The sequence below is a fragment of the Neovison vison genome, chromosome 11 (assembly GCF_020171115.1).
Source record: "Neovison vison isolate M4711 chromosome 11, ASM_NN_V1, whole genome shotgun sequence".
NCBI lineage: Eukaryota > Metazoa > Chordata > Mammalia > Carnivora > Mustelidae > Neogale > Neogale vison.
Genome location: NC_058101.1, coordinates 193,625,102 through 193,697,190, shown reverse-complemented (window position 1 = coordinate 193,697,190; position 72,089 = coordinate 193,625,102). Strand labels below are relative to the sequence as shown.

At 42.9% G+C, this 72,089-nt stretch overlaps 1 pseudogene; it reads left to right on the top strand.

Annotated features, from left to right (window-relative positions):
- The first annotated feature begins 42,660 nt into the window (after positions 1-42,660).
- Positions 42,661-67,221, top strand: LOC122890399 (annotated as a pseudogene).
- Positions 67,222-72,089: the final 4,868 nt, after the last annotated feature.

Genomic DNA, 72,089 nt, shown 5'->3' with positions numbered 1-72,089 from the left:
TTTGAGAGAGAAAGAGCATGATCACATGGAGGGAGAGGCAGAGGGAGAGGGAATCTTAAGCAACTCTCTGCTGAATATCACTGAGCACAGAGCCTGACTCAGCGCTCGATCTTACAACCCTGAGATCAGGACCTGACCCGAAAACTAGAGTCGGATGCTCAACTCACTGTGCCACCTGGACACCCCTGGTGAGTCTTGTTTCTACTCTTCATTTGTCTCATAATGTATTATTTTGAAGCCAACCCCAGACATATCATTTGTAAATACTTCAACATGCATTTCTAAAAGATAAGGACTATTTTTCACCAAAAGCTAAATCACAATTCCATCATTAGATTTAATTTCTCAATGCCATTATATATCTAGTCTGTGTTCAAATTTTCCAGAATGTCTTATGAATGTTTTATTGTAATTGGTCTATTCAAATCGGGATCCAACTTTTTATCTGTTTAACAATTAAGTTAGCAAGTGTTTAAGACTGTCATTAACTTAAAAAAAAATTCATTTGGAGATTATTCCCTAATCCCTGGACCCATGACATCAGTGAACCGAGGTCTGAGGAAGAAACACAAATGTGGAGGTTAAGTGTGGGCTTAGGAAATGAACTAGTCTGGGTTTGAACCCTGACGCCACCATCCCGTTAGGTAACTTCTAGCAACTCAGAAGTGATGAGCCTCTTTTGCAAAATGAGATAAAGACAGTTCTTCACTCTCACGTAGAGTCACCAGATGAAACACAGGATGCCCAGCTAAATTACAATTTCAGAACACTAAATTTTTGGTATGAGTATATCCCACGCAAAAATCCAAATTCAATGGCATCGCGTGTTTTTATTTGCTATGTCTTGTAATGCCATTTTCACAGATCTTGCGAGGATTCCGTGCGACAGCAAGTGTAAAAGGCTTGCTGCAGGGCCCGACACACTGTGACTGATAACAGATACCAGCAGGTCCTCGAGTCAGTCCTGAGAGAGAAAGGAGGGGGGACCATCCAGGCCTCCTGGGGGACTCCCATCTGCTCTCTGCTTTATTCGAGCACCCTTCCCCAGGTGGGAGATAACGATCTTCAACAAGCTAGAAGTTTGAGCTACAGCCAGTCGTTCCTTCCCACAGGTTTCCAGGCCTAGCTACAGAACTGTATAGTGTTTGGGCACCGAGATGTTGCTGATAACAAAGACATTTCTGGCTTCTTAAAAACGAGCGCTCTGGCAGCTCCAGGCCCGAGCTCCCACCTGGCACCAATCAGGGGAGCTGAGTAGCAGCTGCTCCCTTTCTTTGGGCATGCGCCTGCCAGTGTGCCATCTGGCCCATTCACAAACCAGTGTCACCTGCCTGGACCCTGGGGGTGGGGGGCGGACTTGAGTTTGCAACCCCAGTGCCTCCCGTCCAGCCCTCTCCCTGTGCTGACGCTTTGGCCTCAGAAAATGCTGAGCCTGAAGTGGGGCAGGAGGCTGGAGAGGAGGCTTAGCGGCGACGAAAGCAGAGTGGATGAGCCAAAGACAACATCTTTACTGGCTCCAATTCAAGAATCTGTGAATTGAGTTAAGACCACAATGCAGGAAAAAGGGAGGGGGTTGGGAAGGGTAAGTACCAAAAAAAAAAAAAAATGAACACAAACAAAAACCAGGAAGGGCAGTGTGGGTGTGAGACCTGCAGAAGCAGCTCAGGCAGAGAGTGGGAAGCAGGTAAGAAACAGGAGGAGGGGGGCGCCTGGGTGGCTCAGTGGGTTAAGCCGCTGCCTTCAGCTCAGGTCATGATCTCAGAGTCCTGGGATCGAGTCCCGCATCGGGCTCTCTGCTCAGCAGGGAGCCTGCTTCCCTCTCTCTCTCTCTGCCTGCCTCTCTGCCTACTTGTGATTTCTCTCTGTCAAATAAATAAATAAAATCTTTAAAAAAAAAAAAAAAAGAAACAGGAGGAGGAACTGAAAACTTGGAGGAACAAGGGTTGGTTAGTGGAGAAGCAAAGAGAAAGGGCAGACACATAGTGACTATGATAGCTTCAACTGGTGAGTATTACAAGCTTTCTCCCCAGCGCATTACAGTCTCCATAAAATATAACCCCCAGCGCATTACAATCTCCATAAAATATAACCCCCAGCCCATTTAGGAGCTTCCGAGGAATTCTTATCCAAATGCAGACAGACTGTGGCTCCTCGTCTTCTGGCTCCAGGGGGCACCCCTCTCACTGATGGGCAGGCCAGTGCCAGAATGGGGTTTGGGACATGAAGGCTAGCAAATGGGACCAAGGCCGAGAGGACAGTGGAGTTTGTTGCCTCTGCAACTAGGTGTGTCCTTCCACTCCGTGTACTTGACAACTGTTTTGGGGATGCTGGTGACGGAGAGGCCCAGAAGTGGCCTTGACCACCTTGAATGAGTTCCGCAGAGTGAGTTCCTCAGCCCTCAGACCCCCCTCTGTTCGTCACTGATCTGCAGAACTAGCTGAAGGATGAAGGGCTCACGAGGGAGTAGAGAATCATTTTATCCCTGAAAGCAGCTTCTGAAACATCTCTTTTCCCCCAAATTGGCATGCAACTGTCGAAAAGCAGAGAATCCGAGAATGGAGAATGGTCATAAAAGACCTGCTTTTGAGAAAAGGAAAAGAGAAGGGACCCCGGGAGCAGGGCCGGTGAGGGGGGATGGCTTTGCTTTCCAGGGCAGAACAAAGCAAATTGAAGTGGAGAAGATGTACTTCAGGAGAATTTGCCAGAAGAACCTGTCCCAGCAGTCTTATTCAGAGCCCCCAGCAAGCAGGCCCCCTAGTCCTCAAATTATGTAGACTGAGACCATCCCTCTGGGTGCAGAGGTGTCTTCCTCATCTAAAACTGGCAGCCAGTTTTAGAAGCAGCACAGAAGTTAAAGGGGGAGCTGATGGGCCTTCCTCTTCTTGTACAGGAACTTGGATGATCTCTGTTTACTCAGTTCTCAGTACATGTCTTCCTGGAAATTTTACAGATTTTTCCACTTGGGTCTTGCATATTTCTTATTATTTCTTATTCTTAGGACATCTCTAAGCATTTTAGTTTTTTGTTTCTATTGAAAATATGAGTCCTTCAGTGGAACTTCCAATTGGTTATTACCAGTGAATACAATGTTAGCTCCATATTTGTGTGTATCTTGAATCTGTGTATCTCGTTGAGCTTTCTTATTAGTTGCAAGAGTCAATTTGTAGATATTTTATTTAGAATTTTTTGGCACCTCTGTTCATATGTGACATTTGCATGTCATCTTCTCATGCTGTCTTTGCCTGTTTTTGCCATCAGAGTCATGCCAAAAATCATGAAATGAATTAAGAGGGCTCTTATACTTTTCTAAGCTCTGGAATAATTAATACATTATTGGTGGTTTATGTTTGTGTTTGGTACAATGTACTTGTCAAAATTCCAAATGCAGTGGCATTTATAAGGTATATGTCTTTGACTGCTCCCTTTAGGGTGAATGTACATGTATCTGTGTGTTTTCATGTCAGGTCCTAGATGACCAACATTTGACTGATTTTTTTTATCTTCCCAGAAAATCATCTCTTTCACCTGTATTTTTTTAAATTTAAAATAAAGTCTCCCAAAAGCATTCTTTTATAATCCATTTCTTGAGTTCTGTTCTTTCGTGACCCTAATTTGCTTGTGTATGTGTTTTTACCCTGTTCTTGGTCACACTTGCCAAGGATTTGTAAGTTTTTGTTTTGCTCATCAATCCTGCTACTTTTTCATATTTCATAATATTTTGCTTAATCAGTTGACTTTTTCCCTTTTAATTCTTAGGGTTTGCTTTGTTATCTTTTTTGCCCTTGAATTACAAGCTTAGTTTATTTCAGTCTTTTCTATTGTACTAGGTGTTTTTCCTACCCACCCCTACTCAGGATGCCTGTTTTGAGTGGGACAGACCCACTCCTCATTCAAAGTGGTCACACTGGAGAGTTAGTCCCAGGAGTGCTGAGCTCAGAATGGACACACCATGCACTGCAGGTGACCATGGTTTTGTAGCCACACTGGGGGGGGGGGGGTGTTACCTGAGAATGATGGCAATTCGGATGAAACAGAGATTGATGATATTTGTCGAGCACCTAGACCTTCCCCAGTTCGATGTATACCCTGGATTCTTTAATTACATAAGCAAATAGGTTTTTCCATTTGCTTAAGCCAGTTTGAGCCTGGTTTCAGACGCTCATAATTTAAGGAATCTTGCCTTGTCTTCCACCAAGGCCTGGGGTCTTTATGCTTTCCTCTGAGCATCGCCTGTATGTTGCAGGTTCGGGTGTGTTTTTCTTACTGCAGTTCATTTCTAAATAGCCAGTAATTTCTATTTTGGTTTTTTCTTTAACTTAAAAGGTTTTAGAGCTTTTAAAATTCCAGTTGGATTGTTCTGGGACTTTTTTTTTGTTTCTGTTTCTTTGATGTTGATTTTATTGCATTACAGTCAATGAGTGTGGTCTATTTTTTGCTTGATTAGAAATTTCAAAATTTGTTAAGATTTTCTTTTTGTTAATACATAGATGGTTTGGGGAATGTTCCATGTTCTTTATGTTTACGAAGTCTATATATGTTTTATATGCACACACATAATGTTTGTGTGAGTGTAAATATTTTGTAATAAGTAATATATGCATACTAGATTAAGTTTATTAATTGTACCATTTGAATCCTATGCATCTGTGACTGTTCACCCAATTTAGTGGGAAAAATTTGTAAATCTCCCTTTAGGGTTGTGAATTTTATTTTTTTGTACTTGTACCAGTTCTTGCTTTATGCAGCTCAGGCAATTTGCTGGTTACATTAGGATTCATGTTATAATTTCCCAGATAATTGCACCTTTTCAGACTCTGAAATATATCCTCTTTGTTTCTTTCAATGCTTTTTTCTTTTTGCTTTGAATTCTATTTTGTCTGATATAATGTTGTCACACTTGAGGTTTTTTGTTACCATCTGTTTTGTAAATCTTTTTCGAAGATTTTTTTTCCCCAAAGATTTCTTTCTGTGTCATGTTTGTATCTCTTATAAGCAGCATGTCGTCGAATTATCTTGTTTTGTTTCTTGCCTAGTCTGACAGGATTTAGCAGGTGAATGTTATCCACTTACTTTATGATAATTGTGGATATAGCTAATTTCTGAGAGTAGAAAAAAAAATCTAACCAACTGGTATTATAGTTCCACTCCAGGAAATAGTCCCATGACATTCTTCAGGTTATTTCCTTCCCCTTCTTTGTTCTATTCTCTTCCTTGGGATAGATGTTACAGTTTTGTTTTGTTTTGAAGATTCTATTTATTTATTTATTTGACAGAGGGCAAGAGAGAGAGATTGATCACAAGTAGGCAGAGAGGCAAGTAGAGGGAGAGGAGGAAACAGGTTCCCCGCTGAGCAGAGAGCCTGATGCGGGGCTCAATCCCAGGACCTTGAGTTCATGACCTGAGCGCAAGATAGAGGCTTAACCCACTGAGCCATGCAGGTGCCCCAGTGTTACAGTATTTTAAATGTTCACTAGTACTTTTAATTTTATTTTTCCATTTTCTCTCTTTTTGTTTTTTGGAACTGTCTTCTCAATTTCTTAGCTTCATTTTCCAGCAGGTTGCTTTAACGCTTTGTCTCTGTTATCATTAGTCCATCTACTAAAATTATTATTTCAATCATCATGGTTCTCATTTTCAGTTTCTCTGAGGATTATTCACATAATCTGATTTTGTTTTAGGGCTGTATGATCTCCTTGGCCACTATGAAGATATCATAATAACATTGTTTTTTTAAGTGCTTTCATCTCTTTCCTCTATCAACTGTTTTATTTTAGTTCTTTTGTTCATAAGTTTTGATGTCTCCTTCAGAGTGTTTAATGTACCTAATGTTTTAGGTAATTCCCATGTGGGTTCACATTTCTAGTGAGACTCTCTCTTGCCTATTTGTGAATAGGATGCCTTTTTGACAAGACTTCTCTAGCAATGCAGGGGAGAGGCAGAGTGTGCTCTCAAGGTGCTTTACAGATCAAGAGTTGGTATTCTGGGCCTGACCATTCCACATTCCCCCTGCCGGTGAACTGCTTCTTCTGAGCCAAAGCACCCACATTCACTGCTCCTTTATTGTACTGATGGAAAGCAGCCCCACCAACCATTCTGTGGTACCCCAACTTATTCTCTTGTTTCCTGCGCCCCTGGCAGCCGGCAACACCCCAGAGCCACATAAGCCATGAACAATCTAGACCTCTTCTCCCTGAACGTGGGCTGCGTTTATTATAAATATCAAAATTTTAATTTGCTGTGTCAGAAGCATTCACAACCTTCTATTTATTCCTAGAATTATCTAACAGAATCGAGTGCTCTCATAACCAAAGCCTCAGAAAATCTCAAATTTTTATTGCATACATTAAAATATTTGTACCCTGTTTTTGCCCAAGACAGTCCCTTTAAAAGGCAAGGAAACATTTCCAATTTAAAATGAGATGTTTCTCAGAATTATACTGCACATTTCAATGTGTTCCACAGGGTTTATAATTAATAGAGCAGCACCTGCTCGAAATCTTAATTGCTTTCTTCCCCATGAAAACTGATGCTGGAGGTGTGGGTGAATTGATTTGTACTACATAATATGGCGGCAGACTCCGTTTTGGCAGTCACACAATAAAGAAAAGTGAACACCTTATCGAAATTTTTTCCGAAGAAAAAGCTTAATTATCATGGTTTCAGATATTCCAGGCAAGTACCTGCGATGAAAATGATGGTGATAGTCCTGTTACTTATCATTTGATGGCACACATGTCTGAAGATCCAAAGAAACCAAAGACAATCTATGGAAACGTTCTAGAATCCAGTAACTCCGTTTAGCATTAACTGTCTTTTACATTCAACCTCATTGTCCCTTTCCTTTAAGTGTGTACTCTTGGTGGAGGAGTCTGAGGTTCCAGGTCGACCTATTTTCATCGTGGCTGGACCTGGGGATCCACTGCTCACCTGCCCTTGACTTTGGCTTTCGCCTTTCACATACAGCCCGCTGAGCTAGGCATGGCCAACGCCCAGCTGCTCCACAAGGGAAGCTGGTTCCTGCGCTAAGGCTCTAGGAATAAAAGTTCTTTCATTAAACGAATGTGAAAATGCTGCTTCAGCAAATCAAATTGTTTTTCTGAAGCTAATTCTATTGTTTTCCCTATTCAACAAGTAATCTGTGTTTACTTCCAGGAAAAAGATATGAAAAACAAGAGAAGCAAAGGAAGAAACTTTCCTGCACAGCTTGATCAGCTGCATTTCAAATGTCTTGAGAGGGTCAGAAAACCTTAAAAATCGTACAATGAATCTTTTTGCAACACGGAGGTTTGAGTTGGTAGCTTGACTTTTCCTGCAGTGAATGTACTTTACGAGAGGATTTATGGGTGTTGCCAGATGTAGCCTCACCGTTCAAGCAGTGGGCAGTTCTGGAGTGCTCCGCTCTCAGGCCACACCACCAGGCTGCACTCTGTGCTGCACTCTATGTCAGAGCTATGCCTTCCTGGGGCCTGCCTGCAGACAGTTTTGCTTCAGTTTCACGTGGTGGGGTAGCAGGTTCGCGTCCCATGACTCACTCACCACCCACCTGGACTAGGGAAGCTCTAACGGCTCAGGGCGGGCCTCAAGATGCCACTGAAATGCCAAACGGAGCTTTCCTGCTCTCGCAGTAATACGTCCAACACTCTCCCCAAGAGACATTTTTAAAAACACAGAGGACTTTTGGGAGGGACTCCATCACTCTTCCCACTGGTCCCGTGGGTGGTGGTGGGAGGGAAGAGGGTCAAGGGGCAGGACCAGTACTTCTCCTGGAGAAGCTGCAAGGCTCCCTCCGACTATGGATTTCATGAAATGCTTCGGCTGAATAACCACATTCAAACATGTACTGAAGAGCTTGCTGTAAAACTTACAAGTCCATAGGCCATTTTACATCTTCGGTCTTACTCTAACTGTTGTTCTGACATTCCCCATCTGAAGTAGAACAAGGAGGCCCATTATTAGCATGCCCTAAAGGAGCGCTCATCATAAAAGGAAGCCAGGCTTATTAATTCAGTCACAGTCTTGCGGATTCCCAGCTCAGCTTCTTGTGTTAATGAAACATGCACAGCAGTTGACAGTAGCTGTTGAAATTAGCTGTCATATTTACGGTTTGCCAGAGCCTTTGCTTTGGAGATTTCCAACAAAGTGACAGGGATTTCCCAGTAGTCTAGGACTTTATTTCTCTGGGTTTATTTGAGATGTCACTAAGCGGAAGATGGGAGTAAAAAACGTGTATTTTTACAAAGAACATTTATTTGATACTCCAAAAATGTCTCTTCTTGCGTAGAAAAGTAGTTATTCATTGCATTGTCTTCTTGTTATTCGGAAGTATAGCATTTCAACACATATTGATTAGAGCAAATGAATGGTTCTCAAAGACAGGTTATCCTCACAAGGTATGCAGCATGATCACAGGACACATGCAGGCACATGTGTCCCAAATACATATGGATTTTAGGTGATCATTTTAGGTTTGCACAGAGATACGGTTTAGAAGCCATTTTCCTTGTTTTGTGTGTATTTACAGAATATATATGGAGGAGAATAAGTTATCTGCTTTTATAATTCCCAACATATTTTTGGAAAATATCAGCTGTGGAGTAGTGCTATTGGAAGTAATTTTATAAAGCATTAGAAATCCTGTGGCCATTTGAATTCACCTATGGTGAGTTTGTAAGGGCTTAATCAGTGATCTATTAGGAGCCTACTAGGCATTGTGTTAATAGCATAAGACACAATCTCTGGGTCTTGAGATCAGGCTTCAGTGGAGGGGCTGGGAGGGCAATCAACAGCCGTGTGGATAACAGATAGTTGAGCCAAACAGAACGGGGCCACAAAGGTGAGAGTGGCTTGATCAATGTGAAGGTGAAAGAGGGGGTTCATGGGTCCTTGGTGGTCTCCCATTTAGTCTCACAGAGCCACATTCTGGCCCACAATTGTAGGGGTGACGCACGGATAGAACCTATTTCATGGCATCCCCAACAGTGAAGTGAGTGAAATGGGTTCTGACTACTACCTTCTCTTCAAGGAATTATGTGTCTCCCTAAAAATTACCAGCTGTGATGGACTCGTGTTCACTTATTCCACACCAAAAGGTGCAGATACAGTTTACAGTATTTCTTACAGAGCTAAGCTCTGTGCCTTGTTATCATTCTGGGATTTGAATGGAAGGAATGATCTATTTCTGGTTAGAAATTAAAGGTTATTTTCCTTCCTTGGGTGGGTAAGAAAAAAAAAAAAAAGATAGCAATGATTTCTATCTGCCTGTTAGGATTTCTCGGCAATTTATATTTTGCTTAGCAATTTGTGGTCCAATGTATTCTAGAGTAGTGGTTCTCAATCAGGGTTATTCTGTCTCTTAGAGGATACTTAGCAATGTCTGGAGACATTTTTGGTTGTCATTGGATGTGGATGGGGGGTTGGAGAGGGTGCTTCTGGAGTTACAGAGGTCAGGGAGGCTGATAAAAACCCCACAGTGCACAGCACATCCCCCTCCCTAAAGAGTTATCCAGCCCCAAATGTCAATAGTGTCAAGCTTGAGGAACTCTGGGTTGAAGGATAACATGACCTTTTTCAAGCAGTAGCTAGAGGGAAAAGTTGAAACGGTGGTCTGAGTATAAGGGGTTAATATTTTTCTACAAGCTGGTGTCTTGGTTGAGAAAGCTTAAGGGCACATCCACTTCTAGACACCTACAGCAAAGTTTTCAGCTTGCCGAACTGTCCACAATGGGAATCACTGAGTTGCTGCTCTGTGGGCAGTCGCTCTCCCCTTCCACCTGCCCACCATCTACACCCTCTCCTCTCCCAGTGCAGCATGCCTTCTCCTCGTCACTGTCTGCATTTTTGCCATCCCGAGTTATTTATCAGTTCTTACATGCTGTTTTATTTCACCAAGAAATACCACCCACAAGATATTCAACCCTACAGTTTGCAACCTAATTTCAGACAGCTGAATATTTCTTTAAATTAAAGAATTTTGATGGCAGGAGCTGATAACAACTGTGCACATTTTTTTCCCCTGGCATTTACAAAGGGACGTGCATTTCAAAAGGCTGCCTCTTCTTTCCAGGATACCATTAGGGAAAAATAAAACAATTTAGGCTTTGAAGTCTTTTTATTTAACAAAAAAGGGGGGGGGTGAGAGAGAAAAAAGTTTTTAAAGGGAACTTCCCTCAAAGGAAATATTCTAGACAGATGACTTGATTTAGGGCTCTTACATGCACTTAGCTTTTTAACAGTCTGAATAACTCAGCAAATCTGAAACAAAGAAGGTTCTAAAAAAGCAACTCATGCCTAGGACTGTGGGTAATGAAATTTCCTTTGAACAATATGATCACTGTGTGTGAGTATTTCAGATGATGACCAGAACATACACACAAAAATCTTTGTTCTGTTAGTACTGTTCTAATCTTAGAACCAGATTAGACCTCGTGTTCTGACCACTGTGGAATTTTGCTTCTCATGGAGATAGCCCCTCCTTCCATAGGAGTGGGCAGAAAACAGTACTCCAAACAGCTGCAGATATCCTAAGGAAGAAGTGGTGAAGATATGGCACGTGTATCACAGAACTGCTGGTCCCCATTCACCCCTTCCTTCCTCATGACCAACACTATTGAATACCTAATGCCTCTTTCTCGTTGAGCCCAAACAAGGTCCTGGAGTCTTCACATGGCATTCCCTTCTGTCTATGACACCTAACGTGGGTCTCACTGTAGAATAGATCTTCTGCTCAGAGGTTTTATGGTGTCCCTTTCACCTATACCACACAGTCCAACATCCTGCTGTTTGTGAAATGCAACAAGAAAATACACTACTCTCACAAACAAAGCTACCTATAAATCCTCAATTATCACATGATCTTCTTCTCAGTTTTAATAACTGTGTAGATCAATTGCAAAAATAGCTCTGTTAGCTCCCTGTATCCACACTCTCTGCTATGTGACTTTGCAGCTACTCATATCAACAGATGAAGAAGACATTTTGCTCCTTCAGTTTGACTTGGTCTGGTGACTTGGTTTGGCCAACAGAATGCAGTGGAAGGGACAATGTGATAGTTGCTAACTGGAGACTCAAAGGACTTTGAACTGTTCTGCTCTGTCTCTAGTTCCCCTACCTGCACCAAGACCTTGTGAGAACATATCCCATTGGCCTGCTGGAGATTGAGACAATGGGACAGAGCACAGTCAGGGCGGTGGGCCAAGCCAAAGCCCCAGACTGGAGAGAGAGTCCAACCAAGATCATCCAAACCGCCTAGACTGCCACATCTGGCCACAGATGCATAAGTGAGATCTGCTGAGCCTCCTCACATCAGATCCAGAGCAGTGAGCAAAACAAAGTGTTTATTACATTGCACAACCAAGGTTTTGGAGTGGTTTATGACTAGTAATAGCTGAGTGATATAACAGCAAATCACAGTCCAATTTCCACCTCTCCCATAAAGCCTTCTTAACCACTTCAGCCAGTATCACTTCTCACTTTCCTGTGCACCACTAAGCATTTACTGAGCCACTGGTTCCCAAACTTTGTTCCAGAAAAATTCTATGTGTTACTTGAGAAATAAATCATCACAATCACCTAAATTTAGTAACTTTTAAATGAATATTTTCATAATCATATATTTTGCATGTATTTAAAAAGGCTGTACATATATAATTGAGACATTATTTATTCAGTCAAGGGAAATGATTGGTACAGCAAAAGATTCAAAACCCCCTTATGAATCCTGGACTACAAGGCTGAAAATCTTTGGTCCATGCTTTTTGCATTTAATCATGTCTAAGGATGTGACTTAAATGTTCTCTCAGATATCCATGGCATTGTTAATGTTTTGAGAAGAGGGACTATGTCTGGTCCTCCCCTTGTCCTGCTCCCCTACCACCACTAACAACCATGCTGTGATACAATTACAGCAGTGTGGGCAGGACTGGGGCCAACTATAAAGGCCTTATATTGTCTATAGGAAAGCAGATTCTGGAGTCAGTGTGCTTAAGTTCAAAGCCTGGCTCTCCCACTCACTAGGTCTGTGACCTTGAGCAAGTCAATTAATCCCTCTGGACCTCAATTTCTTTGTCTGTAAAATGGACATATTAATAGTACCTACCCTTGTAAGGTTGTTAGGAGGGCTAAATATATTCATATATGTAAAACATTCAGATTGCTGGGTGGCAATTACTAACTTATGTTAACTTGCTAATGTTGACTTATTAATATAACATAAATATCAATTTACAGTATTATTAAAAATAAAGTCCTTAGAGTACCTGGCACAATGCTTATTAAATGTTAGATATTATTGTTACTAATATTGTTACTGCTGTTGTTGTTATTATTATTACTAGATTTTCCACATCCTTGAACAGTGTTGATTTGTTAAAAGAGAAGTTTGTTCGTAGTGATCTGAAGGGGCACATGCACCTGAATGTTTATAGCAGCAATGTCTACAATAGCCAAACTATGGAAAGAACCTAGATGTCCATCAACAGATGAATAGATAAAGAAGATGTGGTATATATACACAATGGAATACCATGCATCCATCAAAAGAAATGAAATCCTGCCATTTGCGATGACATGGATGGACTAGAGGGTATCATGCTTAGCGAAATAAGTCAATCAGAGAAAGACAACTATCATATGATCTCCCTGATATGAGAAAGTGGAGATGCAGCATGGCGGGAGGTTAAGGGGGTAGGAGAAGAATAAATGAAACAAGATGGGATTGGGAGGGAGACAATCCATAAGTGACTCTTCATCTCACAAAAAAACCTGAGGGTTGCTGGGGGAGGAGGATTGGGAGAGGGGGTGGGGTTATGGACATTGGGGAGGGTATGTGCTATGGTGAATGCTGTGAAGTGTGTAAACCTGGCGATTCACAGACCTGCACCCCTGGGGATAAAAATATATTATATGTTTATTTTTAAAAAATAAATAAATAATGCACACACTGTTATTTATTTAAAAAAAAAGGAGTTTGTTAGTATCATTACTGAATATATGATTCATGATATAACTAAGTTTGGCTCCTTGATTAGGCTAATTTTGAGGGCACTTTGGGCTAATTTTGGTACTGGATTTCATGAAGGCAGATGAGAGTTCTGAGAAAACAGCCTGTTCCCTTTCTGTTTAAAGGAATATACGTGACAGGTTCTTGCCGAATGTCTTCCTGTTAATCATTCTCTTCTGATTCATGGAGATGCTTAAGCATAGCTTCTATACCATGAGCCCCTTCACATCAGAAGAAAGGCCAGGAAAAACTGGGAGACCTAACTCTTTTACTTTTCCTTTCACAGCATTTACTTCTGTAAAATACACTCATTCTTTCTATTTATTTTTAAATGTCCTCTATGTTACCATAATGTAATTACACCAGCTATGGGGAAGCTAATTGTGTCCATACTTTGAATGATTATATCTAAAAATCTTCATGGCATGCCCAAATACTTGTCAATGTAATCAAGGATGTCCGGACAAAGTATCATTTAAGTTGTACCCCTATGAGTCCCTTCATCTTTCTTGGTGTGTCCACGGTTGTTCCTGTACCCATGGCTGTTGATCTGCAAGGACCTGCTGCACCATTTAAAGAAGGAACACAGGTCCTGTAAGAGAAGAGGTTCTGCCTTTCAGAGTGCTTGTTGGGATTATTTGTGACAAGAGTTTTCACATTTGGAACATCTGGGACAGGTGTCTATGTAGGCAGCCACACACAGGTATTACAGTTGGGGGATGCTCAGAAGACTGGTTTATTAGAAATGGGCTTTGCAAAAGGAAAGCTTAAAACAGTTAAAAACTAAATGATTCTGGAAATGTCAACATGCAAATTCTTATTGCCATTTATTCTTCTTTCCATGACCATCTGAGTCTTTTCTTCATCAGGAATTCCACAGCAATGAGAGAAGTGCCCAGACCCCTCATTTATCCATTCTGTAAGTGTTTAATGAGCTACTACTATGGTCACTGAAGAAGACAGAGTATGGCCCTCTTCTCTCATGGAGTTGATATTTTACAGGGCAAAACAGAGTGCGGATAAATAAATAACTAAGAAAAAGAACCCATGGTGCATATGCTGAGAATTTTTGTAAAGGGAACTTGATAAAGAATACCAGAAGGGTTACATCAAATTTGCTGGTCAAGAGGGATTTCCCAGAGGAGACAGCATCTAAGCTGAGATCTAAAAAAAGGCATAAAAGCATAAAAAAAAAAGCCATCCAACTTTAACAAGAAGAACATTCCAGGCAGAAAGACCAGGCAGTACAAAGGCCCTATGGCAGAGCAAGCATGGTGGTGTTTGTACACCAAAATGATGGCCGCTTTGATGGCATATGGTGGGCAAAGGGGACTGAGTCTCAAGGTGAGAGAGAGAAAAAGAGAGAGAGAGAGAAAGGCAGATAAGAATTCAAGGCAGACTTTGAAATCCAGGGTAGGAGGCTTGACTTTTATGTCAAGTGTGTTAGGAAAGCATTAGGAGAGTTTACAGCAGGGAAGTGACATGACCTGGCTCAAGATTTGAAAAGAACACTCTGTTGCTCTGGGACGATGATTATGAGGCAGGAGTTAAGGCAGATAGGCCAGTTTGGGAGCTCCTATGAAGTCCTGTCCAGAGAAGGTGGAGTCCTGTCCAGAGAAGGATTACTAGCCTGGATGAGGGTAGGGGACTGGCAAGGAAAGAACAACTTTTGGGTTTGGAACTTGAACAGCAGGGTGGATGGAGATGCTGCTTTCAGAAATGGGGAAGACTGAAAGAAAACCAGGCTTTTTTGGCATTTGTGTAGGCTGAGAGGGTGGGAGTGGGAATCATCTGTGTGCTCTAAGTGGTTAATGCCAAGTAACTAAACACAGTCCTGTCATAAACGTGGGTGGCAGCTTCTTTCATTGACATTATATTTAGATACGTGAAGAAAACAATCACCTTTGCAACTGCCTTTTTGAACGTGACCAAGACGAAAATTACTTCTTAAGTAAGTTAGTGGAACCAAACATTTGATTGGGTTTTCTTTTCTTTGTACATATTTATGTACGACAAGACCCTAAATGAATGTTTTCCCATGATAGCCATGATGATAATTTACACGTAAGCTGACCTTTATCTTCCAGACCACATCAGAATAACTGTGTAATTACTGGTTTAATGGCTGTCTCCATCCCTAGAATGTCTGAGGGGCCTTGTCTATCTTGTTCAGTACTTGGTACATCACGGGTGGTCAATGTGTATGTTAAAGTAAACAAATGAATAAAAGCTTACAGTTTAGAGAATCTTTGGAAAGTTATTCCAGCTTTGACTATTTAAAAAAATTTGTTTTTTTTAATATGGTAGGTCAGAGAATTATACTTCTTGGAATATAAAATAGATGTCTATGAAATAGATTTATTCCTCCTGTTATAAGCATAAAAGGACTCTGCTGATAGAGAAAGGAAGGCCGAGAAGCCAGAGACTTACGGACCTGAGGAATACCACAGCATCCTCTGGGTTTTCTTTTGGTCTCACATATCCCAGATTAGGAGCTGAAAAAGCCAGACAAGTCTTCTTCACCCATTGGGTGAAGAAATCCCCAGCCTGTTTTCTTTAGCCAAAGGACCAAAGAAGGGATAACCTTGCAAGTCAGAATACTTGTATACAGTAACCTCTGTACTCCAGACACCTCAGAAAAAACAGAGCAGCCTCATCCCCATCCATGCCAATGCAGCCCAGCGGGGAGACTGGACTTCCACCCACACAGGCTATCACAAGGTGGAGGCAGTGTAAGAAAAAGTCAACCAGAGAACCAATAATGAGGTTCCCTTGTTGCAACACGGGGAGGCTGGCCCTTCTTTCTCACCTGCAGGAATGAGGTATCCATCCTCTGTTATCTGGGGTGGTGTCAGCGGAAGCCTAGTGAGGATCAGGACTTCCTAGATCTACCAGCAGTAATGAGGTTTGCCCTTCCTCAGTGTCAGTGAAGACCCACAGTCCCAACCAGTACCAAAGATTCACCCACCACTACCTCCTCAGACGGAACACAGAAGGTGGGAAACCTGGACTTCCACCTACACCTCTCAGTAAAGATGTTCCTGTTCCCCTACTGGAGTGAATGGTGTCAGCAAAAAAACGCTAAAGCAGAGAATTCAAATAAGACTCAGGGTCACGTAAAAAAATGCAAAAATGTTCAGCTTTCAAAAGCAAGTCATTCATCAGTATGATCAATAGAAAATCATATAACCAGGAAAATCTGGAAAAGAAAGAAGGGAAAATCAATAGATGCCAACACTGAGGTGACAGAGATCTTATGATTATTTGACAAAAATTTTATTGCAGCCATCATAAAAATGTTTCAAAAAGAAATTAAGAACACACTTGAAGCAAATGGAAATATAGGAAGCCTTGGTGAAGAAATAGCAACTGTCAGAATGACATAGAAAATATAAAGGAGGACCAAAAGGAAGTTTCAGAACTGAAAATATGGTAACTGAAATTAAAAGCTCACCAGCAGCACAGAGAGGGTAGAGGGATATAGGCAGAGAACTGGAAGAAAGAACAATAGAAATCACTCTATCTGAATGAGAGAGAGATCATAAGCTAAATTTAAGTTAACAGAGTTTCAGGAACCTGTGGGCTCTAACAAAAGACCTGACATTTGTGTCATTATTGTCCGGAAAGGAGAGAAGAAAGAGAACAGGGCTGAAAATGTACTTGAAGAAATGATGACAGAAAAGTCTCCACATTTGGCAGGAGATATAAATCTATAGATTGAAGAACCTGAGTGCAACTCAAATACAATAAACCCAAAATAAATGTATGCAATGACACATCATGATTAAACTTCTGAAAACTAAATAAGTAGAAAAATCCTTGAAAACAGAAAGAGAGAAACGACACTTTATCCACAGGAAAACAATTAGAATGACGGTATAGTTCTCATCCTTTGTCACCGCAGACCCAGAAATGGCCCAAAGTATTTCAATCCCTGAAAGAAAAGAACTGCCAATCTAGAATCCTAAATCCAGCAAATATATCCTTGAGGAATGAAGAGGAAATGAATACATTCTCAGATAAAGGAAAACTAACAGAACTTGTTGTCAGCAGCCTACCCTAAAAAAATGGCTAAAAGAAGTTCCTTAAACAGATAAGACATAACAAGAGAAGAAACTTTAAGAATTTGGCTCAAAGAGGAAATCACCTGGGAAATTGCAAAATAGATTACACTGAATAAAAATTAAAGTACAACATATTAGAACTTGGGGGATACAGTTAAAGCAACACAGGAAGGGAAATGTATAGCACTAAAATACACACATCAGAAAAGAGAAAAAGTCTCAAACCAATGATCTCATCTCAAGAATCTAGAAAGAGAAGAGCAAAATGGACTCAAAGCAAGCAGAAAAATGAAATAATGAAGAGTGTAAATCAATGAAATAAAAACAAAACATAAAAACCCAGATAAAATCAGTAAAACAAAGATGTGGTTCTTTGAAAAGATCAATAAAATTGGCAAACCTCTAGCAAGTCTGACAATGAAGAAATAAGAGAAAACACAAGTTACCAGTATCAAGAATGAAGAAGGGGATATCACTATAGACTTTGCAGATTTCAAAAGTACAGTAAGGGAACAACCGCAGACAACTGTACACACATAAATGTAATAACTTAGAGGAAATGAACCGATTCTTACAAAACGAGAGACTATGGACTCTGAAAAACGATCTGAGGGGTTTGAAGTGGCGGGGGGGGGTGGGAGGTTGGGGTACCAGGTGGTGGGTATTATAGAGGACACGGATTGCATGGAGCACTGGGTGTGGTGAAAAAATAATGAATACTGTTTTTCTGAAAATAAATAAATTGAAAAAATTTTTTAAAAACCCCACAAACTATGACAATTAACCCACTATAAAACATGTAATTTGAATAGCCCTATAACTATCAGGTTAATTGAATTTTTTTAAAAAGCTTTTATTTATTTATTTGAGAGAGGGGGAGAGAAAGAATGTGAGTGCATGAGTGGAGTGGAGTGGGGGAGGGGCAGAGGGAGCCAGAAAAGCAGACTCCCCATGAGCAGGGAGCCTGAAGTACAGTTAGATCTCAGGACCCTGAGATCTTGACCTGAGTCAAAGGCAGATGCTTAAATGAGCCACCAAGGTGCCCCGGTAAATTGAATTTTTAAAAAAACTTCTGAAAAAAAGTATTTCAAGGTTCTGAAAACGTTACTTGGAAAAAACTTCAAATGTTTAAAGAATTAACATCAATTCTACAATCTCTTCCTGGAAAGAGATGAGAAATGAGTATGTCCCAGTTCATTGTATTAAGTTAATATTACCCTGATACTAAAATCAAAGACAGCACAGTCAAAAACAAACAAACAAAACAAAACAACAAACTATAGACTGATACTCCTCTTTTTACAATTTTTTTTTTTAATTTGAGAGACAGAGAATGAGAAGAGAAGAGAATGAGAAGGGGGATGGTCAGAGGGAGAAGCAGACTCCCTGCTGAGTAGGGAGCCCAATGCAGGACTCGAGCCTAAAGCAGCTGCATAACCAACTGAGCCACCCAGGTGCCTGGCCAATATCCCTCTTAATTGAAGATACAGAACTAAACAAACACCAAGAAATAAAATTCAGCAACACATAAGAAGAAATATGCAGTATAACCAAGTGTGATTTATTCCAAGGATGCAAGGCTGGTTCAATATCTGAAAATCAACCAATATGATATACCATATTAACAGGTTAAAGAAGAAAAATTATATATATCAATGTAAAAAAGCATTTCATAGAATTCAATATCCACTTATGATTTTTAAAAACTCAGAAAAATAATAAAAGAGAACTTTTCCAACTTGATAAAGATTATCTACAAAGAGGCTATAGCTAACATATTTAATGGTGAAAGATGAATATTTTCCTCCTGAGATCAGGAACAAGGCAAAGATGTCTGCTCCCCACTCTAGTTCAACATAGTGCTAGAAGAAATAAAAGTATTCCTGTTTGCAGATAACATGATTGTCTTTGTAGAAAATCCCAAAGAATCTCCAAAATCTCCTAGAATAAATGAGTTCAGTAAAGACACAGGATACAAAATAAACATACACAAATTAATTGTACTTCCATATACTAGCAATGAATACATGGACCCTGAAATTAGAAATACAATAACATTTGTATTCTCCCAAGAAAGAATTAAATGTCAGTGTACATCTAACAAAACATATTTAAGACTGGTATTCTAAACAGTACACCACACTGGTAACAGAAATCAAAGATAAATAAATATAGAGATATACTATATTTATGGATTGGAAGTCTCAGCAAATTGATTTGCTTCAGATGGATCAAAATCCTGGCAAGATTTTCTTGGCAGATATAAATAAAATTATTCCAGTATTTATATGAAAAGGCAAAGGAACCAGAATAGCTAAAACACTTTTGAAAAAAGAAAAACAAGGTGGAAAGAAACAATCTACCACTTCAAGACTTATTATATAGCCATAGTGATCAAGTCTGTAAGGTACTGACAGAGAAATAGATACAAGATCAAAGCAATAGATTAAATGTTATGGGTGGAACTGAATCCTTCCCAAAATTCACATGTTAAAGTTCTGTATTAGTCAGGGTTCTTCAAAGAAAGAAAAACAAGAGGCTGCAAATATATATATTTATTTTAGGAATTGGCTCACATGATTACAGAAGCTGAGAAATCTCACAATCTGCTGTCTGCAAGCTAGAGAATTAAAGCCAATGGCATAATACAGTGTGAGTTCAAAGGCCTGAGTGTGTAGAATTTATATAGATGTGTATATATATATATATATATATACACACACACACATATATAAATACAAATATTCTCTCTCTCTAGACACACACACACACACAGAAATTATAAGCAATGGACACGGTTATGAAGTTTGAGAAGCCTCAAGATCATTTAGCAACCTGGATGCCCATGAGAGCTGAAGATGTATTCTAAGTTCTAAGGCCTAAGAACCAGGAAGTCCATCAATGTATTTCTAGTCCTAATGCCCGCAGACCCAGGAACTAGGAGGAGTCAAAGAACTGATGTCCTGGTTGCAGACAGTCAAGCATGAAGCCTTCCTGTCCTAGGAAGAGAGTGAGCCTTTTTGTTCTAGTCAGGCTTTCAATTAATTGGGTAGAACCTGCCCATATGAGGAAGAGCAATCTGCTTTAGTCTACCCATCCCAAAATTAATTTCATCCAAAAAACCCTTGCAGACCCACCATCCAGAGTAATGCTTGACCAGATGTCAGGGCCCAGTAGCCTGGTCACATTGACACAGAAAATTAACCACCTGGAAACCCTCATCCCAGTAGCTCAGAATGTGACTGTATTTGGTGACCTTTAAAGAGGTAATTAAGTTAAAATGAGATCATTAGGGTGGGTCTTAATTCAATATAACTAGTGTCCTCATAAGAAAAGGAAATTTGGGCACAAACACTTCCATAGGGAAGACCATGTGAAGACACATGTCAAGGAGAGAAGTCTCAGAAGAAACCAACCCTGCTGACATCTTGATCTCAGACTTCTTGCCTCCAGGACTGCGGAACAATAGATTTCTGTGATGGGGCTCTCAAGGTCTGTGATCCTTTGTTATGGCAGTCCAAGAAAATGAATACCATAGAGAATCCAGAAATAGACATACATAATTAAGTCCAACTGATACTTGGTACAGAGGTGCAAAAGCAATTCACACAGTGTTAAAGCAATTGGACATCTATAGGCAAAACGTAAGCCTCAATGAACTCAGATTATGAACTCACATGTTAAGACATAAAAGCATAAATCTCTTAGGGAAAAAAAAAATCATTGGTTTCTAGGGCTAAGTAAGAGATTTTTAGACTTGACACCAAAACACAATTCCTGCAAAGAAAAACTGATAAACTAGATCTTATCAAAATTAAAACTTTGTTCTGTGAAAGGCCCTGGTAAGCCAATGTAAAGATAAGCCACAGTCTGGGAGAAAATATGTGCAAGCCACATATCTGACAAAGGACTAGCGTCTAGACTGTATAAAATACTCTGAAAACTCATCATAAAAACAACAGCAAATCTAATTCCCCAGTTATAAAATGGGAAGACATGAACAGATATTTCACCAAAGAGAAGATACAGAGAGTCAATAGCCAAATAAAAAGATATATAACAGCAGTAGCCAATCAAGAAATGCAAATTATAAGCACAATGAGCTATCACTTCACCTCTTTCAGAATGGTTAAGATAAAAAAAACAGTCACAACATCAAATACTGGCAAGGCAGTGAAAAAACTCGATCACTCAGATGTTGCTGATGGGAGTGGAAAATGGTCTGGCTACCCTGAAAAAAAGTCTGGTAGTTTCTTAAAAAGCTAACTGTGCAGTTACCATAGATGACCCAGTAATTACAGTCCCAAAGAAATAAAGATTAATGTCCACATAAAGAACCATCCATGGATTTTTTTTTTTAAAGATTTTATTTATTTATTTAACAGGCAGAGATCACAAGCAGGCAGAGAGGCAGGCAGAGAGAGGGGGAAGCAGGCCCCCAGCCAAGCAGAAAGCCTGATGCGGGACTCATCCCAGGACCCTAAGACCATGACCTGAGCAGAAAGCAGAGGCTTTAGCCCACTGAGCCACCCAGGCGCCCCCCCCCCCCCCACCATGGATGTTTTCGTTAATAATAAACTGTCTTTCGACAGGTGAATGTCCCTCAACAGCTGATTGGCTAAACACACCTGGTACATCCATATTGTACTGTACTATGGAATTTGGTTGTATGGAAAAGGATTAAAATCTTGATACACACAATAACCTGGGTGAATCTTCAGAGAATAATGCTGAGTAAAAAGTAACCAAAAGGTTACTTACTGTATGAATCCACTTACATAATTCTTGAAGGAACAACATTATAAAAGTGAAAAACAGATTAGTGGGTACCAGGGATCAAACAGGTGATAGGTAGGAGGAAAGTGGGGATGGCCACGAGGGAGCCTTATAAGTATCAAAGTGCTCTGTATCTTGACTATATCACTATCAATATCTGGGTTGTGACATTGTACCACAGTTTGCAAGATGTTATCATTGCAGGAAACTGAGTAAAACATCTATGGGATTTCTCTGTATTACTTATTACAATTTCCCATGAATCTAGAACTAGCCCAAAATAACAAGTTTAATTTAAAAAACGGGTTATAAATATATTTAAAATAACAACACACAGGATTGAAGTATAGAACCTGAGAGCTAGAAGCGCCTTTGGTGATTTTCTTCCAATTCAAAATACCTTATACCAGACAAAATTCATTTTATTGTTTTGATTTAAATTAATAATTTCACTTAAAAATATGTTAGGGTATGTGATTATATGAAGAAACTTTTTTAAAAACAAGATTTACTTTTTTGGGATAGACTGGGGAGAGGGAGAGGGAGAGGGAGAATCTCAAACAGATGCCAACACTGGGCTTGATATCATGACCCTGAGATCATGACCTGAGTGGAAACCAAGAGTCAGATGCTTAATCAACTGAGCCAGCCAGGCGCCCCTATACAAAGAAACTTTATTCAGATGCTATTTAGTCTAGACTTAATTTATTAATGACTTGCAAAATATAATAATCATAGAACATCTTGTTCCTAAGGGAATGGGTTAAAATAATCCTCTGTGGCTATGAAGGAACCATCAGTATGAACTGAGGTCGAGCTGCATTTAACAAAGAAGTGCTCTGGCCCCTTCTCTCATGAAGCCTTCTTACATTTCATAAGAAATTTACCTTGGAAAGAATCCTAGTTTATGTCTTTGGGAATGTGGACATATACCCTTCTAGTTTCTAGCTCAAGGACTGACACATGGTAAATCTTTAATAAATCTGTGTTGATTTGGCACTGACATTTCTTACTTTACCTACTGTGCTTGTCTATTGCTTTTTTTCAAGTGCAGAAATTTGCGGCTGATCACTGAAGTGGAGAGATAAAGGACAAGAAGAACTTATCAAACAAATATCAGGGACAAATTCCTTAGTACCAAATCAAGAGACACTGTACTACTCCTTCTTGTATTCCCTTGCCTATTGATGAAAACACAAAAAATCTACCAGGCGTATAATGACAGGGTTTTATTTCTAAAGACCTTGGAGTCTTATAGATATTTTTCTAACATAATGTGTTAGATTCTGCTGCTGGGTGCTGTCCTCTGAGGCAATGGATGGCTTTGATGGCAAGGATTTAACCATCTCATAGAATGTTCTTTGTTCACATTTCTCCTGAATTCTGTTGCCAGTGGAGGAAATCAGAGGCAACAGAATCAGAATGCCAGAAGCTGAAAGGGAAATTTAGAGGGCACGTCATGGCCCTCTCACTCTGTGAGGAGGGAGGTCACTGACACGTAGTGCTCTCTGGTGCCGTAACAGTGACAGGATGTAGATTTCCACATTTCCAACCTCTGTTTCCCTCACTGACATGTACCCCCTCAACATGTGATGTCTAATTGCAGGAGAAGAAGGATTGAACTATATTTTCATCTTTTGCTTCTATGACAAATATCAGATCCTAGTCCCTGAGGGGTAAAAATTGTGCTCTTTTTATACATTTGTGTATATGATGTAGCTTTGGTGCTGTGTGAAGTCTTACGATACACACAGTTTTTGAACTGGCTAATTGGAGCCTTTGTCCCTTCTTTCTTAAGGCGAATGTTGCTGACTTTTCTTCAGGCTGAGGACTTGCGTGGCATTTGCATTGCTCAGAAGGGAGCGGTTACCCGGAGAGAATTCTGTGTCAGGACTGCCAAGTCTTGTCAGACGAGCCCTGGCCTGTGCTCTCTGCAGCTCTGCCTTCTCACAGGCTGCTAATCCAGGGGCCATTTGACAGCCCTGGCATGGTCCTGTAAACCCGAGGAGTGGCCCCAAACTGCAGCAGAAAGGCATTCTTCTTCTTGCTGCCTATTTGTTCTTGAATTTAGGGCCCAACCAACTTGCATGGCTACTAGTGACAAGCAAAATTAATTAATTAATTGATTGATTGAAAAGATACAGTCAGACACACATCTACATTTTACAAATGTGCTGAGGAAATGATTTCATAATTTGAGTCAGATTTCTACTCGGGCATCCAAAGCCAACGTAGCACCTCTCCAGTACTTTGACATCTACTAGCATAATTGCGAATTATCTATTTTTGTTTGAGTCATTTTAGTTCCCTCAAAGCTATCAGATCATGCTACCTCTCTGAGAATCTAAAATTTGTTGTAAGGGTGTGCAGAACACATGAGCTTGAAAGCAGGTAAGGTCATCAACTGAAAGAAACTGAGCGTGTGAATAGTTCCTGAGGCAAAATCTTGTACTGCTTTCCAGGTACCAGGAATGAAAGGATAAGAAACTTTAAGGTTGTCCAGAAGTAATTAGTGTTAGATGCTGAAGGACTGGCCATGTCCATGGCTATCAGAGGGCTGAGCCTCTTAACCCCCTCTAATTGGGAGCATAAATTGACAGAAATACGGAGTAACAAATTTGAAATGATAATTTTCCTTATGATTTCCATACGGCAATCCTTGTTAGACAGTATAGCCCCAGGGTGCCAGGGAACAAATCTCTTAGCTGGAGAAAAGCACTGCAACCAGGGGCAGGTCATTGCTTGGGAAGTCGGGTCCCCCATCACAAAACCCACAGTGCTGTTCTATCTCTGAACCCTGGCCGGTGACCCAGCTGTGTTTGCTTTCTCCTCTGGGAAGTAGACCAAGGAGGAAAAGACAGGTCAGCATCAATCATTCTGTTGCCTCATGAGCAAGCCAAGGTCAGTGGCCTTCCTTTTGTACATGAAAAGCAACCTCTCCCATTTTCTAATCTCTAAACCTATGTTGCTAAAAAACAAGTGTCTGAAAAAGAGCTCCATCCAGGCCCACATTTCAAAGCCCTCAGGTTCAGTTCATGGTCACTGATGATTCCATGGTGCTCCTTCACCCATTCATCTTCCAAGCTCCCGGATGATAGAAAAGTTGGTGTAACAGGAAAAGATGACGTCAGCAGATTGCTGCCCAGACAGACTGTCTCACGGAAGCAAGCCTGCCCTTCGCCAAGGCTCTGCAACCATTGAGATGCCTGGAACCTTGGATGGGAGCTAGCTTTACAGTTAGGTCCTTTGATGTGGTAGCTGTTTCTCTGGAAAATTCATAGTGCATTCCAGAGGAACACAGAAGACATGGCAAGTCCATACCCATCCCTTCTTCCCAGAGGTAACATTAAGCTGCTGAATATTTCTGCAACTCCTCTAGCCCATTACTCCTTTCACTTCTGCACAGGACTAAACAAGTGAGAACAAAATCTGAGAATAAGTTGATGCACACACGGATCTTGGCTTCTATGATAAGTCAGAAAGGAGAAAAATCAAGGAGATTAGATGCAAGAGCAGTCATTAATTTTGCAGTGTATTTTTATTGAAGTATAATTTCTCAACGATATAGCATACAAATCACAAGAACATAGCAGATTTTGACAAGTGCACACATTGGTGTCACAATTATTCAGTAAGTCACTATTTTTAAATGCTCAGATTTCTAAAAGTACATTAACAGGTTACTCTAGTCTCTCCATTATTTTTAAGTAGAGCTGTAATATTTTTTTTTCTTTTAAAGGTCAGATCAGATCTTGGGAAAGTTGATAAATAGAGAAGGATGAGAACCTGCTTCCCAGCCCAAAGCGTTTTATGAGTTTGAGCTAGGTCTGGACTTGAAGATACCAAAAGTTAAATTTTCTTTAACTTTTGGTATCTTAAAGGAACTCATTAAAAAAAAATACTCTTTCTAATTTTTAGTTGAGTTTCTAATCATCTTTATTGGACTCCCTCCCTCCCTCCACTATTTTATTGAGAAAAAAAAACTGGCCTTTTGATAAAAGGTCTGAGGAACTCTGAATGTTGCAAATTTCATGAATATTATTTTTGATGTACAATTTTTATTCAAGAAGGTACTTAATTTAGTTTAATTTTAAGATTTTATTTATTTATTTGACACAGAGAGAGAGAGAGAGCGGGCACAAGCAAGGGGAACAGGAGAGCGAGAAGAAAACTCCCCACTGAACAGGAGCCCAATGCGGTACTCGATTCCAGGACCCTGAGATCATGACCGGAGCCAAAGGCAGACGCTTAACTGACTGAGCCACCCAGGTGCTGAATTTTAGAGAGTACTTTCAAAATCCTAAAACATGAGAATTCTACTAAAAATGAAGTCCCTACCCCACTCCAGTTAAATTAGATCTCGGAGAATCTACATTATGCAAAATGGCTCTCAGGCTGGGAGAGCTGGAAGACTCTTGGAGAAACCCAAAGTTAAGGGGACCTGGGCAATAGCCCTAATGAATATCCAGTAATGCCTACAACCATGCGAAGTTATTCATTTTTTCCCTTTTTAATTCTATCAGCATCCTTTTGATGGACAGGCTCTGAAGTCCACAGAGATAAGCTTGCGAGTTTGCAATCTGGCAGCATAGTTGCGAGTCAAATGGGTTTAAAGCTGGACTTTGCCACTTACCAGATAGGTGACTTGCTCTCTCTGTGAATGGGGTTCTCATCTCTTAAAATGGGGGAGACATTTTTGAATTCTGCTACTAAATTTTTCTAAAGGTTATCAGGATTGGGGAGAGGCAATGATAGCGCCTAGCTCATATTGTGGGGAGGATTAAGTAAGTTAAGACAGGCCACGAGTGTATTTGTAACCCTAAATCAATACCTGCGGTACTTTCATGGTCAGTTTCAGACACACACAACGCTGAAGAATGTGTGTTGCCAAGTGCATAGTCTCAGCTGACACTGAACAAGAATGACACCCTGCTTTCTTGTTTCAGCTTTCTGACTGTTAACAAGTGTCACTTTTGAAGTCTATTCAGTGCCATGTTTTTACATTTTTGTGTGTTTTGTTAGAGATTCTGCTACTTAAAATGACCCCAAAGCATAGCCCTAAAGTGCTGTGAGGTATTTGTAAATGCAAAAGACTCTGAGGGGCTGTACAGAGAAAATACATGCATTAGATAAGTTTCCTTCAGGCATGAGTTTTAGTGCTGTTGGCCGTTGAGTTCAATGTTAATGAGTCAACAATACCTACTAAACAAGGCGTCTTTAAACAGAAACACACATAAAGCAGGTAATATACTCACTGGATGATGCAAACGTTGTGACATGAGGCTTGCAGGAACCTCCCCTTGAACCTCTTCTAGGAGCAATGATTCAGTATTTGTGGATTCAGTATTCACCGCGACTTCATAGAACACAACTACCACAAATAAAGAGAACCGGCTGCCTACCCAGTAAAGCACATACAGTGCTGCCAGGCACACAGTTACTGCTACAGAAGTGTTTGTTAAGTGAAGAAATCCCTCACTGAAGTTATGAAGTTCAAATGTCACCTTTACGATCCGTAAAACGGATCCAGTAGGAAGCAGGAGACTAGGTGTCTCCACGGCCCTTCTAAGGAAAGTCAGGGATCCGGGGAAAGGGAACTATAACGGGCCATGACAGATTTGGCAGATGGAATTCCCTCAGGTTTTAGGGCCCTTTATAAGACTAAGGCTACTTTAAACAGCAGTCAGAGGTGCTGCTGGGAAGGCAGTGGGTTTCAGAGGTCGGCTGTCTGATCATGTGGAATCTGATGCTGGGCATCAGAATCAGCAAGTGGGCTACAGAAACACCTGCTAGGCAAATTCCCCCAGCCTCACTTCAGAAGTTCGGATTCAGAGTCTCTACAGGTGGATCTACACAGCCTTGAGCAGCTCCTCACCAGCAGTCCAACATCAATCAGCACCTGGGTGAGAGAAAGAATTCCTTTGGAGTAGGACAGCCGTGGTTTAAATCCAGCTACATGGTCCTGGGCATGTGACTGAAATCAGTGAGCCTGGGTTTCAAGTAAAAATGATTACCCCAACCTTGAAGCATCATTGCTGAGAAAAACCAGGTAACATTTGTAAATTTCAAGATCTGATGTCTCAGGTGTTGGTAGATCCCCAATGTTAATCTCCCTTCCTATCAGTTCATCCCTAACTGCTGTTCCCATGTCTCACTTTTTATATGGAACTGACACTCCCCCAGGAAACACAGGGTTATTTCCCAGCAGGGAAGAGAATTGATAGCACCCCTTCCCTCAGGTGGGGTTCACACATCTGGCTTAGAACCAATAGATAAGAGAGCACCTGGGCAGGAACTGTGGACTCAGCCCAGTCTCATTTTCCTTGCAACTTTTGCAACCCAGAGAAGCCTGCCACAGGCTGCATTGTTGATCTGAGTGTGAACTGGAAAGAAAGCATTCCTTCCTTTGGTCTGATGTCAGCTTTCCTTAGGAACTTGATCTGGAGCCCCAGGGGCTTTACAGATGTAATTGGTGGATTGAGTAAATGCAGACGGGCCAGGTGGGTAGCGTGGGTGCCGGGGCACAGGTGGCCACCCGCCTCAGCTGCATCTGGCACCAGCTGAAGCTTCCCCGGAGTCATCTGCAGGCCCTCCGGGCCCCATCTGTTTGCCACTGTCCAGGATGCAGACCCCCAAGGCCCTGCCTGTGCAACAGCTCTGTACTACAGGATGAGCTGTCCTTAGTAAGGAGACCTATGTAGCCTCCTCTGTTTCCTCCCCTTCCACCCATAACATCTTGTCCAAGCCTGTCTCCTCCACTTTCCCTGCCCTCTAACTCCTACCCAATCTCCAAAGTCCAACATTTCTTCACGTCACTCCCAGACTTTGCCATTCATGTTTTTGCTTGATCTTGGCTAAGGGCTCTGGAAGTTTTCTTCCTCCTCTCTAGTGGCAAAGCCATAACTGCTAATAAAAGCAATTTCCCTCTGACTTTGGCAGGGTGAGATGAATCCCCACGTGGTTTCCCTGACATTCTCCTTGACTGGGTTTTTTTTCAACGAGTGTCCAGGGCCTGTTGAAGTTCGGTTCTATCCAGTAGAAGGTGGGAATTATATGATCATTCATCAAAGTGCTTTAAGTGGAGTGGAATTTTCTTAAACTTTCAAGTATGTTCTGTTGACATCTTTCACCCTGACTGAATAATGAGGACAGCTATAGAGGAGAGAGGAGGGTTGGAAATTCACAAACGCATACATTATGTTACCGGACATTTCTTGAGGGCTGATTCTGTGTCAGGCCTGGTGTGAATGAACTAACTCATTTAATCATTTCAACACCTAAGGAGTTAGGAACAGTTAGGTATTTTCTTGATTTTACTGATAAAGATACCGACACATAGAGAGATTAAGTAATTTGAACAAGAGCTCAAAGCTTGGAAGCAGCAGTGTCAGGATTAGAAACAGAGCAGAATGTCTCCAGGTCAGGACTTGTGACCCCTTCACTAAGCTAGGCTCTAAAACAGCACTTTTCAACCTTCAAGACCATTGAGCCTTAGGGTTCCTAGACATCCTGGCGACTGTTGGGGGCGGGAAGTACCAAATTTTGGGGGGACCTAGTTACCCACTCTCTACCTCTCTCCCCAGCCCATCTCCCCTGGTGTCTGCTGCAACCACAAGCCTTCTGCTGTCCTCTCTTATATACAGTGGACTTCCATGTAAGTCTTAGCTTGAAAGGGGGACCCGAGGGAAGTGTGTAGCTCATCTCTCCAAGTTCCATCAGTCAGGGACAGTTTGGCTGGTGTTGGTAACTGCAGCACTTAGCAGGAAATCTGGTATCTGGTGGCTGCCTAGCAACTGTTTTTTGCATGAGCAACTGATACTGCCCACCCCTGCCTCCCCTTCCTCTATAGCCACTAGGAAATGAGCACAGGAAAAGGAAGAGTGTGGCAGAGCAGCAGGATGCAGCAAGTATGGCCCCAAGAGTGCCTCTTCATGACTTTACCAATCCTCCAGTGAACTCAGCAGGCCTCCAGGGCCTTGCCTGTGAACTCAGGGTGTTGGACTAAACACCTCGAGTTCTAGTAGAATCTTACATTTCTGTGAGTCAACAGCAAGGACACCAGAACTGGGAGCCAGTTACGCACCAAAGGTGTCAATCACATCTCTTATCTCTAGCAAGGGAATCCTCCTTCCTCCAGTGAGTGCACAGGGCACAGTGTTTGATGTCACCTCTCAGGGATCCCCTAGGGAAAAAGTAATGTTCAACCTCCCAAGGAAAGAAACAGTCATTGTATATACAGTTATTTTTAAATATAACTGGGTCAAGGATGCTACATGACAATGTGGTCATTTAGAAGTTTCCATCTACAGGGGCACCTGGGTGGCTCAGAGGCTCAGTTAAGCCTCTGCCTTTGGCTCAGGTCGTGGTCTCGGGGTCCTGGGATCGAGCCCCACATCAGGCTCTCTGCTTGGCAGGGAGCCTGCTTTCCCTCCTCTCTCTCTCTCTGCCTGCCTCTCTGCCTACTTGTGATCTCTCTCCCTCTCTCTCTCTCTCTCTGTCAAATAAATAAATAAATAAAATCTTTAAAAAAAAAAAAAAGAAGTTTCCGTGTACAGAGACAATATTGAAGACAGAATTGCACAGGCTGAAAAGTGATGAAGCACCTTCAGGAAGGTCTTGCTGTCCCTTCCTCAGAAGCAGGACCAAATGCAGACACTGCCAGGCAAATTACATCCCCCAGACTCATGTATACACATTAGATGTGAAATATATCAACACTGACCTGTGAGAGTGAGAAGCAATCCTTGTCAAAGGCATTAAGACAATTTTAAAATCATTTCTATTATGACAGATTTAAAACAGGATTCTTTCTGCTTTACTTTAAGTGAGGCACCTATATTGGTTTCCTGTGACTGCTGTAACAAATCAGCCCAAACTGGGTGGCTTAAAATAACAGAAATGCACTTCCTCATGGCCCTGGATGCCAGAAGTCCCAAGTAAGTATCACTGAGCTGAAGTCAAGGCAACATTAGGGCTGTGCTCCCACAGAAGGTTCTAGGGCAGGGCGGGTGGGTTCTTGCCTCCTCTAGCTTCTGGGGGCTGTTGGCATTCGTGGTCACAGCTCTCTCAACGTTATCTTCCTGGTCACATCACCCCCTCATCTCCTATGTGTTCAGACTCCTCCTGCCTCCCTCTTATAAAGATACTTAAGACTGCATGAATAATCTCGAGATCCTTCATTTAACCATGTCTTTTGGTATAGAAGGTAATATTCATCTGATGTCTTTGGGGGACATTTTTCAGCTGACTACAGCTTCTGAAGACCACTGTAAGACTCAAAAACCATCCACAGAGGGAAAAAGAAGAGTCAAACATCAAACACCATCACCCACTGGAATCATCTGCCTGTATAAACAGAAGTGGATGCTGAAGATGTCAGAGAGGCTCATCAGGATGCAGTTCATTTCCCCCGCAGCCTCCATGGAGGAAGACAGAGAACTTTCCCCTTCTCTAGGTCATGGAAAGTGCTACCAGGAATACAGTAGAGCCCGGTGACAGAGTTTTAGCTTGACTCCATCCCCCTGAGTGTGCAGCTGCACTGGCTGAGCAGGAAGAGTCAAGAGATAGAGCAGAGGGATTGCGGGAAGTGGGAAGTGCTGCTCACGGCCCCTCAGGCCCAGAAGACCCAAGTGGTGTCCAGGAGGAGCACTGCGATCCAACAGAGGGACCTACATGCAGAGAAGCCCAAGACGGAAGGAGGAATTATCATAAGGACCTGCCCAGAGAAATAGCACCGCCCCTACCATCAGGTTCACAACCCAGAAGTACCCTAAACCCCTAAACAGAGAGAAGCAAAACTTGTCATCCGCCATGCCCCATGTGTGATCCGCTGATTACATCCGTGCCCCTCCAGAAAGACTTCTAGCCCCTTCTCATATTTCCCTTGCCCCAGCTTCAGCCTCGGAGAAACCAGAACCAGTTTCATGTGGCAGGAATAGGAAGGAAAATCCTAATGTCAGACCTTGAGCCCAAGGCAGGCACAAAATGGGAGGAGAAAAGCTTTAGTTTTGGATGAAGTTTTCAGTCTTGACGTCTATGCTGTACTGGCCATTTTAGTTACTGAAATGCTCAATTTTCAAACTGAGATTCATTTTGGGACTTAGAGAACCCAGAGGGCTCTTTATTACTAACAGGGACAAAGTCACTGGACCTGCCCAAGTTTCCCCCCAGCAATGGGGACCTAACCAGCCCACAGAATTACCAAATGGATTTGAACACAACAGGGAGAAAATACAGTGGTTTTCTGCATGCGCCTCACTAAGTCTAGCCCAGTCACTGTGATGTTTGGATTGCTTTTTATCCTTCGGTCTCTTTTTATTATATAGGGCAAAAAGCTGGATTCCGCACATGTTCTTAAGCCTCAAGAGAAGGCCACAAAGGACCTGTGAACCAACCAGAGCTGTCCAGGTCTCTCTATTTTCAAATGAACTGCAAAAATCACCTTCACAATGTGCAGCCTTAAGCCATGAATTGCAAGGATTTCTGGGTCAGTGGGGAGTGCCTGTGTTTCCACAATTAGCTGCACCACTAACCTCACGAGCTTAAAGAGCTGCAGTTCATTTGGCTTCCAAATGCCATCCTGTGGGCCCAGTTCAGTTTCCATACAGCATCCTTCTCCATTGTGGGAACAAAGTTCCCTGATCTACTCACTCTTCCAGGGCCTGGGAATCCCTGGGCCTTTCATCACCCTCTGTACCACAAATGTGGTCATCTCGGCATTTATCTGCTCCTAATGTTAAGCAGTTTTAAGAGCTGGAGAAGATAAAGAAGGGCCAGGATGGAATAAAAGCATTTTAGACCAAGCTTCCCTTTTCTGTTTCTCTTCTTTGTGAACTTGGGCAGTGAACTTGAAATTTGAGTCAAGGTGGTAAACAGAGTCATGGTTTCCCATAATTTTTGGTGGACCCGAGAGCATCATTCTCCCTAGTAGCAGATGGTGTCCTAAGCATAGGCCAGGACACAATACGAAAACGTGCAAATGGTACCAGGTTAGAAATTGGGAAGCCTGTGATATGCTCTTAGGCCAGGAACTCACTGTTTGCATGGCATTCTTCATCCATGCTATGGGCATAGGATAGCCTTGTGATCTGTCTAACCAGGCTGAGAAAAGCCAATGGATCAAGGACTTGAAAAGGGCGGATACTGACATTCAGTAGTTTGCAAAGAGCTGATTTTGTGTCCTTCTGTTGGAGGTGGTGATGAAGAACTCTGACTCCTCCGTGAGGATGATGATTGATCACACTTATTTAACTCCTCTCCTATTTGTGTCCTCAGTAAAATGAGGGGAAGCCATTAAGTTACTGGGACAAAGAGATTGGACAAAAGACAATCTAACGAATACATGCACACACATATGGGAATGGATATGTGCATGCATATGTAACATTTTTAAAAAGCAGAAGCACGAATGATAATGCACTTGGCATATTCCAGCAGGTGCATTCTAAGCCAGCAGCGGGGGAAGTTGGGAGACGACTCAGTTTGCATACAGACCTTGAGAAGCCTCAGGAACTGGCAGCACATTTACCCTTGGAAGTGAGGGTGAATGAGAGGCCAAAAGGGAGTAGTAGGTTAAAAGTCTAATTACAAAGCAGTGAGGTGCACAGTCCCCTTCCCAACACTGTCTGGATTCCCCGTGCCCTCCCCTGCCCCCAGGAGATTGGAGGCTTATTCTCCAGGGAGGACAAACAGAATCTACAGACCAGGGAACACCACCAGTTGCAGGTAAGAGTACTTGGTTGAAAACAGGAGGATTCACGGAAATATCCCCACCCCTCCACCCTACCACAAAAGTGCTGGAATCCAGGGCATCACCCTTCAGAGAGAAGACTGGAAGATTCATCTCTGGGGAATACGATCAAGCCTGAGAGGAACGACCCAAAGACACTGAGCTTGGTTTTCTGTGGAAATGCACAGTGAAGCCAGTCAGCTGGCCCGAGGTACAGTTCCCAGTCTGCTGCCTCCAACACCTAGGAGCAGGCATCCAAGGGCCACCGGACACCTGAGGCAGGTCTCAGATATGAAAAGCAGATTTCAGGAAAGATAAACAGAAAAAAACACCTTGGAGTAAACAGATACCAGGCAAGGACGTGAGAATTACTCCCCCGCCCTTGTCAAAAACAAACAACAAAGAAATTGATCTTTATCATTCCCAAAGAGATAACAACAGATACTACAACTTAGAAACAAGCATGGAGTTGTTTAAGAAAGGAAAACGTAACCATGTACTGAGCGTACTACACCGCTCAGCCCAAAACTGTATTTACATAATCTACATCACGTAATCTGTTATGATATAATCTAAAGCCTGGTGCAACTACATAGAAGTGGGCAGGGAGAGGCAGCAAAATCTCTCCCGTCATCTTCCGTGTGGGAAGATCTGAGCTAATGCTTAAAACTGAAAAAAGAAGTCCCATTATAAGCAATCATGGGGAGAGACACACACACACACAGGAAAAGAAAAGGTAAAACCACTGAAAGTGATAGCCTTGAGAAGAGGAAACAGCACGGCTGGAGGTGTCACTGGGGGACAGATGGAGTGATGTTTTCAGTAATGAGCTCAGAAAACTACTTGATTCTTGAAGTCATGCATATATATATATATATATATATATATATATATTTTTTTTTTTAAATACAAAAACGAAAACCAAATTCCAGAAGAGTTTGGAGTCTGGCATCAGTGTGCCTGGATTAGTCATGGTCCTCATTCCCAAATGCTATAGGATGCTGGGCAACATACTTAACCTCTGTGGGCCTGAGCTGTCCCCTCACATGTCTGTGGGCCTTCACAGTGGTACTGCCTTATGGAATTGTTGGGGCATAAAATGGGTTCCTGTGTGTAAGGCATGTAGCATAAGCACATAGTATGTGTTCAGTAAATGCTGCCTAGTGTTTTCACTGTTGTTTTCCCACCCCCGAGAATCTGATTTCACCAAGCTGTGGTGAGGCTTAGATGCAGGAGTTTGAAAAGCTAACTGGAGGATTCTGACACATGAAGGAAAACCAGTGGTCTCCAGCCTAGAGGAAGTGATGGAGGAATATAACTACTGGTAAAAAAAAAAAAAAAAAGTGATTCCTGGATGTTTCATTGTATTTCCTCCCACTTGAGCCCTACATCATCCAGATGATAAAGAAATGGAATGCTAGCATCCCAGTGATTCTCATTTTTCTAAACAGTGAAAGCTGCCTGAAATGTTGACTATACACAGGAGTTTTCTAAATCAATCCCCACTTGCTCACTGAATGAGGTCTGATTTCAGTCATAAATTTTCAAAGGAAAATGCTGACCCTAAGACATACGAAGACAAGCTTCAGAATGTAGCACAGATTTTAAGAGCAAGCAATTTAAGCATAAAAAAATAGTAATAAGCTCTAAGATTGTGGGGGGCTCAACTCTTGATGTCTTTAGAACACTTAGATTGAACCAGCATCAAAAGCTGGGGCGAAGAATCTACTTATCTTTAGAGATGTACAGCTCCGCCCCAAATTTCCAGGTTTAAACCCGGCATCACTCAAACACAACTCCAAGTAGCTTAAGCAGAAGAGGGAATCTGTAGGCTCAGGTAGCTGGGAAGGCCTCTAGGCTAGTCAACAGAATGAAGGCAAGAGCAGAGGGAGCCAGCACCGTACAGGCCAGCACTGGAATTCATGGTGCTCACCACGTTCTGGGGGCCCTGGATGTGTGGGACACAGCCGTGAAAACAACAACACAAAACTGAGAGACAAATGCGTGTAAAAATAAGATGATATCCACCTCAGAGGATAAAGACTTGTTCAAAAGCAGTGAGGAGGCCAGTGAGCTCCCAAGAAGAAGGAGACAGCAGGCTGTAGGGTAAACCACTCTTAAGACTTTGGCTTTACTCTGAGTGAGATGAGAATCCTTTGCAGGATTCAGAGGAGTGACAGGATGTAATTAATGTTTCAAAACTTTGTGCAAGCAAACAACCAAATGACTGCTTTGCTGTATGCAAAACTGAATGTGGAGAAGCCAAGCAACAGCAGGGGGACAGGTAAGAGGCTACTGTTTTCCAGGGGAGACACGATGCTGGTTGGAATTAGGTTGTCGTGGAGGAAAGGATGAGATGTCATCACGTCATCAGGGTCTGGTTCTATTTTAAAGGCGGGCATAAAAGGACCTGCTGGTGGATTCCACTGAGCTGCAGGGAGAGCGGGACGGGGCTGCCTCCCGGCTACTAGGACTCTCTCCCTGCCCATGCATCCTCATAAACGCACAAATCCATCTTTCACCTCTGCCTGTCTTTGGCTTCATTCTAATTCTCCACATGGCAGGTAATAACACAGTGTCCAAGAGCTCCAAATTCATACCCTCCCATTTACAACCATGCGAGATATCTATACATCAGGCCTTAATAAGGTCCTGTTTTGGTCATGGGCCCAACCCTTGGATCAGTCACTGTTGTCAGGAAGATGAATTTCATGACCGTCCAGACCTAGAATACACACTTATCCCCATGAGTGCTTATACCCCCAGGCCAGTAGAGCATGTCTCTGGGATTGCCAAGTTAGGAGAAGCTTTCCAGGCATGCGGTCTAACCCATACCCCGCCACCCCCCCACAACAAAAACCGACTTGTTTCTTCTTTGAGTTTTCTCTTCTTCCCCAGACTCTGAAGGCTCTTCCTTTCCCTGAAACTCAGAACCGCTTCCACCATGGGGCACTCACCTCAAAAGGGATATTGTTCTTTCATTATCTAACAGTATGCAATCAAGGAAAAAGTCACAGTAATTTTAAATCTGGCCTCAGGATTCAGCTTAGTCTGTCACTCAAAAACAGGTGGAAGAGAGAAGGGGGCAGAGAGAGAATTTCGAATCCCCACCAGCTTAATTGTTCAAAGAGTCTCTCTCTCAACTTCTTTCACAAGAAGCTGCATAGAGAAGCATTTCCAGTCAGTTCTCGGAGAGTCCTGATATGTTTTAGGGCAAGATATGCCTGATTTTTAAAATTTTTTTTAAAAACCTACCTAGGCCTTTCTGCACTTTGTCAGTTAAGAATTCTTGGCCCCGAACCAGCTCTACCAGTAGCATTTGTGAGTTTGGGGAACACTCTGCTGAAGAACTGAGGAAATAGTACATAGTCTGAAAATATGTAAATGTTGTAGCAATTTAAGATCTTGAAATGTTTGTTTTAAAAAAAATGGCAGGGGGCCCTGTGCGCTGTGGGACTGGCTGCCTAGTCACATGAACGTTCAGTGACTCTGTGGCCATCAGTATGATCACTGGTCCCACCAAAGCTGCCCTCTTTATCCTTCCTTCTGGAACACCTGCTCCCACAGTCACTGAGAGAGAACTGATCTCTGTTGACAATTTTCCCTTCCCCAAACAACCCTGGGCTGTTTATTGTAAATATTGCACACTAGTGAGGTTTTATTGATCTCTTTTTCCCAGACACCCTCTGTCTCCTCCCACCCCAGCCTCATTTTTGTTCGTCTGCCACCTGGAAGCAGCAAACGCTGCTCCTCTTGCTTTTCTGCATACCAGAGGCAGTGGTAATATTTACAGTGGCAGGGAAAGGACCTTCCTGCTGTCTTTACAGCCCTGGTACTCATTGGTGCTGGGACCCAGGGAGAGCCAAATGCAGAACAAGGGCTCCTGCCCTCTGCATGCCCGGAGAGGTGTTCAGCTCTCGCCCAAATGCAAGGTGTGAGAAGCCCCTCCCTTGGCCATCTGGGACATGGCAACCAGGGAACTCCCAGAAGTTTCCAAAAATGGAATGGTGTCCCTCTAGGTTTTCAAGGAAAGGTTAGATTTCCTTCTGGAAGAAAGTTATAGAGGAGACGAACACATCTGGTAGAATTTGATGAGTGGCCTCCAAAACAGATTTCATGTACCCCAGAGGGAACAGAGACAATCCATTAGGGTATAGGAAGAAAATATTATAAATTTGTTTATTTTTAAATATAATTTTTGTATATCTTTTTAAATAAATATATTAGTATAGAAATATAAATATGGCATTTAAAATGAATAACTGTACATGAATTGAGGCTACATGTTCAAATTAGTATTCTTACTTTGGGTAAATGATCAAAACAGTTTGAAAACACTGAATTAGGAGATACTCATGCTCTTTTCTCACACTAAAATTCTGTGGTTCTGTGATTTTATGTCCTAGGAAAAAGTCAGCCATGATAGACCTGATAAGAGGAGGTAAAAACGGACAGCAGGTGTCCAGATGGTAGCCAGATTCTAGTAGGGTTTCTGCCACTTGGGACTTCTGGCCCCCTCCCCAGTCCTCTCCTCTACCCCCAGAGAAGAAGGTGAGGGCAGTTACAGGCACAGGCCAGAGGATGGGCCTCATTACTGCCCACTCAGCTCTCCCTCCCTCTTAGGGGTATAACTCCACCAGGAACTGGGACCAGGATGCACGTGACAAAAAGAAATGATGGCTTCTGGTCTTTTTGAGACTGCTGCCAAGGTAGTACCATATTATCCTAGCTCTGTTTAGGTTTTTGGCCGGATGCGGACCACTTCATCCCTAGCTTGAAACTCGAAAGGCCTGTCTATCAATCTTCTGGCTCAACTCTGACCACTTTGCAGTTCTTCATTTGGGGGTTAAGATATGCTTTTTCTCAACCTTCCACTTGTCTTTACTCGTTTATCATTCAACTTATCTCATCTGCTTTTTCTTTTACCAGTTTTCTTCTTTCCATTATTTAATTTCACCTTCCTCCTCTCTTTGGAGGATCACGGCCAGCTCCCTTCCGGCAGTATTAACCCCACACCATCTGGTAATCCTCACGTAAAGATAATGCAGGGAGTCTGAACCTGCACTTCAGTTGTTCCACATTCCCTGTGGAGCCTCTAATCAGTCCTCCCAAACACTTCCAGCCTCGAAAGCTATGATTTATTTAAAACACACACACACACGCAGCTTAAATGTTATCTCTTCCAAGAGCCCTCCCTTACTCCTTCTACACCATGCACACAAGCTAATCAATTCCTTCCTTGTGCTTTCTGCACACGCTTTATTATTTTTTCAAAAGATTTTATTTATTTGTTTGACACAGAGCAAGGGAGAGCGAGAGACACACTAGAGCAAGCACAAGCAAGAGAAATGGCAGGCAGGGGAGAAGCAGACTCCCTGCCGAGCAAGGAGCCTGACACAGGGCTCGATCCCAGGATCCTGGGACCATGACCGGAGCCAAAGGCAGCCACTAACCAACTGAGTCACCCAGACGCCCCTTTTTATTCAGATATAACTGACATATAATATTAGTTTCAACTGTACAGACATGATTTGGTATTTGTATGTGTTGCAGAATGACCACCACAATACGTCTAGTTACCATCTGTTACCACACAAAGTTAGAAATTTTTTTTCTTATAATGAGACTTTTTAAGATCTACTCTCTTAGCACTTTCAAATGCATAATACATATTAGTAACTGTAGTCACCATGCTGTATATTGTATCTCCAGGGCTTAACTGTTTTATAACTGGAAATTTGTACCTTTTGACCCCTTCCTCACACTGTTCTTTCTCAGCACCAATGACACTTGGCTGCACCAGTATAGTCACATGTCTGTCTCACTCCGCTGGTTTGTAAACTCATCCAAAGCCAAGGCTGATACCCTACACACAGCGTCCAGCATAGTGCCTAGGACAAAGCAGATGCTGAATAAATGTAGTGAAGGAAGGAAGGCTATCTGAAGACAACTACTCTTGGCCTCCCCACTGATGCCCTAGAATGTGGCCAACTGCAAAAGTCACAATAAGAAAGCTAATATTTATTGTGCGCTCTCATGAGAAGCCAATCAAATAGGTAAGTGGTTGAGTGGAGATTGCCAAACCAATTAATTCTATATTCCATAAACTAAGAAGCAGAGTACTGCTCCCTATGAACTTTTAAAGAGTATGTTCCAGGCTAAATGACAGTATCCTGCTTGTTTGGCTCTAACTGACAGGTTTTTTTCTTAGGTTTGTTTCTGTCTTTTAATCACAGTTTACACATGATTGTTCCTGGACTGTATGGATTTAATGCTTGCACCTGCAACACTGACATTTTCTTGTTCCTGGAAATTCACTGGAAATTTTCCATTCACCAAAAGGCTGAATCTAACTGAAACACAACTTCACATGAATACAGTTTTCTTCTTTACCCTTCTCTGACAGGGACTACCATTTTTTTTTTTTTTTAATAAAAGGATCAGCAAACTGAAAAAAAAAAAAGAATCAAATGCAAGGTGCTAATTTTGATTACTAACTTCTCCATCTGGTCCTGCATCTACAGCCAGGACAAACCATGTACTTTCTCTTATATACTTTTTATATCTAGCGCTTGCTCACGTTCTGTCTTTCCTGCACACAAACACACAGACACACACATGCACACACAACCTAAAGTCATTCAGCTTTAATTTCCAGACCATGAAAACTTTCACACATATGAGTGCTCCTCTCCTGGCCTTAAAACCAAGTCAGCCCTTACTATGCAAAGCTCACTATTAGCAGCTGCTCAGAGACCAACAGAACCTGAAAGAGTAATGCACCCCCTCCCCGGGGGCCGCTGCCAAAGCATGCCTGTCCCCCAGTCCCCACTCCCAGACTGACACACCCATCCCAGCAATGTGCTGTGAAGAAAAATCCTCTCATAAGGGATGGCAACTCCACACTGTCCTGTAACTTCAAAAATATATGCTTCCCTCTCTGGTCAACGCTACAATCACAATCTCAGGAAATGGAAACTTGGACTGACACTTGATCCGAGTTCTAAGATTGTCGGATATCTGAAAACCCTGACCCTGGTGACTCAGAGCCTCTTCGGATTATGGTGAAATGGAGCAAAATTACATTTCCCCCTCTTTTTTGTTCTCTCTCTAATCTGCCCACTCTCCTATTCTCTCTGCTTCTATATAAGGTCATTGTGAGGACAGATGTGATAATGTTTGTGAAATGCGTTGAATTCCTACAAAGGAGGTTTATAAACTCAAGACACTATTGCTTTTTGAGATGTTATTTTTAGTGCTCTGCAAACACTGTTAACATCTCTTTAGTGATAAAGAATCCTGTGGCTGGATGGCGGTGACGGTCCCTAGCAATGGAAATGTACTTAATCCATTGCCCTGTTCACCTCACAATGGTTTGGATGGTCAATTTTATGTATTGGGTATTTTTTACTACAATTTAAAAATATATATATGTAAATGAAGAGTCAACAACAAAAACAGAAAATGTTTATATTACCTGACTGCTTAGAAAGCAGGTTTCCTGGCATCCATCCCCTCAGTGCCTCCGTGTTTTTTCTGTTTGTATCTGTCTGCCCTCTGATCTGTTATCAAAACCTCATGGAGGCTGAGAGAGGACTGAAGCTGGAAGGACTGGAGATCGAGGGTCCATCCTCACCCCTTCCTCCACATTACAGATGAGGAATGAGGCTCATTTGGAACAAAATGGTCAACTGCCTCTCCAGGTTCCTAATTTCAGGTCCAAGTTTGTTTTCTTGGGGGAAAGAGGCACATCATCTGTGGATCACTCATAGCAATAACCCACACTATTGATAACTAGCACAGTACAAATCTATAACCTCCTTTATCACGCCACTCCTGCTGGCCCTGGGTGAAGGGTGACAGAGACCTGAGCTCCACAGGCTGGGGCACGCTGCCATCACCCTGGCCTCCTCCAGGAAGCATACTTCAGAGGCTGGTGCTCTAGGGCTGACGGCCAGAGGAGCCACGCACTGAAGTGTGTCTGATTTCTGGCCACTTTGGGTTTTAGGTGACCAGCTTTCAATCCTGCTCTGTCTCAGATAACTGAATACCAGGCTTCGCCAGAAAATGGACATTTTACACCCGGGTTATAAATTGTCATCAAGAGGCTTTCAGAGAGGTGGACATAACCTCCAGCTACCTTGGCTGAGTGGCGCCACCGGAGCTCTACCTGGACCTTTGGGAAGAGGTCTCCTTGGAAACAGGTCTGCTGCTCACAGACCTGTGATCACCAGGCAGGGCAGTCCCGGGAGAGGTAGAACAGGGCTGCACCAACTGCAGAGAGACTTTTAAGAAGTACCAGTGCGAAGGGACCTTAGCCATCCGGTCCACACACACACACACACACACACACCCCACCCCGCCTCATTTCAGAGATAAGGATCTGAGGATCAAGGCAAGTAGGGTGCACTCAGCAACCTGTCGAAGGCCGTGGCCAGGTGGCTGCCTCTGGGAGTTCTCAGCCAGGCATTTAGCTGCCGGGGTCCAGCCCCCCTCCTCCATACTCCTCCACCTCGGCATAAGGGAGGCAGAAAGCCATGCTGGGGAGGCATGGGCTTTGGAGCCAAGCCAGCCACACACAACCCCCCCTTCCTCAATCGTTAAAGTTTGGGCAAGTCCCCCTGATTGAGCCCCAGTTTCCTCTATAAAATGGGCATCATAGTTCCCATCTTTCAAGAAGTATGTAAGTGTTAAATTAAATGACGTGAGTTGAGGGACACCATGGTTTCTGGCAGTAAATGCCCCACAACGTAGCAAGGATTTATTCCATTTACGCCATCACAGTCATCCCCCTGCCCCATCCCCGGTGGATCAGGGGATACGTCCCAAGACCCCCAGTGCATGCCTGAAACCAGGCATGATAAAAAATAAAACCCTCCAGATACGATTTTTTTCCCTATTACATAAACGTCTAGGGAAAAGTCTAATTTATAAACTAGATGAAGTAAGAAATTAACTAATAATAAAATTGTACAAGTTTTGTACCATACTCACCCCTCTTCTTGAGACACCGAGAGGCGATCCTACTGAGGCGATGAAAGGAAGCGAGGTGAATGACGTAGACGACGTGACGTAGTTTTGGCGTCTCCGACGTCATGACGCTGCAGCGTCAGAAGGAGGAGAATCTGGTTATGGCCCACGGTTGGCTGTGGGTAACTGAGACCCACCCGGAAAGTGAAAGCCGGAAGCCACGGACTAAGGTACTCAGGCCGCCCGGCTTTTTGAGCATCACGGGCCTTATCCAGGACAGGATTCCAAATGCACTGCGGGTCCAGCTTGCTGGATCGGGAACCTGACACCCATGATGATAATTAGACGATTTCCAGAAAATCGAGGAAAGCAACAAAGAATGAAGCCCTTGGAGAAAGAGAGGCTATGCCCCATGAGTTGGCTTGGGGGTGGGGTGGGGGATTGATGTGGGATGTGCCCTCCAAGCAGGTGTGGAGGAAGGTTTATGGAGCTTGCTTGCTTGCGTGCTTGCTTCTAATTTCTTTTCAGCGTAACAGTATTCATTGTTTTTGCACCACACCCAGTGCTCCATGCAATCCGTGTCCTTTCTAATATCCACCACCTGGTACCCCGACCTCCCACCCTCCGCCCCTTCAAAACCCTCAGGTTGTTTTTCAGAGTCCATACATAGTCTCTTATGGTTCACCTCCCTTCCAATTTCCCTCAGCTCCCTTCTCCTCTCCATCTCCCCTTGTCCTCCATACTATTTGTTATGCTCCACAAATAAGTGAAACCATATGATAATTGACTCTCTCTGCTTGACTTATTTCACTCAGCATAATCTCTTCCAGTCCCGTCCATGTTGCTACAAAAGTTGGGTATTCATCCTTTCTGATGGAGGCATAATACTCCATAGTGTATATGGACCACATCTTCCTTATCCATTCGTCCATTGAAGGGCATCTTGGTTCTTTCCACAGTTTGGTGACCATGGCCATTGCTGCTATAAACATTGGGGTACAGATGGCCCTTCTTTTCACTACATCTGTATCTTTGTGGTAAATACCCAGGAGTGCAAGTGCAAGGTCATAGGGAAGCTCTATTTTTTTAATTTCTTGAGGAATCTCCACACTGTTTTCCAAAGTGGCTGCACCAACTTGCATTCCCACCACGGAGATTTGTTTCTTGGCTCTGAGTGGGGGTGGGGGAGTGGGGAGCAGTGGAAGGCGGGAGGTGGGCAAACAAAAAATGCTGAATGGCTTAGCTGTCTTGGGACGTAATAACGCAGGATCCACCCAGGCCAGTGGTCCTCCACCTAGCAGTTCCTGGGAGCTTGTTAGATGCCGATTCTCCAGCCCAGTCTTGAACCCAGTGAATCAGAAAAGTCTGAGGATAGGCTCCTACAAACTATTTACCAAACCTTCCAGGTGATTCTTAGACATACACACTTTGAGAACCTCTGATTTCAGCCATTTATCCTGATTTCCTGGTTGGTAGCACAGTGACTATCCATCTGAGCTGCACAGAAGTAGTCCGGTGCCAAGTCTACAGCTCAGAGCAATTAAATCAGAATCTCTGGGATTGGACTCAGGCACCAGCTTTTTTAAGACTCCTCCAGTAATTTCAGTGTGCAGCCAAGCTTGAGATCCACTGATTTGGAGCAAGAATTTTGAATGAAGCAGTAAGTCATTCATACCATTGTGAGAATGTGATAGTGTGTGAGAGTATCAATCAATTCAGAGTGCTAGGAGTCACCCCATTTCCTTTGCTCAGAGGTTTTCCCACCATGACTTCCTCAACTGTCCACTGCAGGTTCCCTCTCCCCAAGAGAAGTTCTGAGTACACTTGATTCTCCTACCCATTCACCCACCTCTACTACCATCCAATTGTTAACATCCCTGAATTCATGGACTGGTGTTAAGGAAGTGTTAAAGAAGATCCAGGAGGAGGCTCTATTTATTCTCTTGGAATGCACTGTGAATTTCTAAATTAAAGACAATTGTGTTTCCATCGTGTCTGTGTCTCTTCTGTCGTATTTTGTCTATAGTGCTTATTATGTTGATGCATTTTATTCAGCTTTCAGTTTACATCAGCACCAAAGCAAGCTAATAAAACTCTATGTGATTATGTTTTGTTTGGCCTTATGAAACACCCACGTGTTTCACCTGCTGGAAGACTTAACATTCAAGACAGTTGGTGGTCTTCACCACGGTTTCCTTACCTAGGGGAGCGTGGGTAGGAAAAGAGAATCAGTTATTTCCCCCAGTATTCTGTAGACTGGACTGCAAGACAGTTGGTAAATAGCCTCATGGTGAATAAAAATAGTATGTTTAAAGATGGGCAAGAGGGGGCACCTTGCTGGCTCAGTCCATTAAGTGTCTGCCTTCAGCTCAGGTGGTGATCTCTGGTCCTGGGATCGAGCCCCACTTTGGGTTCCCTGTTCAGCAGGGAGCTCGCTTCTCCCTCTGTCCCTCACCTCTCTCTCTCTCTCTCTCAAATAAATAAAATCTTAAAAAAAATAAGGATGGGGCAATAGGATAGTATATCTAAGATGACATAATAAAGGCTAGGCTTACAGTTTCAGCTTCAGATAAATTACTTGGAAGTTTTAGAAATCTTCCAAGAAGCTCAATTTAGAAATGTGTATAGTTTGTAGAGTTAACAATTTTTAGTCTGCCAATAAAAATCAAATGTCCCTTCCCAGAGGATTTTCTAGGGTACCAACTTCCCACAAAGTCTCCAGGCATTCTGAAACCCCCTGAATTCTATTTAAGGAGAAATGGATGTGAATATACTTGCTCATATTTCTCTGCACATGTTAGAATAACCAATCACCCTGCTCTCTCTGAAACTTTCCCACCTGAGCACTGAAAGTCCCATGTCCACTGTCCATCTTGAGAAAACTGGGACAGTTGGTCACCCTACATAGTACCTAGAGATGCTTGTTTACCATCTATCTCTTTATAAATCCTCCCCTCTGTCTGACTCAATCATGGCTTCATCTCAAACCGTCAGCACTGTGCCGAGAAAACACACACACACACACACACACACACACACATGCGCCGAACTCCTCCAATTCCTTCTTCACAATGCTACTGCAAATACATTCTTTCCTTTTTCTTGAACTTCTACTTCACATTTTTCCCACTGCCATCACCACCCTATCTCTCCACAGGGGTGATTCCAAAAACATCTTGTTCTTTTTAAAGATTTTATTTATTTGACAGACAGAGATCACAAGCAGGCAGAGAGGCAGGCAGAGAGAGAGGAGGAAGCAGGCTCCCCGCAGAGCGGAGAGCCCGATGCGGGGCTCGATCTCAGGACGCTGGGATCCTGACCTGAGTCGAAGGCAGAGGCTTTAATCCACTGAGCCACCCAGGCGCCCCCATTTTGTTCTTTTTAATCAAACTGCCAGAACAAATGTAGGGAGGAAAGGAAAGTGATTCCTGTGTTTCTGAGTTGAAACTAGATGAAAGAGTCTATCATAAAAGTTAAAGAGTGCCTTTTGATTCAATGAAATAAATCTTTATTGCTTATCCCTGAAGTGCCAGATACGGTGCTACACTGTCTTGGCAGTAAGACAAGTCCGCAATATCAAGCTACTGCATGAGACAAATGTGTCCCCTTAGCTCAATAAGACTCACTGGCATCCTTGATGTCCTTATTCCCTGATTTTCCACTGGAGTGGGCACACACGGCTTTGGTTTTTGCCATCCCTTATCTCGGGCTGCTCGTAGCAATGGACTGAATCCACTGCCATTTTGTTCTTTCTAATCTCAGTGCTGCTCCAGAATTATTATAATAAATCCAATTAATTTCTCATAGTGATTCCAAATTCTGTCCACCCGAAAGCCCTTTCATGCATCCATCATGCAGTGCAGGCCTTTGTTATCCGTCCTGCTGAGATCAGCACCATTTGGTGGACTTTCAGCGAGCGTTCACTTTCCTCTATTAAATTTTCCCGTACTCATCATGGTCATTTTCCCTCATCCTGTGGCTTTATGTAAGGAAACTTATTTTCTCCTCTCTGAGGCTCCTCCTTTAGGCTCTATCACTTCTTCTTTGGCTTGCTTCTTCAATCATTACCCATTTGATGTATTTTTTCCTGCCCTTTGACTTCTCTTAAACATGCAAATGTGCTTGTATCACAAAGACTCTTAGGAAAATTTAAAAAAAAAAAAAAAAAAAAAAGGGAGGGGGCTCTGATTCCACCCAAACTATGGAATTCCCACACCTCTCCTGCTTTTCACTAACTTCCTCTATCCACGCCCTCCCCGCCACCCCAACCCTCACCTTTCTCATGGATTGCTCAGGCCATTGCCTCAACCCCATGCAGCCTAGGATTGGCTCATGCTACACTGAAATTTTCTCTCAGGGCAGACGTATCAACAAATAACTGGTAAAATGGGATGCCTCTTCTGGTCTCTCACCCAGCCCAGCCTCTTGGCCTCATTTGAGAGTGTTGTTAATGCCGACCTGTCTCACGTTCTAGATCCTGACTCTCCTCATCCTTCTCTCTCCCTGGGCACATCACACTTGTTGCCTGTTTTTCTTCCATGCCTCCTGCCTCTTCCCAGCCTCAGTCTTGACCTCATTTGGTGCCGTGGGCTGCAGTTCCAGCTCCCTTCTCTTGCCTCCCATCTGCCTCCCCATCTCTGAACTCTCCCCTTCACTTTCTATGCGTGTTTCCAAACACCTAAAAGGCAGTTCCACATGGAAAAAATCCCAAGATCCCAAGATCCTCGAACTCAGTATGCCAGAAATTAAGTTCATTACCATAACGTCTAGAACCTGTCTCCCAGGCTTTTCTGTCTTGGTCCCGGCATCCATTCTACTAACTCAGACTCCTGCCTTATTCTTTACTTTTTCTATTCCTAACTTCTAGGCATTTGGCAAATAACATCATGTTACTTTTATTGCTGGAATTTCTCAATACAAATGGCAGAATGGCGACTCAGATTAAGCAAGAACAGGGGAACTACCTGAGACCATAGAAAGGAGAGTTTCACGTGAATGCTACCAGACTTCTTTCTTCACCTCTCAACTGAGCTTCTGTTTGCATACTCTCCATTCATTCGGGCTCCTTCATGGGATAGGGGGGCCATGGTCAGCAGCAGCTCTGAAGGCACACCCTGTTACCAAGAACAGGAAGAGACTCTTTATATGTGCCAGGCACATCGCTTCCCGGCCTTTTGGCTAAGATCAAGGGTATATGTTTACCCCACATCATTGTTGTGAAAAGCATTATTCTACACCGTGCTCAGTTGGATTTAAGCATGAATGAAAACAAATGTTCAAGAAGCTTGTTTCCATACTAAGCTATTTCATCTGTTATCTTTTCCTTTTGCCCTCAAATGGGACCAAAAGAGCTTCCAAAATAGAATGCAGCCTTGTGTGAAGTCAAATTAATCTCTTATTTATAATTTATCATGGAATAATTGTCCTGAGTATTATTAGGCTGCAAAGCTATTCTATTTATGTTGTAAAAATGTTTTTAAAGGAAAAGGAAAAGCCATCTGAAGTTGGATATTAAAAAGAGAAAGCTATACATTGTGTTCTGCATTTGAAATTCCACACACCGTCAATAATCCAGATTTTTCCTATAAAGAAAGACATGCATCCCTTTGCCTGATTTCTCCACTTCAGAGTTCACTTTTACCATCCCCAGGTCTCCTTGTTCAGTCAAATGTGTATGAAGTCTGAAGCTTTCTAAGAAGTGCCCTGCCCTAGCCAGGATCAAAGGGAATGCTTCTAGAATGGGACATCAGCACTAGGGCTCCCTTGGTTCACTTTTTTCACTCCATTTTTTTTTTTTTTTTATCAACAGCAGTGAATACCTTTCAGAAACAAAGCCACCTGCCGTCAAATACAAGCAAAGCAATGCTGACCCTTTGAGTGCCTGGGTATGTGTGTGTGTGGTGGGCGTGTGTGTGTGGCCGTGTGGGAGGCACTTACATGGCGGACCTCTCTTCAGGGTACTGCAAAATGTTCATGGAGCTGGAATTCACCTCCCTGGAGGGCATGAAGCTCTAAATGGTCATGTTAGGGAGTGACCACTCAGTCGCCTCTTTATACGAAGGGTCAGACGTCCTGCCTGAAGTCACTCATGCGGAGATGTATCTAGCTTAGCCATGTGACCCCAGGCCTGGGGGATCAGGAGACCCTTGCCTTTCTTAGCTGTCAAAATAAGGGCATGAGACAGTATGCCTGGGAGCCTCAGTTTTCCTCTGGGTGGAAGGAGAAGTTTGGGCTAAATCTGGGGTCTCCACATTGGCCGCATGGTAGACTCGCTTGATTTTCTTTTTCTCATAGTGATGCAAGGGTCTGACTCCAAACCAGTCAAATTAAACCTCAGGGGGTGGAAACTGGACTTGGGTATCCCCTCCTCGCCGAAGCTCCCAGGCTCGGTGCAGGCTGGGTGCAGGACTGTGGGGTGAGGGGAGCTCCAGGATCTGTCCAGCATCAGCACAGCTTGGCTTGCTGCTCATCTCAGGGCACCCCCCACCCCCACTCCCCAGTGTCAGCTGATGCACCTGCCAAGCCCACCCTTCCATGTGCAGAAGTCAGTAGGGCCACAGTACCAACAGGATCTGCTGAAACAGTCAATGCAATTAACCAGAATACGCAAACGAAAGTGTGAGGAGTCTGATGGGGGAGAGCGGACGATCTATTGTTTAAAGCGAATCATCATGGCTCCTCAGAAAACAGGCCAGCAGCAAAGCCCCCTCTTGCTTCTCTCAGAAGCTGCACGGGCAAGCTCATTTGCCTGTTCCTACCCAGCTCCGACTTCTGTTTTGCCGCTCAGCTCTGTGCTGCAGAGATAAACTAATTTAATCAAGAGCAAGCGCTGCATTTTGATCTTGCAATCATGTCACATAATTCCATTTCCAGGGCAGCGCCTCACTTCCCTCTGCCCTGTTCTCTAGTCTCTTGGAGCCTCCTACCCCCTCACCCCATACCCCAGCCCCCGCCCTTATTCCTTCTTAACCTATCCATCCCTGAGTCCCACCATCCCCAGACTGCCCAACTGCCATGAGCCCCCAGGCCCCTTGGCCAGGTTTTCCTCTGTACTGTCCCACCTCCCCCACTCCTTCCCACTCCCTTCTTTCCAGCCAGTATTGCTGGGCCACCGGTGGCTGTGAGGATGTAAAAATCTGAGACACAAGCATGAATAATGAATTGGGAGAGCCAGACTGAAGTCGATCAGAACTGAGAACAGTATTTCAGAGATACAGCCAAATGACTTAGCAAGAGGTGGTATCAAGTTACCCCAAACCCCAGAAGCCCCAGACATACTGTTAATTATGAGAACGCAGTTCTGAGTAGGTGAGGCTCTGCAATCATCCAAAAGCAGGTTAAAGCTCCATACTCTGCTTTGAGGCTAAAGCTGGGAGTTCTAGAAGGTGCCAAGATGCTTGCCCCACCTACTGCACCTGCCAGGCAGTGCAATGACCGGCTAGATGACCAGCTTTCTCATTCCAAGATCATCACTGTCCCACTGGGCAGGGCACAGCTGAGCAGGGATGGTTAGAGCAGACAGAACTCTGCATAGCATCCAGGCTATTCCCAGCCGGGGAGCTGGGAGGTAGGGGAATCGAGATTGTGAGTTTGCCAGGGGGGAAACAGGTTAGACGTCTGGAAGCTGAGGAGAGTGGTCTGCTGCTCCTCTTAGTCCTTAGAAGCCAGCCTAAGTCCCTGCTGTCAGCTCAGATGTGCCTGATCCCTTTCAGTCAGAATAGGATTCCCATTTAGTTGGAAACGTCCTTGGGACCTCCTTTTACAAGCAAGACTTGGTGGATGAGTCTGCGAAGCCCGTGGTCCGATTTGGGGACATGCTCAAGCTGGTGAGCAAGAGGCCCACAGGGCTGTCCCAAGTGGCATTCTTGATGTCCCTCACATCCCCACCCACCTGCCCCCCAAATGCAGTCAGACATGTCAAATATGAACCTGGCAACCCCACTCTGTTGCCAGAAACCCGTCAGTAGCCTGTCAACTCCAGAACAGACGTTAGATTCCTAGTCAGAGCATTCAAGGCATCTTTGACTTGGCCCAAGCTCCCATCTCTAATTCCACCTTCCCAATCGTGACTTGACCTGACAGCTCAGAGAAGCTGCCTGCTTTGTTCTCTGTGTTCTCTCTGCTGTTCCTCTCCTGCATGACTTTGCGCAGGTCGTGTCATCTGCAGAAACTTCTGTCCCATTCATGTCTATCTGCTGGATGAACACCCATTTATCCTCCAAGACCCAGCTTAAGAGCTCTCTTTTTTTTTCTCTGAGAGCCCTGAAATTGCATGGACTTTCTTCCTCTTGGACTCCCATCGTACCCACTGCCCATTTGACATTGAAGGACCTCTTTGGGATACTAGACTGGACCCTAGGGCAGGGACCTTGTCCCATTCACCCAGGAATGTTCCTAGCATCCAATACAATGCCTGGAATACAGTAGACATTAATACTTGGCTAGAGAGTCCTGACTGGAAAAGAGTCGGAATGGAGGTAACAGTGTTCCAACCCGACAGGCACGGATATTCCCTAGTTCCTGCCTTGCACAGAGGTCCAGAGGTCTCAGCTGCCCTCCTCTTCCTCATGATGGAGAGCTTCAAAGCACACATATGACAATCCCCCCGCCCCCAGCCTCACAGGCTACACTGTGATCTCATGCTGTCAGCTGCTCCCAAGTTCCCAGGCTCTTCTCTTCTTTGTGGGGCCCTCACAGGCAGTGGAGACATGCTCTGGTGACTCACACGTTGCCGGTGGTGAGTTAAATCTTCCCAGCCAAAACCGACTTCATTTTCCCAATGTCTGAGTCATGGAGGAAACAGGTAGAGCAGGTATGAATCTCTGCAAATCTGAATGGACCAAAAAAAAAAAAAAAAGTGTCTTGATTTTTTTCATAATTCAATTTAATTTCTATTTCAAGTCTCATTTTCCCCCCTCTTAGGGTGGCAGAGTCCATTTTCTGTCCTTTCCTTTTTCCCCAGGGCGGCATCACAAGTACCAGGAGGAAGTAGCTGGTCTACATTCTCCGTGTCATCTGTTCATTCTGGGTCCTACTGGGAAGCCCCGTCTCCTCTCAGATGACCACCACCTATGTGCTTGCTGAGGTGGCCTCATTGGCATCCTCCGTGCTGTTCTTGGGAGCCAAAAAGCCATGTTGGGGCCGGAATGGGGCCTGGAACACTGAAGGCTGACTGAGACCACATCTGCCAAATCACACTTGAGAGTCATGGCCACTTCCCGGGAACCTTAAAGAGATAGGACACAGGTTCGCTCTAGATTCTAGAGTCTAGTAGATCCTATGAATTTACGTGTGAAGGTTTTTTTGTTGGCTGGTTTTTTTTGTTTTTGTTTATTTGGTTTTAGTTTCCAAGCATCTCTAATATTTGACATGGGGACCAGGGTTCAAGTTCTCCCTCCTCGGACACCGACCAGCTCTCTGGTTCCATGACTCCCCTGGTCTAATTGGTTCTCCTCCCCACCTGTGACACCCTTTCATAACCAGCGTGTATGTGGGGGTGAGGGGGGGGCGCCTTCCTACTTCTCATCTGCCTATTTACCTCTGCCCTGTTTCTGTTTCCTCACAGTCTGTTCTTTTGAAATTCATAGCCCATGGAGACATTTTTCCCTCTGATCTTTCCTGTTATATCCCTTCCCTGGACCAATGATTACCTGCTACAGTCTAATTATGGAATGGAGAGAAGGGGTAAGGTACAAGAGGGAACTGGCGGGGAAAGTATTGTTAAGAACGTTAGCAAACGCAAAAGTAGGGGTTCTGGGTAGCTCAGTCAGTTAAGGGTCCGACTTTTAATTTCAGCTCGGGTCATGACCTCAGGGTTATGAATGAGCCTCGTGATGGGCTCTTCACGCTGTTTGGAGTCTGCTGGAGATTCTCTCTCTCCCTCTCTCTCTATCTCTCCCCCTGCCTGAGCACTCACTCTCTCTCAAATAAATTAAATAATAATAATAATAATAATAGCAAACAGGAATGTAGCATTTACAATGAATCAGGCACGGATCTAAGGACTTTACATACCTTAGTTCATTAAATCACAGCAATGAGGCAGACACTATTTCAATTCCCATTTTACAGATGAGGAAATCGAGGCGAAGCAGTGCCAGATCGTCGGAGCTGGGGTTTGAACCTGGGCCTCAGGCTCCGAGTTTGTGCCCTGAACCACTGCGATGAAAGGCTCTCACAAATCAGTGCCCCGCCACACATGTCATCCTCAGCATAGAGCTGTCTTCCCTGAAGATGTGTAGGAGAAGAAAAGTTTTAAAATATTATGATAGAGCCCTCTCTCTCTACTCAAAGTGCTTAGGCTGGGATTTAACAAATTTTGATTTTCAGGAGAAATCTATCAGTCATCCAATTGAATGTCAAAAAAAAAAAAAAAGCCTAAAATTCTTTTAAAAATAAAATCTCCCAATAGCAACGATGCCACTGCCTTCGTCTGCCAGGAACATTTTGTCTTGCCCTTCAGCAGTGGGGTCAGAGAGGGCTTGACCTCTGAAAAGTTGTTCCAGTTCCTTCTATTTCACTCTGCGTGTCTTTGACCATTCCATCTAAGAACTAACACCCTTTGGAATGAAAAATCACCCAAGAAAAAGCACTGGTAGGCTTCTAATTCCTCTAGGACAAACATTCTTAACATTTGGGGGGATCACAGACATGTTTACAAGTTAGAACTGCCTCCCCAGGAAAACCAAATGCACATATCCAAATGCATATATAATTTATCAGAAGACTGTAGGGAGGGACTCCTGGGTGGCTCAGTCGGTTCAGTGTCTGCCTTTGGCTCAGGTCATGATCTTAATGTCCTGGGAATAAGCCCCGCATCCAGCTCCCTACTCAGTGGGGCGTCTGCTTCTCCTTCTCCCTCTGCCGCTCCCCCTACTCTCTCTCTCTCAAATAAATAAATTAAAGAAAAAAAAAGACAACTGTAGGGAAATTACTGAGTCCTGGACTGTGTGTGAATTCTTCCTGAAAGTGAAATTGCTTTACTTATTTTGGTACATTGAACACCTAGCAGAGAATAAAATAATTGAGTTAGCCTCATCCTGCTTCCACCCAGCCCCCCTACCCATAATGTCTCTCTGTGGTACCATAAGAGACAGAGAATCTTGCCCTCCCTTTAATACACCCCAGATTCTCTGCGAATGTGGGTGCTCATGAGGACTTTGTTCTTTGGGCACTGCGTGCCTCTGCGTTTGCTTCTGAGAGAAAAGCCCTGACCATTTGTAGGAGCTGATCAGAAGCTGCCATTCTGATTTCTGGACAACTTGGAGGCTACACATAAAACTCTACATGCTGGGGTAACTGGGTGGCTCAGTGGGTTAAAGCCTTTGCCTTCGGCTCAGGTCATGATCCCAGGGTCCTGAGATCGAGCCCTGCATTGGGCTCTCTGCTCAGCAGGGAGCCTGCTTCCCACCCCTGCCTTCTGTCTGTCTCTCTACCTACTTGTGATCTCTGTATGTCAAATAAATAAATAAATAAAATCTTAAAAAAAAAAAAAAAAAAAAACCTCTACATGCCTCATGAGGCCAGTTAGGGAAGGACCGAGGCTCTTTGCCTCTTTCATAAGCCCCTAGAGGACTCCTTCCCAGCCCCTCACTGCATGGTAGCCGATCTCCTGACTGGTTTTTCCCTTTTCAGAAGGGACTTCAACACATCAAATTTTAAAATACTGTCCACCAAAAAAATAGTTAATGGGTTTTTCAGGACCTCAAGAGTATCATGAATTTACAGTTAGCTTTGTTTCTCAATCCTCTAATCAAGCCACAAAAAGAATGTTTGCATCAAGACCAAACATTATGGGGAACACATAGATGGCTCAGGATAAACTCAGTGAGCAGTGCAGAGCCTACTGCAAGAAATCACTGTACCCTACAAATGCGAACATTTACATGATTATCGTTTGTGGTTCGTTGGAAACACGCCACCAGGGTGATTATTAAGAATAAGCTGGGCACACAAAGCAGACAACTAAAAGATATTGGGACATAAAAATTGCATTTTCTTCTTCTCATTTCCCATTTCCTTTCCTCTAGTAGTGGGGTGGCAGGGGGTTCCCTTTTCATTCTTCTCATCAACCTTCCCTATTTGTTTGATTTTTTTTCTCTTGTGACCTATTCCTGCTACCAAGTTTTAATATCTTAACTGTGTTCATGAGTGCTTACACCATGAAAAAGGCCATCTTTGTTTCTCTAAGCCTTTGCAATACACACCCATCTGTAACTGTTCTAGACATGTTCCTTGTTATAAGTATGTTTATGATTATATAAAACACATGCAAGTAAAACTGTACCCATACATTCCACGTATTATGAGACACCACAAAATAAATTATAGAAGGATGAGATGAAATAATTATAAATAGAGCACTAACATTTTACTCTCTTTCCTGACAGATGATCCATTTCCCTTTGGGGAACAGACATAACGTATCAAAGCAATTAAACATAGAGCGAAGCCCACCAAAAGGTCTTAAATTGGATGTCACTGCCTCAAATTATAACCCATAATAGTCCCTTAAACCTTCCCATTTGTATAAGTGAGCTCAGAGGAGACTCTCTATTGTAAATGTTTGTGTCCTCCCAAACTCGTATGTAACAACCCTAACCCCCAGTGTAGCTATATTTGGAGATGGAGTCTCTAAGGAAGAAATTCAGGCTAAATTAAGGTGGTGATCTGATCCAAATGGATTAGATAGGTCCAGTGTCCTTACAAGAAGAAACACAAGAGAAATCATGTTTTCTCTCTCTCAGTGTCTCTCTGTGTGTGTTTATATGTATGTGTGCTCACACTGAGGAAACACCATACGAACACAAGCAAGATGGTGGCCATCTGCCAGCCAGAAGAGAGTACTCACCAGAAACCAGCCCTGTCAGGCCTTGATCTGGGACTTCCAGCCTCCAGGGGCTATGAGAAAATAAATTTGTGTTGTTAAAGCCGCCCAGTCTGTGGTATTGTGATACGGCGGCCTCAGCTGACTAAGACACTCTCAGAACACTCTCCAGATTATTCCTGTACCCTGAACTCTGTAAACACACACACACAGAGTCTTTCAACATCAAGTTAATACTTTCTTCAAAGGTGGTCACAAAATTGTGTTTGGTAACAAATTTCAGTAGCGTCAGAAATACTTGGTGGTAGGAGAAACTCAGACAACGTCCCCCTCACGTGGGCAAGTAAGAAACATAGGGCCAGTGTAGCCCTATGCAGCAGGCCTATAGACCTTTCCTTTTCCCTCAGATAGGCACCGCCTTCCCCAGTGGACTGTATCATAACTGCCCCCATGATTGTGGTTTTAGGATGTGCCTCAGAGAGGCAAGAATTGAAGTGTCTGTGGGAAGTAATTAGAAACTGAAGTTCAGCACTTGAGAATTTTATAGACCTCTGTTTCTTGACATAATTGTTTCATCTATTTCTTGACATAATCTACTTTCCCACTGAAAACAACAAAGATAGGTGCTATTTTTATTTGTTTATTTTTTAAAGATAAACTTCTTTCGAAATGCATGCAAGAGTAAGTTAGAAAGGAAAGAAAATCAATGGAAGGTAAAAGTTAATTAAAAGGAGAAAATATAGAGGTAACTAAACACTGAATCTGGCTTTTGCTCTGAGGTAATGTGTTAAACCCTGATTACTTTGAACTCCTGTTTTTAACTACTCTGCAATGTGTAAGACATGAGACAAATCCTTGAGGCCACTGAGGCAAAAATCTGAAAGGAAAACATAAGCAATCTAGGAATGTCAGACAAATCGGAAAGCACAGAAAACACTGCTAAAAAGTACTTGTTTCTTTCAGCCTTGAAGCTGGGTTGAAAGAAAAAATGTTTTTCCTGAGAATTCATAAGTAGAATCCAGTTTTCATGGGCATTTTCTGCTCAAATTCACAGTACTTCAAATCTACAATTGATTTTAAAGTAACCCTTAGTTGGGAATGCCCTATTGGTACCAGGTAGAAGAAAATGCATATTCTTTTTGAAGGAACTTACCTTCAACCAAGGCTTCAAAAATTATTACAGGTAAAATTCTAGGGAACATAAGTCCCCATAGTCAATATAACAAGAAACACATAAATGAAAGGCATGAATGACAGATTATAAAATCAATCAAGAAGATTTGAAAGACTCCAAAAGAATGACTTAAAAAAAAAAAAGAGCAATTGAAAGTCAAGCCCAATATTCATAGTAGACACAGTTTAAGACTAATTTAGTGAAATGGAAAATACTATAGCAGAAATTACCCAGAATGTAGCACGGAAAGAAATGAGGTGGAAAAAATTTTAAAGTCATTAAGAACCTTATAATATAGAATGAGTTGTAGAATCATAAAACCACAGTTGGAATTTTGGAGGGACGTAATAAAGAAAATGGAGAAGAGGTAATATTTAAATTGAAAATGGCTCATAATTTTCTGCTACTGTTGACAGATCGCAATAGTCATATTAAAAAGATGAATATATGTGTATATACAGTGGGATATTACTCAGCCATAAAAAAGAACGAGATCTTTCCATTTGTAACAACATGAATGAACCTAGAGGATATTAAGCAAAGTGAAGTAAGTCAGTCAGAAAAAGACAAATGCCATATGATCTCACATACGTGGAATTTAAGAAACAAAACAAAGCAAAGAAATAAAAGAGAAACAAACAAAAAACAGTGTCTTCAATACAGAGAACAAACTGGTCAGCGCCAGAGATGAAGGGATCAAGAGTGCACTTATCTTTTTTTTTTTTTTTAAAAGATTTTATTTATTTATTTGACAGAGAGAAATCACAAGTAGGCAGAGAGGCAGGCAGAGAGAGAGAGAGGGAAGCAGGCTCCCTGCTGAGCAGAGAGCCCGATGTGGGACTGGATCCCAGGAAGAGTGCACTTATCTTGATGAGTCATGTATACAGTTGTTGAATCATTATATTGTACACCTGAAACAAATATAACACCGGACGTAAATTATACTTCAATTTTTAAAAAGTTAAAAAACATTTAAAAAGAAAGACATTTTCAAAGAAAGTTAAGTTTTAAAAAATTTACAACTGTACCCATCATAACCAAACTGCAGAAGGGGAGCAATGAGATCGTCTTAGAGCAGCCAGAAGGAAAAGATGGTCAAAGAACAGTTCTCCAACAGCTATACTGCCAGCTGACTTCTTATCAGAAGTAATCAGAAGTAAGATCAGAAGTTGGTGGAATAATTTTTCAATATGCCAAGAAAAAGAGAACTCAAAAAACTAAAGTTTTGTATCTATACCCTATCACTCAAATATGGGGCTGAAATAAAGATATTTTAAGACAAATCAACACTAATAGAGTTTCCAAGAAATAGACCTTTGCTACAAGTTATAAATAGGCATTTCGTATAGAAAGAAACTATTCCTCAACCAAAGGTCTGGGATGAAAGAAAAAAATGGTAGAGAAATTAGTAAAATTGTCTGTATAAGTAAACGTATAATGTGAAAAACAATAATAATAATATACCCTTTCGGAGTTAAAAAAAAGACAATTAAAATACAACAATGGTATAGAAGTAAGGAGGAGGTGATTGGAGTTGAAGTGTTTATAGACTGGATAGTTTGTGAAAATGTTAAAGATGCTGATTTTAGACTTTAAGTACTTTCACTTAAAAAATTCCCAAGGTAGGGACGCCTGGGTGGCGCAGTTGGTTAAACGACTGCCTCCGGCTCAGGGCGTGATCCTGGAGTCCCCCGGGATCGAGTCCCACATCAGGCTCCCAGCTCCATGGGGAGTCTGCTTCTCCCTCTGACCTTCTCCTCGCTCATGCTCTCTCTCACTGTCTCTCTCTCTCAAATAAATAAAATAAAATCTTAAAAAAAAAAAATTTAAAAAACAAAAAAAACAAACAAAAAAAAAATTCCCAAGGTAACCATTAAAGGAAGACAATGCACATATTTAATTCTACTTCTAGGAATTTACAAGAATACCAACATATTGGAAACATTATAAATGGTTATCAATAAAGAATTGGTTAAAACAATTATGGATAGTAAAATACTATGAATTCAGTTCAGATAATTAGGCGCTATGCAGCCATTTAAAAAATGCAGTAGCTATGTATGTATTTCTTTGAACTAATCTCCAAGGTAAAATAAAAAATGGTGTGTGTCATATATACTATTTATTGTTTTTTTTTTAAAGAAGGGACTGAAAATATGTGCATACATTATGCTTTTATTTCATAGGGTATCTCTGAAAGAGACACGAAATTCACAACAGTTAATTGCCTCTGGGTTAGCTTTAAAATTTTCTAGTGCATATACATTCAAAAGCAAGATTTCTTTTAAAGACTTATCAAAGCAGGAGAAAAACTTTATACAAAACCAAATACCCAGAGAAAGATACATGCACAGGGGATTGCAAATACACACACACACACACACACACACACACACACACACACGGGACCCGAGGCAAAATGTACGTCTTTAAACTGTGTACCTCACCTTTCTGGGAGCAAAACATCTAAAATAGCCCTCTGACTTTCCCTTTTCTCTATATAATAGCAGAGCTCTAATCCTTGCATTTGCTACAGAGTGTAGTATGAGCATTTCTTTGTTTCCTCTTACATCCTGTTTGATTGTACACTTCTTGAAGACCTGACCCAAGTATATTATTTCCTTTGTAGTTCTTTTTTTTTTTTAAGATTTTATTTATTTATTTGACACAGAGAGAGAGCGAGAGTGAGGGAGAGATCACAAGTAGGCAAAGAGACAGGCAGAGAGAGAGAGAGGGAAGCAGGCTCCCCGCTGAGCAGAGAGCCCGATGTGGGGCTGGATCCCAGGACTCTGAGATCATGACCTGAGTCAAAGGCAGAGGCTTAACCCACTGAGCCACCCAGGCACCCCTCCTCTGTAGTTCTTAAAATATTTTTAGTATAAGCTTTGTATATAGTAGGTGCTTAATAAATCAATATGTGAGATATTATGTATTGTATTTTATGGGTTTGAAGTTTTTATGCTACCCAATTGACCTAATCATGTGAATGAGTTTTTATAACATAAGAAACTCATTGGAAGGTTAGATGAATTTTGGATGGTTTTAAAATTTGGAAGTCCACTAGTTTCTTTCACCATCTAGATTGCTTGCTAAATTTGACACAGTAGGGAAGACTTACTGTGGGCATTTAGGAAAGCAAAAACTACGATACAAAATAGTCTTGCAAGCAGCCATATTAACACGTTCTTAATGTCTTCATTCTGTGTGACCTAAAAAACCAGCATGTGGGATGCATTCCATTATCATATTTGTACATGGCACCTTCTGAAACTCTTGTCTGAAATGAGGACCTCTAGTCTACGGTCATACACCCTGAACATGCCAGATCTCATCTGAAATGAGGAACTCTTGAACCGAAAGCCAGATTTGAGGCCTAGAGGGGGCAGTTATAGTCCTAGGTGTGCAATGGAGAATAAAGCATTAATCTCAGCTACTCAAGCTAACACTCACTCAGGAACCCCTGAGTTGTACAGATCTGTTGCTAGAGGTACAGAGCGGTGTCCTTGCAGTAGACGAAAGAAGTAGCTTTCTCTGTCCTAAAGTAGGGTTTGGTTTGGGTTTTGGTTTTGGTCATGGAAGAGCTTCTTCAAATGAAAGCATGGAGGAGATTCCAGTGTATGAAATAGATGAATTCAAAATGGGGGTGGGGACATCCCAGAACCCCACCTTCCAAATCCTAGATCTATGGAACCCTAGTCAGTGGTGTTCCTCAAGCTCTTTTTAGTGTGTGTGAGAATCAGCTGGGAGTGGATAGAACAGGGGCTGATCAGAACATCTGGGTGGGTCTGAGACTCTAAATCTTAACAGGCACCCCGGGGGTGTGGGGGCTGTGCCTGCCCTTCCTCCTCACAGTCATGCCTGACAGCGACAACGCTCAGCAGAGCCCAGTGTGAAAATTAGCCTGCAAGAGGATCCAAAATGAGTCTTACTCTCTGACTCACTCATGAAGCGATGGCAGTGAGAGATTCTCCAGCACTTCGGTTGATTTCCCCATAATTTCTTAAGCCCCCCCACACCTGACTCAGCAACTACCTTTTATCAGCCACTAAAAGGAAGTGTAAGAACTTGTTTAATTTCAGGCAGCCATAGAGCTCTTAAAAAGACTAACATTCCACCGAATACCCATTTCCCAAATTATCTCAAGAGAAGGAAGGAGAGTAACGTCTTGATCCTATGGAACTGTTTAGGACAGCAGCTGAAACCCTAAAAATAGCTGAATCCTGTTCCAAGTCCCATCAGGGAATTCCTTCCCAACATTTGACATCAATGGATCGCCATGAATGCACAGCTGCCTGGCGACACAAATGTGCCACACAGTGCTGAGACAAAGGGTCTTAGATTCTAGAAACAGCGGTCGGTGGAGATCCTGCACCAGACTACTTTCTTGTCTATGAAAATGGACATTGGCAAAACCTGTATGTCCAAAACAGGGGACTTGGGAGGGGCAGGAAGGACATTTCGGTTTCCATTTTGGAGATAGTAAAGCATCACCCCTGATGCCTGCCCTGCCTCTCTGCTTAGACAGTAGACGAACTCTAGAGCGGGAGCCAGCATATGTGTGTGTGCGTGTGTGTGTGTGTGTTTAATCTAGATTCTATCACAGTGGTTTTTGGCTTTTTTTTTTTTTTTTAAATGGTGCTTGGTAATTCCAAGTGATTCTGCCTGGGCAGGAAAAAGCCTGGGAGTGCTAGTTTAGATTTGCAAGACCCATTTTCCTTCAGAAGAAATCATGAGCATGCTTACATATGTCAACAGAAGTTGCAGGATCTCATTTTACGAACATAACACCTGGGACTAAGTTTGGCCCCAAACACCACCACCACCACCACCAACAACAACAACAAAACCACCCCAACTATGGCGAATTACAACTGGTATTTCTCTAAGACTTGAACTTCTCAGAGAGCCTGAGCATCCATGTAAAGAGATACTGTATGACTTGCTCTTTTCTCATAAGGATTGTGAAAAATTTATTCTGAAGTCTACAAAGCCCTTCAATTCTTAGTGGAAGCATCTGGGTAAAAAAGATGATTATTAAGTATTCATCTAATTTTTAAGCGAGATTACTAGAACTTCTAAAACTAAAATGAGGGGCGCAGTGGGTTAAAGCCTCTTCCTTCAGCTCAGGTCATGATCTCAGGGTTCTGGGACCTAGTCCCGCATCGGGCTCTCTGCTCAGTAGGGAGCCTGTTTCCTCCTCTTCCTGCCGGCCTCTCTGCCTACTTGTGATCTCTGTCTGCCGAATAAATAAATAAAATCTTTAAAAAAAATTAAAATGGGGGGAGCCTGGGTGGCTCTGTTGGTTAAGCATCTGACTTCCACTCAGATCCTGATCTCAGGGTCCTGGGATCAAGCCCAAGTCCTGGAGTCCAGGTCCGCACTCAGCAGGGAGTCTGCTTCTCCCTCTCCTTTTCCCTTTGCCCCTACCCCTTGCTCTTTCTCTTTCTCTAGCTCTCAAATAGATAAATACATATTTTCTAAAAAAGTATTAAAATGAGCATTAACCTTCAAAACGATTGCTCCAGAAGACTGGAGCTGTATTTCAATGAAGCTGCCATTTCTCAAAATATTTCTGGACTTCTATTTTGTGAATTGCCTTTAAAGTCAGAATAGGAGCCACATAAGAAACACAGTCCTAATACAATATCTTTTAACCATTCTAAATATATACATCTTTCGAAATGTGAAAAAAAGACCATTAACTATTCTGTATCCTAAGGCCCATATCATCGACCTATCACCCAAGAAAGTTTAAACTTAAAGTTGAAATTTATTTTTTGTTATTTATTGTATGAAATCAGGATTTTTTTTCCTATTTCCCATCTGTGAATGCATTTTCAAAATACATCACCAAAGTGCCATCCCCAGAATTTTTTTAATAGATTTTATTTTTTTTTAAGATTTTTATTTATTTATTTGACAGAGATATCACAAGTAGGCAGAGAGAGAGGGGAAGCAGGCTCCCTGCCAAGCAGAGAGCCCGATGTGGGACTCCACCCCAGGACCCTGAGATCATGACCTGAGCCCAAGGCAGAAGCTTAAGCCACTGACCCACCCAGGCGCCCCATCATCCCCAGAATTTTTATTTCCCACTGAGAATCACTGTTATATTTTAGTAAAAGCTTATTTCTAATCAAAACTCAGCTTCATGATTCCTGTTACTCAACAGCTTGCCTCTGAATGGGACCTTTTTCTAAAATCAAATCCATTTTGAATGGAGAGAGCTTGCCATCCCAGACTTTGAGGGCAATTTCCGATGGATTCTTACACACTTTTCACACTGATACTCAGAAAAGGACCATATCTGTTCGTGTGCTCAAAATCTAATATGTTAAGAAATTAATTAATAGTTATTGATTGGTTATAGTTTTTAAGCATAGAGATTGTTTTATGTTACAGGTTATTATAGATGACAAGCTGCATTGTAGAGAGCCAGGCTGATCACTGGTTTATTTGACATACAGAATATTAATCGAGAACCTTGAAAACCTGGCATTGAGAGAGACATCGGTGTATGTAGAACATGACTCCATAAGCAAGAGCTAAATGTTGTTATAGAAGCAAGTGTGTGTATATATGTTTTGAGCAGGGAGAAGGGGATGAGTCAGGTAAAAAGACAGATTCAAACTTACCTCGAAGACATTTTTGAAGCTGACCACTTCCCAATAAACAACGAGAAGAATGTGATCGAAGAGAGAAGTTTGTAAACTACTTCTGCCATGAATACGGCTTGGATATTTGTTCTTATTTACTAAAAGTCCATGACCTGTCAAAGTTGTGTTTAAAATATTTGAAGTTTGAAAGGCATGTGTAATGGCGGGATACAACTTTTTAGTGAAAGGAAAATCATTTGCGATATTCCCTTATGGAGGAGGAACCTACCACAGCCGTCCATCATTGCCTAAGAGAACCGGATCGGGGTGTGATGACACCCACGATGCTGGTGGTGGTTGTGGTGGTTCAATTTTTGTTAGTGGGAGTGATCCTTTATCTCTTTCTCATACCTTTCTTCCAACTGGGCCTACTGAAGCTAACAATGTGATCTCTGGAAGCTTCCTGTTACCTCAGAAGCAAACACACAGATAATGAGTTGCTTATATTTTGAGAGGGTAGAAGAAAGTGAGCCAAAATGAGAGACCACGTAGCTTGTGAGAAGTAATACTGTTAGTCCATAGGGAAGCTGGGAAGCAGGTCTTGACTTCCAGATACAGCACTCTAGTCAGATACACTCAATGTGATGTTCAGCGGTGACTTTAGGCTGTTTTTGCTCTGGTAAAGGACACAAAAATGTTCATTCTGCGGAGCTACTGTGTGGGTTTTTCACAAAATATGTGTTTTATCAACATTAGCATTAATACGAATACTCCAGTAGTTAAACAGATAAAACAGGAGACAACACCTGTCCTACACCTGTGAAATACCTATTTGGTTCAAATCCCAGCTCTCCTACTCTCATGTAGCGGGCAGTTGAATGAGTTAACCACTCTGGGCCTCTATAAGCCATTTTTACTCATAACACATATGACACTAAATGTGGGTTTTCCACACCAAGCAATTCCGCAACTTTCCAGACACCAAGTGAGTGTCCTACAATGCAATTCAATTCTGACCCTAGCTACCCAGACATAGTGTCAAACCCCACAGATTAAGGGTTCAGGCCCACAAATCTTTCCTTTGTTTTAGGTACAAGCACAGGTCGTGGTGGTCTCTCAAACTTCCAAGTGACTGGCTACAAATTGGGGATTTCCTCCACCCCCTCCTTGGATTCTATAATTTGATAGAGTGGCTCATAGAACTTAGGAAGGCATGTTACCTGCCATGACTGGTTTGTGATAGAGACAACAAGTCAGGAATAGCCAAACTGAAGAGATGCAGCGGGCAAGATATATGGGTAAGAGGCCTGGAGTTTCCATGCCCTTTTCGAATTCACTTCCCTCCGAGCACCTTGAGGTATTTGCCAACCAGGAGGCTCTCTGACCATCCCCCAGCCCCCAAACATGTTTCAGGACATTTTTTTTTTTAAGATTTTATTTATTTATTTATGTAAGACAGAGAGAAGAGAGCATGAACAGGGCAGAGGGGCAGAAGCAGGCTCCCTGCTGAGCAAGGAGCCCAAAGTGGAGTTTGATCCCAGGACCCTGGGGTCATGACCTGAGCCAAAGGCAGCCACTTAACTGACTGAGCCACCCAGTCACCTTCTAGTTTCAGGATCTTTATGGAGGTTTCATTACATAGGCATGATTGATTAAGGCATAGCCCCTGGTGATTACCTCCATCTCCAGCCTGTCCCTCACTCCCCCTGAAGTCAGGGAGTATGGGTGAAAGTTCCAAGTTTCTGACCATGTTTTGGTCTTTTTGGTGATCTTCCCCCCTCCTGGAGCTATCTGGGGGTCCCCAACCACCAGTCATCTCGTGGGCATGCAAAACACATTCCTGTCACTCCAGAGATCCCAAAAGCTTAAAACTCTCTTGTGTCAGGACAGGAGTCAGGGACTAAGACCAAATGTTGTAACAAAAGATGCCCTTATCACCCATCTCGCTCTGGAAATTACAAGAGTTTTAGAGTTCGGTGCCAGGAACTGAGGACAAAGACCAAATATGTATTTCTCAGTATATCACAGCCTCGGTTTCTCCAGCTGTGAATAAGATGATGATAAATACCTCACCTAGTAGTTAAGAGGATTCAACCTGTCACTTGTTAGCAAACACGTGGGAAGGACAGAGTTCCCCTTCGGTGACAATTATCTTATTTTTCCCTATTCAGCAAAGACACAGTAACCACTCCCTTTGTGTCCATCTCTGAGCTGGGTACTCTGAGGGACACGGAAAAAGGAACAGAGAGGTTTCAGGCCACCAAACACCCCAATAGAGCTGCACAGGCCCCTTAAGGGGATAATTTTTTGCCACGGTAGGAACTTAGTTGGTGGAGTGGCTGGACATTTATTGTGAAAGTGTGTCAAGTAGCAGAGTGTCTCCAATGTCAATGATTAGCTTACTTCCACTCCGAGTTTAGAGACCCACTTCATGTATTTGTTTAGAGATCAAGGCCTGTGATACCAAAAAAGGAAATGGAACATAGTTCTCCTTGGGTAGCTAAATCCAGAGTGCTGGGCAGAACTAACATCTGCCTGGTCTTTCTAAATGAGTTGTTGTGCATATCTTAGGTTAAATAAAATAAAGCAAAATAAAAAAAAGAAAGAAACCTCTCCCAGTACACCGGCAGAAACGTATGATTCAAATGAGATCAAATATTTTTAAAGCGCTGTATGAGCAGTACGGTACTCTATAAATGTTTGGCAAGCTTCCACCTACACATTTTATTACCTTTGTTATTGTAGCGTGAGTTATCTTCGAAGGTTTTAAGGTTGTAAGAACATAAGTCCTCCAGCCGCACGAGGGATGTTTGAGAGAGAACAGTGACCGTGCATGCCTGTGAACACACAGTGCGAGGCTCTCTGCGGAGAAAGGGGACGCGTGGTTCCTACAGGCTGCCGTCATCTTCAAATATTTAAAATATTGTTCTATTTTTAAATGCTGGTTGTTGTTTTTTTTTTCAAATTAAGTCTGGAAATTGTTTCTGATGAGAAATAGCATACCGTCCGTGGCAGAAATTTTGCAGAAAAGTGTTGGGAAGCTGATGAGAATGATGTGTAACCTCTGTGTCCCTGGCATCCCAAACTATGACCTTGAACCGAAGACAGGTTACTATCTTTGCACTCCCAAGATGTTAATGCATGAACCCCTCCAGTTTTAGTTACTTGAATGCAGTCCCCACTCCCCAACACCCACATACATCCCTGTCCCATGCCTCTTAGCTGGTGTGAAGCTTTTCAAGGCGCCAAAATGTATGTTCTCAGGAGCAAGTTGTTGCTTTTGTTTATTTCCTGTTCCTTGGCCTGCAGTCTTTACTGCTGCCCCTTATAAGAGTGCAGCCCTGACAGAGTCTGACACTGGTCCCCAGGCAGCCAGTTAGCCCACTGCCTGCCTGTGTGTCCCCAGAGCCACGGAGGGAGCCCCTGTGATCCAGAAGGCCACGCTGGCAGAGCAGGCGAAGGCTATGGGGACACGTCAGCCTTCGTGAAGGGCGCCATGGAAAAGCGAAGGAGCTACCCTGTGAAGACTGAAACCTTCTCTCAGTGGCCTGCGAGGATGTGGTGGGAGGCCAGAGCGCTGCCTGGAGGGGCCTGTCATGCCCAACAGAAAAGTAATGAGGAGGGCTAGGAAGGGAAGGGTCCGGGGGCTGGGAGAAGGTGTGTGAAGGTGCGGTGGACCCGCTGGACACCACCTCATCAAAGGTACTGGTGATGCTAAAAGCTGGGTCTTCCACCTGAAACTGAAGGGTGACTACACCACTACCTGGCTGAAGTAGGACCGAAAGCATATCATTGACCCTGCCCTGTCAGCCTGCCAGGAGGCCATAGACCTCAGCAAGGAAATGGCTGCCTGGCAACCCCACCGGCCTGGACCTGGTCTCAAGGAGCTTAATGGTCTTCTCCTATGAGATCCCCAACAGCCTCTGGCCAAGACCACCTCGGACGGTGCCAAGGCTGACCTGCACACCCTCACCAAGGACTCCTACAAAGACAGCACCTTCATCACGCAGGGACTGCAAGACAACCTGGTGCTGGGGACGGCCGACAACACCAGGGGAGAGGGGGTGAGGCTCCTGAGGAGCCCCAGAACTGAGCCACTCCTGCCCCTTGCTCTGCCCCCACTCTCCACAGAGAGGATTAGTATGGGGTTGGAGACCTCACCACTGCTCTCTGTACCCTCTCTCTCCTCTGAACACTCTCCTCTGAACCAGGTCACTGCTCACCCCCTTGACCCTCTTCTGTCCCTATTGTCTCTTGGTCTGAGGAACTGAGGAGAGTCCCACCCTTGTGGTTGAGAACTGGGCTATGAATGTGGCAGAAGCTAGAGATGAGTGTGTGTGAGTGTGTGTGTGTGTGTGCGTGCGCGCACACACATGCGTGCACAAGACCAAGAATGAGAGGAAAAGCATGACTGCTGTGTGTGACCATGTTTCTTCCCAATAAAGTTCCCCTGTGACCACCACCCCACCAAAATCGAGTATAGCTCTTCTAGGCCAGTCATCTCTGTCATCCTAATCATCTCTTTCTGCAGCTGCAGGCAGGCAATGGTTGTCCTTATGGTACACCTACTCACCACACCACACGTGGAATGCTGGAGACCAGAAGACTGGGTCACAAGCTAAGGGAAATTCACAACTGCTTCTAGAACTGTATACTGTTGGCATTTTAGGCTTAGACCCAACCTCTGAACCCTGGCTTAGGTTCCAGAAGCCTCCCCATACCTCAGAGCCCAAGCCCAACTCAGTTCCCAGAAAGAAAAGAAGAACCTTAACTTGCCAGTTGAAAACCCATCCTCCCTCTCAGCTAGGATGAGTGATTGTTGTTTCTTCCCTTTGGGGGAAATCCCACCCTTCTAAACAGGCATCTCCCGCCCCTCAGAGCATGGGCACCGCAATCACTGGAGCCCTGGGAGCTCTCCCAGTGGCTGCCACAGGTCACCTCAAATCACAGCTCTTATGGGCGATGACGTAGACCAGGCTTCAGGATCCCAGCTCAGCCATCCCTTGTCTTACTCCATCCTTCCAGCCCAAAGTGGACAGAATTTCACGTAAGCTTGTTTTTACTGACAAAGCTGGTTCTCGCTCCTAATTTTTTAAAAGCAAATGTGTGGACAACAAAGTCAACATACCTCCCGTGAACGATAGTAATATTAGGGAAAGTTTGGGGAGAAGCCATTGTCTGTCTTCATAATAGAATTCTGCTGTCACGGAACTCCTCAGCATTTTTTTTTTAAAGATTTTATTTATTTATTTGACAGACAGAGATCACAAGTAGGCAGAGAGGCAGGCGGGGGTGGGGGGGAAGCAGGCTCCCTGCTGAGCAGAGAGCCCGATGCGGGGCTCGATCCCAGAACCCTGAGATCATGACCTGAGCTGAAGGCAGAGGCTTTAACCCACTGAGCCACCCCAGTGCCCCACTCCTCAGCATTTTTAAGCAGCTGGTAGCATCTCAAGGCCAAGGATTGGCACCTGGACTCCTTCCTTCTCCGGGTTCCAGTTCCCCTGTGTATGGAGGCAGTCGTTTGGTCCATCACGAGTGCCCTGAATTATCCTGCCAACAGTCCTCCTGCCATGGGGAGTCTCCACCCCCCAGAGAGTGCTGTATTCCTCGGCATGGCAGAGGTTTGCACATCAGATGATATGACCCAGGATCTTGGTAGGTAAATACTACGATTGTCATCTTTCCTACTTTTTCACTCAGTCCTAGGACTCCAGGTCATTGCTCCTACCAAGTCCTCAACCTGTTGTGGCAATGTTAGAGATAAGCCTTCCTCACTGGGGACAAACCCGGAGGTGGAGGGTCCCCTGGGAGTTTGGCAAGATGACCTTGGAAAGCTTCACAAAACATGAAAGTTCTGAAGAAAGCTAATCCGTTGGTGAATCTGCTAATGCCTGCGTGTCCTCTTCCCCTGCCCCAAAGATAAGAGCCACAAACAATGATGGCCTTTCCTTCCTTTATTGGCATAATTTTACACTCGCAATTTCATTAGCTGTTTAGATAATGGGGCGGGTGCAACGAATAAAGCCCATAAAACAACAATAGAGTAGATCATTTGCAAGCGTAGAGCAACTTAATTGTTGTTTTCAGCACACCCGGAATGACAAAGGGGATTGTCTCTGAAGTCTGATGGCATTTGTGTTAGACAAAAGCTAGTGGTTGATTTCGGTAGTTATTATTCTCCCCTGCAGTTTAAATCACTTTCTTACTAGAAGCAAAGGAGCAGTAAGGAAACAAAACAAAACAAAACAAAACAAATTCTAACCTTATGTAAATGCAGTTCTCCAAATAGATTATTTTTGCAGATTCTGGAGCCACTGAGGGAGATAGGGTTCCACAATTCTAAAGAATCCTAGAATTTTAGAGATGTGGCCATAAAGAGCACAATCTAGTTTCCTTAGTCTGTGCTTCCTGAACTGGCGTGCCTATGCCCTGCTTTTACAGGGGTACAATGCGTGCTCCAAGGGAACTACGAGATGGAGCCCCCCCTCCAAAGAGACACCCTTATAAGGCCTCACATAAGGGAGGCACTTGGAAAATACCTGTTGTGTTAATAAATCTCTGTGGTTTGTCAGTTTCATTGGTTGTTAAATAACTTAAAACTTTATTTTATTTTATTAGTTTTTTTTTTTTTTTTAAGTAGGCTCCACACTCACTATGAAGCCCAATGAGGGGCTTGAACTCACAACCCTTAGATCAAGACCTGAGCTGAGATTAAGAGTCGGCTCTTAAACCGACTGAGCCACCCAAACACCCCATACATTATTTTAATATTAAAATAAATCTGTGTTAAGCATGAACCTGAATATGTGCAGATTTTTAAAAAATTATCTGGGAGATCAGGGATCCCAGGGATGGGATGCAGAATGGAAACACAAAAAATGACTTCACGGGGGGTGGGGGGGGATGTGTGCTCGCTGTGGGATGGGGAGGATGGGGGGTGGTTCTGACCTTAGGAACTTCTGAGTCTATACAACTAAAGGCAAAACAAACTGTACATAGCTTTGCACTCTGTCAATCAAGTTGCTTTCCATAGGGGTGCAGATTAACAATAGTTACTGGTACACGTGTACACCGGGAATGAACAAATCAATAGAAGGATAACCAGTGATAGGAATCAGTTTTCTCATTCTTGGAATGAGAGTTCACAGATAAGCAAAGGGAGAAGGCTAGAATGATCTGTGTGTTAAAGGATTCACACTGGAAACCCTGTATGAGCTTACATTTAGCTGAATATGGGTATAGATACACCTGTATGTACTTCAGATACATATAGATGTGCAAATATTTATTAATGTGTATATAGGAGTTAGTATACACATATCTATTTCCTTCCTCTGACAGCTGAGAGGACCCAGAAGCCAGCACACCTAGAATCTTGGTCTCTTAGAGTAGTCTCCAGTGAAAGGAACCAGGCAGAACTCCTTGGAGAAATGGCTGCTTCTAGGAGCAGGGCAGGAAACACACACACACGACGAGCCTGGAATATCTTCGAGTGCCAGAAAGTTAAAAAATGCTGGAGGAAAAAGAAATCCCAAAACCAAACCCCATATGATAGGGGTACGTCAAAGGGACACAGGAACCAACGGAAAGACCTCCTAATGAGAGCCAAAATGGGAACAATTTGAGAACCAAAATAAAGTAGAATTGGATTATTATCTAAAGGGAAAAAAATAGATACCCATAAGCCTATTGCTACTATAAATAAATGACTGAATAAATTGCAAGAAGGAGACAAATCTCAGTAATTCCAAGTAATTTCTGTACTCTGCTTTTCAGGAGGTGAAGCTTGACTGTCCACTTCTTAACTACGGGTTGTGCTTAGTAACTTCCTAACTTCCTTGAAGGGAGGAGAGTATGCAAAGGAGGGGAGAGGAGTAACTTTGAAGTGGAGAAAGCTGATAAACACTACCTAGGCTAGGAGATCAAGGTCAACAGCAACAGTGATGTCATATTGGTTAGCATGTTCTCTGGATATGATGTGATGGGCGGTGCCCTTTACCTGTGATCTTCTGCTGAAGACCCATAAGCCCTGTCTAACCCTGAGGAAAATGTCAGACGACCCCAAATGAGGGAAGATCTGAGTCAAAATCATCCAAAGAAGATCTGAGGAACCGTTACCAGCCAATGGGAGCCTAAGAAAATCAGACAATGGAATGTCATCTGGGATCCTGAACAGATCCTGGGACAGAAAAGAATATTAAGTAGAAATTGAAGAAATATGAATAAACTAGGACTTTGGTTCATCATAATGTATCCATATTGGTTCATTAATGATAACAAATGAACTTACTAACATAATGTAGGGTGCTCATAATAGGGGAAATCAGGTACATGATGTATGGAAACCCTCTGTACCACAGTTTTAAGTGTTCTAATCTAAAACTGTTCTGGAAAAAAAAAAAAAAAGACTGTTCTGAAATAAAAAATGTTTTTATTCTTAAAAAAATCTAGATAGGTCATGGGTAAAAGGCCAAGTATGATGAATGTTAGAAACAGTTTGAAGGCAGACTGAGTACAGAATGTTAGGGTGTCTTTTGGCCCTTTTCTGCCGTTAGGAGTACTTGGGTAGCACGGTTTATGGTGTGTAGAACACTACCTTAAACTTTGGACTTTGCCTAAGATTAACTCCAAGGAAACTTCAAGGATTTACAATCTCCTCATTTAAGGAGTGGAACAAAGACAAAGACTGGGCGTCTCTAATGATTAACCAACATATTTACATTCTCCATGTTGGAAAAAAAAGAACTTCATTGACACAGAATGAAATCGACCACTCATGGGTAAGACTTACTAAAATATTTTGTTTTCATAATATATAAGGGTGATAAATAAAGCTTCTTTATTTTAGAAATATTTCTTTTTCATTTTTAAAATCCTTTGGAAGTTTGTAGTGACAAATATTTATGCAAATAATCCACGTGGCCTCATTTCAGCAATCTCCCTCTTTTTACCTTTTACTCT